This window comes from Mustelus asterias, chromosome 8, assembly GCF_964213995.1.
Source record: "Mustelus asterias chromosome 8, sMusAst1.hap1.1, whole genome shotgun sequence".
Classification (NCBI taxonomy): Eukaryota; Metazoa; Chordata; class Chondrichthyes; order Carcharhiniformes; family Triakidae; genus Mustelus; species Mustelus asterias.
Window position 1 is genome coordinate 21,248,998 of NC_135808.1, and position 72,089 is coordinate 21,321,086.

Sequence of the window (72,089 nt, forward strand, 5' to 3'; positions counted from 1 at the left end):
GACGTGGAGACGTTTGAAATACAATTTGTATTTCCACCCGGGCTTCCTTGGAGGTGCACATGGCTCTTATTCTCTCAAACCCGGGAGAATGGGAAACACATGAGTTAATGCTGCTTAAGGATTCCTTATACGCACAGGGTAAGAGACGTTATGACAGAAAGCAGTGTGGTTATGGTGGACAGACAAAGCCTATATTTCGGAAAAAGGCTAAGACCACAAAGAAAATTGTGCTGAGACTGGAGTGTGTGGAGCCCAACTGTCGGTCAAAGAGAATGCTGGCCATCAAGAGATGCAGCACTTTGAGCTGGGAGGAGATAAGAAGAGGAAGGGCCAAGTCATCCAGTTCTAAGCTGCATTCTTTGTGTTTTTTTGGAGTACCGATTCACAATAAAATTTATCAAAAGTTATAAAAAAAAGTAACTGTGTCTCGTTAATGAAAGATGCCAATGCGGAATAGCCACAGGAATAGTCTGGCAGTCGGAGAGACAGGGAGTGAAGGAGAGGCAGAGAGAGAGAGACGGAGGCAGAGAGAGAGACGGAGTGAGAGAGAGAGAGAGAGAGACACAGAGGCAGGCAGAGAGACACGGAGTGAGAGAAGACAGACAGAGAAGAAGGGAAAGGGTTAATGTTTTCTTTTGTACTCAATGTATTTTGTACCTAAAAGGTTGAACTTTGTACCTGGAATGTATCACAAACATAACCCTTCCTTATGGCTAGTCTCCCCTTTGTTTATATTGCTCCTGGTAGTAGTATAAGCCATTTGTTCATGGTTCCCTCGCTTGTTTATATCATTCTGATAAAACAGACAGTTAAATGTAGATGTAGGGTTGTAAGTCTTACTTTTTCCGTAGGCTTGTGTATGATTTAAACAAAGGAAGCAGCTACCAAATGGTAGAGTGCGAGAATGGCCGTTTGAAGGAGGACTCCCACTGGATCAGCTGCACTCGTACTCAGTCACTTCAAAGGAAAAACTGCGGGAAGGGCAGGGGACCAGAGGTCGCACCTTGGCTACAACGACCAGGAGAATTGTGCTTTATGACCCAAGGATACCAGATAGTCTCTAACCATGATCCAGAGACTATCAGAAGCTGTGAAAGGAACTATAATTTATGATCAAGGACTGTTAACTGGACTTTGCTTCATGACTTGTATTGGGAATCCTGATGTATAAAGGTCCACGCTTCTTGTGTTCAGTGAGAACTTTGGCTTCCGCTTTCAAGGGGTCAGGTTCTCCCTCAAGCTTGTGAGAATAAAGCCTGACTGTATTTTGACTCATACCAGCCTCAAGAGGTATATTTACCGACTTCAGGCAGTAAGAGAGATGGAGTGTGTGTGAGAGAGAAACAGAGGTAGGAAGTCAGAGAGACAGAGTGACAGATAAAGAGCCAGGCAGAGAGAGACGGGAGTGTATGTGTGAGAGAGACAGTGGCTGACAGACAGAGATGGAGTGAGAAAGAGAAAAATAGAGAGATGGAGTAAGAGAGGTAGAGACAGGCAGTAAGAGATATAGGGAGTGAGAGAGAGAGAGAGAGACAGAAGCAGACAGAGAGAGAGAGAGAGGAGTGAGAGACAGACAGGCAGTCAGAGAGATGTAGCAGGAGAGACAGAGGCAGACACAGAGAGAGATGGAGTAAGAGAGGTACAGCAACAGAGGGAGAGAGAAGGAGTGAGACAGACAGGCAGTCAGAAAAACAGAGAGTGAGAAAGATACAGAGACAGGTAGAGAGAGCCGAGTGAGAAAGGGACAGGTACAGGCAGTCAGAGAAACAGGGAGTGAGACAGAGATGGGCAGTGAAGAGATAGGGAGCGAGAGAGAGAGAAAGAGACAGGCAGATAGAAAGGTACAGGGAATAAGAGACAAATGGAGTGAGAGAGGGAGAGTCATGGCAGTGCAGAAGTAGTAAGTGATAGAGACAGAGGCCTGGAGCGAGAGACACAGAGACAGGCCGTGAAGAGAAAGGGAGTGAGAGAGTGAATGGAGTGAGAGAGACATGGCGTCAGAGAGGGAGAGAGAGACAGGGAGTGGAGAGACAGAATGAGAAAGACAGAAACATAAAGTGAGAGAAAGACAGAGCCCATCAGTGAGAGAGAGAGAAAATTATTGAGTGAGTGAGAGGGACTGGGAGTGAAGAGGTGAATCAATAAGGAGGGAGACAGTCAGGGAGTGTAAGATAGAGACAGTGAATGAAGTGAGAGGAATGGGCAGTGAGAGAGAGAGAGAGACGGGGAATGAAGGGATAGGGGCAAGGGACCACTAACAACATGCTAATCCCATTTTTCTGCACTTGTCCCATATCCTGGAATGCTCTGATGTTTTAAGTACTCATCCAAATATTTCAAAGTTGTAAGGTTGTTCTGCCTGGTCTTTGACGAGATGGGGACGTCAGATCTCAACAATATGAAGCTATTGTGCGCGTTGCCTGGGTGGCAACATGCACAATACTTCATCACTACTGCTTGTGCATGCAGTGTGAAGAGTCACGTTTAACAGCTGCAGAGCTCCCTTGCAGAGCTGCTGCTTGTGACTGTTAGTGGGGCTCAGGATGGAATGTCTGCAGTCATCCAGATAGCCTGCTTAGGAGATAGTGGAAGGGTGATCATGGCGACATCAGTCGGTTGGTAGCCGCCCTCACAAGCAGCCACTCGAGGATTCACTCAGCAGGGGGGAATGCAACACCAGGCCCCAGCCAGCACCAACCCCATGAGCTCAGAACCCCCAGAATGGCATGACCCCCCCCCCCAACCAACCCCCAAACCACTGCACCAAAGCAAGGCCCCACCCCACAATATGGCTGTGACTGAGACACTCCCCACCCCCACCACTGTCTGGAAGCTGGTGCTTGGTGGTACTCACTTCCACACTTCCACTTCACTACTGCTGCACCTTAAGCAGACTTTTATAGAGCAGGTGCTTTTCTCACCAGCATGATGTCTCACCGACAAGGTGTTTAACTAAAGTGAGGGGGACAATTGTGTACCAGACGTGCCAGACTCACTGATTATATTTAGATGTCTCACCCATTTTGGGCGCATTTCTCATCACGTCCAGAAAAAGTGGCTGGTGAATTGTGAACCAATGGGAAACTTTGGGTGTGATCTTACCGGCTCATCACTCCGATTCATCTGCGTGGTGAGCCAGTACGATCGCACAAGAGGTGGAAAACCATATTATAGAGTCATGGAAGGATAGAGGTTTACAGCATGGAAACAGGCCCTTCGGCCCAACTTGTCCATGCCGCCCTTTTTTTTAAACCCCTAAGATAATCCCAATTGCCCGCATTTGGCCCATATCCCTCTATACCCATCTTACCCATGTAACTATCTAAATGCTTTTTAAAAGACAAAATTGTACCCGCCTCTACTACTGCCTCTGGCAGCTTGTTCCAGAGACTTACCACCCTCTGTGTGAAAAAATTGCCTCTCTGGATGCTTTTGTATCTCTCCCCTCTCACTTTAAACCTATGCCCTCTAGTTTTAGACTCCCCTCCCTTTGGGACTTATCTATGCCCTTCATTATATTATAGACCTCTGTCAGGTCACCCCTCAGCCTCTGACGCTCCAGATAAAAAAGTCCCAGTCTATCCAGCCTCTCCTTCTAACTGAAAACCATCAAGTCCCGGTAGCATCCTAGTAAATCCTTTCTGCACTCTTTCTAGTTTAATAATATCCTTTCTACATAAGAACATAAGAAATAGGAGCAGGAGCAGGCCATCTAGCCCCTCGAGCCTGCCCAGCCATTCAATAAGATCATGGCTGATCTGAAGTGGATCAGTTCCACTTACCCGCCTGAACCCTATAACCCCTAATTCCCTTACCGATCAGAATCCATCTATCCGTGATTGAAACATATTGAACGAGGTAGCCTCCACCACTTCAGTGGGCAGAGAATTCCAGAGATTCACCACCCTCTGAGAGAAGAAGTTCCTCTTCAACTCTTCCCTAAACTGACCCCCCTTTATTTTGAGGCTGTGCCCTCTAGTTCTAGCTTCCTTTCTAAGTGGAAAGAATCTCTCTACCTCTACCCTATCCAGCCCCTTCATTATCTTATAGGTCTCTATAAGATCCCCCCTCAGCCTTCTAAATTCCAACGAGTACAAACCCAATCTGCTCAGTCTCTCCTCATAATCAACACCCCTCATCTCTGGTATCAACCTGGTGAACATTCTCTGCACTCCCTCCAAGGCCAATATATCCTTCTGCAAATAAGGGAACCAGTACTGCACACAGTATTCCAGCTGCGGCCTCACCAATGCCCTGTACAGATGCAGCAAGACATCTCTGTTTTTATATTCTATCCCCCTTGCGATATAGGCCAACACCCCATTTGCCTTCTTGATCACCTGTTGCACCTGCAGACTGGGTGTCTACGTCTCATGCACAAGGACCCCAGGTCCCTTTGCACAGTAGCATGTTGTAATTTTTTTCCATTTAGATAATAATCCAATTTGCTATTATTTCCTCCAAAGTGAATAACCTCGCATTTGTCAACGTTATACTCCATCTGCCAGATCCTTGCCCACTGACTCAGCCTGTCCAAATCTCTCTACAGACCTTCTACGCCCTCCACACGATTCAATTTTCAACTTATCTTTGTGTCGTCTGCAAACTTTGTTACCCTACACTCAGTCCCCTCCTCCAGATCGTCTATATAAATGGTAAACAGTTGAGGCCCCAGTACCGATCCCTGCGGCATGCCACTAGTTACCATCTGCCAACCAGAAAAGCACCCATTTATTCCGACTCTCTGCTTCCTGTCAGATAGCCAATCCCCAATACACGCTAACACCCTACCCCCATCTCCGTGTGACCCAATCTTCTTCAGCAACCTCTTGTGAGGCACCTTATCAAACGCCTTTTGGAAATCCAAAAACACCGCATCCACCGGTTCCCCTCCGTCAATTGCACTAGTCACATCTTCATAAAAATCCAACAAGTTCGTCAAGCGCGACTTTCCCCTCATGAATCCATGCTGCGTCTGCTTAATCGAACCATTCTTATCCAGATGGCCTGCTATTTCTTCTTTAATGATGGATTCCAGCATTTTCCCAACTACAGACGTTAAGCTAACCGGCCTGCAGTTACCCGCCTTTTGTCTATTTCCTTTTTTAAACAGCGGCGTAACAATAGCCGTTTTCCAATCCGCCGGCACTACCCCAGAATCCAACGAATTTTGATCAATAACCACTAACACATCCGCTATTACCTCTGACATTTCTTTCAGTACCCTGGGATGCATTCCATCCGGACCCGGGGACTTGTCCACCTTCAGTCCCGTTAGTCTACCAAGCACTGCCTCTCTGGTAACATTAATTGTATTGAGTACCTCTCCTCCTACCAACCCTCTATCGTTAATATTCGGTAAACTATTTGCGTCTTCTACCGTGAAGACCGACACAAAAAACTTATTTAAAGTTTCAGCCATTTCCTCATTTCCCACTATTAAATCCCCCTCTCATCCTCCAAGGGTCCAACATTCACTCTTGCCACTCTATTCCTTTTTATATATTTCTATAATAGAGTGACCAGAATTGCACACAGTATTCCAAGTGTGGCCTTTACCAATGTCTTGTACAACTTCAGCAAGACGTCCCAACTCCTGTATTCAATGTTTTGATGGATGAAACCAAGCATGCTGAATGCCTTCTTCACCACTCTGTCCACCTGTGACTCCACTTTCAAGGAGCTATGAACATGTACCCTTAGATCTCTTTGTTCTGTAACTCTCCCCAGTGCCCTACCATTAACTGAGTAAGTCCTGCCCTGGTTCAATCTACCTTGCATTTGTCTAAATTAAACTCCATATTGGTACTCAGTTTCTCGCCACTCATGGTATTACCAGTATAATCAGTCTTGCACCCTTCCCAGGCTCATTTTAATATTATTAGTGAGCCCCAGACACAATCCTCTGGGCTGACTTGCCTTAAGAACCTCACTGCCCGAGATCCTCACTAGCGAAGAACACATATGATCTCCATCAATGCAGACCTGATGTGATGGCCTCGCCGGTAGAACCGGAGGTCATTGAGGCCCACAAGATAGAGGCAGGCAGGAGCAGATAGTTCCCTTTGGGCAGTGCCAACCTGGCACTGGTACTGCCCACTGTGCACCCTGGCACTGGCACCCTGGCAGTGCACATTTGGCAACCTGGCACTGCCTAACAGGAACTAGGCAGTGCCAAGAGGCGGGTCGTAAGGGGGGGGGGGTAATTGGAGTGTTGGGGCCTAAGGGGAAGGACAGGGATGGAAGTGGATGGGGCCTGAAGGGGAGGCAGGTTGTGCAGAGCTCCAAGGGGCTGCGTACTGTGCATCAGGGATTGCCAGGATGATGATTGGCCGGAGTTGGCGGAGTAGGGGCAGCGATCAGGGAGTGGTCGCGATCAATGGGGTGATCGGGACTGGGGGGGTACAATGTCTGCACTGTTGGAGGCAGTGAAAATCTCCCAATGCACTGTGTCCTCTTGTACAAGTGTTCTGGGAGATTGGGGTGCATGTGCAATAGCACCCTCTAGCAGTCTGCAGCCAGTGTGAATCGACTCCGTCCACTACCCCTCCTGGCGAGAATCACATTTTGCCTCATGTTTTTTTCTAAGTGCCATATGATCGCGTCTGGGAACTCACCCAAAAAATGGGCATGGTTCTCTTCCATTTTCACACATGTTTAGCACTTAGAATTTTTTTTGGTAAGATTGCTTTGGTAAGATTTGGTAACCCTTTGTGTTGGGTACGTTTTAACCAGGAGACTGGAATGGCAGTTTGCGGTATCTCTGTTTCTTTTCTGTCAATTGATCTGTTCTCATTGTTTACAAATGTGGCCCATCTGAATAATCTCTAATGAACTGAATGTTTCTGGATGAAAATTACAACAGGCTGCTAAACACTTCATTAATATCTAGTGTTACTACATTTTGTAGGATATTTTAATGCCCTTTGATGGAGGAAAAACTTGGGTGACTAACTGTTGAAAAGGCAACGGTCCCATCAGTATAGAAAACAGCTCGATTGAAAAGCAATACAGAGGAGGCCATCACTGAATGTATTAAACAGCTGGGAAGGTGGTTGGGAATCACTTAGCTTGGACACTTCGGAAAACAATATTGGTTTAACCAAGTTCATTGGATGGATATGGGCTGCAAAAAAACGACATTCTGAACGATGAACAGACCACTGGTAACTACACCTGGGTGATCAATAACTCTATTGCAAGTTCAGCTGCAAGTCAGATATAGAGATGGTGGATTGGGTGGTACAGTGGTGAGCACTGCTGTCTTATCGTGGCAGGGACCCGGGTTCAATTCTAACCTTGAGTGACTGTGAGAGATTTTCAGTTGCCGCACTCCCCACGCTCCCATCTGTGTGGGTTGCTTCTGGGTGCTGCAGTTTCCTCTTACAGTCCAAAGCTGTGTAGGTTAGGAGAATTAGCCATGCTAAACTACCACTTAGTGTCCCAGGATGAGTAATTTGGGGAGATTAGCATGGGAAATATGTGGGGTTATGGGGATAGAGCGGGAGAGGGAGGCGGGGAGGAGGGGGGGGGGGCTGCTGGGCTTTGATACGACGCTCTTTCGGAGAGTCAGTTCAGGCTCGATAGGCTGAATGGCCTCCTTCTGTAGGGATTCTATGATTCTAATGCCCCTTTCAAAGACTTACTTTATATTACTTTATATCATTGGTGCTTGTATATCTGTCAATCACTGCCGATTGGGACCATCCACATTGTGTGGCCCAGTGAGCAGAATTCTCCAGCCCATCCAGTCCCACCAAAGTTGTCCCCAATGGTGGCATCAATGGGGAATGCAAATCACTGTCACTTTGGCAGGAGTGGAAGATCTCACCGGCGGGTGATGGCAAGCTGCCTCCACCATGGGAAAACCCATCATCCGCAGAAGAGTGGTGGTTGTGGTGGTGGGCGGGGGGGGGGGGGGGGGGGCAGGGGAGCGGGGAAACACTGTGAAATTTCACACAGTGTTTTGTGGACTTTCTATTCCTGTTCTTTCTGGCTCTTGAGCTTCCAGCTGGTGGAGTTGGAGATTTGGTTGGTGGTGGTGAAGAAGTTGCTCGCTGAGACTTTTGTGGCACAGTGGTTAGCACTGCTGCCTCACAGCACCAGGGATCTGGGTTCGATTCTCAGCTTGGGTCACTGTGCAGAGTCTGCACGTTCTGTGTGGGTTTCCTCCGGGTGCTCCGGTTTCCTCCAGCAATCCAAAGATGTGCGGGTTAGGTGGGTTGGCCATGCTAAGTTGACCCTTAGTATTGCGGGGGTGGGGGGGGGGGACTAGATAGGGTAAATGCATGGGGTTATGGTGGTAGGGCCTGGGTGGGATTGTGGTTGGTACAGACTCAATGGGCCAAATGGCCTCCTTCTGCATTGTAAGGATTCTATGATTCTATGATTGCGGACCTCAGTGTTCTCGTGGGTGGAGGTGGGGTTGAAACTGGGGCTCTTGAGACAGAACCTGTCAGCGACTGGAACAGCTCAGTAATGTAGGCTGCCTCTTCATTGATCGTGTCTGGTATCACCATCCAGTTATTCTGGGTAGATGGGTAATGGGTGGATTGGCTATTCTGGAGCCTCGGCAGCATCAATGGGAGAGGTGGACACTGCTGAAGAGTCACAGATTAAGGGGTAAAGCTTAAATTGAAGTTCTGAGGGGTTCAAGCAGACCCATCCCTTTAGGTGGCTCATTGGGGAGTGTGGGCCCTGCCCAGAGCCTCTCCATTTGGCTATGGAGCCTCCAGTGCCAAGGGGAATCTGGGCAGCCACAAAGAGACCACCTCAAAGAAGTTCACAGCCTGGCTACAGGACATTGGAACCACTCTGTTGCTGGCAAAATATCAGAGAGGCCCCAAGGTACTGAACATTAATGGCACCTTAATTTTAATTGTCTGTCTACCAAAATTCATGCGCATTCATGTCCAACTCCTGGGAAACTTTCTGAATTTTTGCATGGTGTCCGATAGCCTACCTGACGTGACTCCCCACTATTTTCCAACCTATAGCTCCAGTATTGAGACATTTTTGCCCTATTGAACCGATATATTGAGAATGGTCCCAGATTAATGAGCACATGAGTCGGAGGGGAACTTTGGCGTTGGTTAATTTATGCACAGCAGCGTTTAGGGTGGCTGATGTTTAGGTAAGGTGGCAGAGTGGGGAGCACCCCGGGAATGTGTTTGAACAGTCAAGTTCAGCGGTAGCAAGGGCATGGATGAAGGTTTAAGCATCAGATGAGCTGAAGCAAGGGGAAGTCTTTGATGTCACAAAGACAATCTTAGTGATTATGTGGAGATGTGTGTTGGACCTTGGGATAAAATAGGACATCAAAGAAGTGAACAACCTGCTTTGGCCTCAGACAGTTTGCCAATAGATGAATGCGGTTTGTTGCTAAAGAGTGGAGTGCTATCAGAACCGAAGGATTTTAGATTTCAGAGTTTATCGGGAAATATTGAACTGATTGGGATTCAATGATCATGGAAAAGAGATGTGCTGGGGAAACCTAAACGAGGTCTTTAACCTTCTTGAGTGTCTTGAGTATGTTAGATGTGGAGGGAATGTCTCCCCTTGTGAGAAACTCAACAGAAGGGGTCACAAAATCAAGAAAGCTCCAAAAACGTTTCAATAGGGTAATGAGGAGTCAATTATTGGTTTGAATGTGGTACTAACAGGAACATTTTCAGGGAAAATATCAGCAACGCCATGAAAGTGAAAGAAGACAATGACATGAGAGGAAAGAGAATAGAAAGGTGTGCTGAAAAGCTGAGAGGAGTATGATGAAATGTGGGGGCCAGCACCGATTCAGTGGGCCCAATGGCCTGTTTCTATCTCATCCAGCATCTGTAATAAAACCATAATGATAAAATAAATGGGTTCAGAAGAAGACAACATGGTCCGTTTGGCCTGCTCGATATTTCAATACAATCATGGCTGAACTTGGGCTTCAGCTAGGCTAGAAATCCCTTGGCGAGTAACTCACCTCTTGAATCCCCAATTCATGTCCATCATCTCCGAGTCACAAGTCAGGAGTGTGATGTAATGTTCTCCACTTGCCTGGATGAGTGCAGCTTCAATGACACTCTAGAAACTCGACACCATCCAAGACAAAGTAGCCCACTTGATTGCTACCCCTTCCACAAACGTTCACCCCCTCCACCACCAATTCACAGTGGCAGCAGGGTGTAGCAGGGACAAGCTGCACTGCAGGAATTCATAAAGTCCCTTAGGTGGCACATTCCAAACTCACCACTACTGTTTAGAAGGGCAAGAGCCACGGACAGATGGAAACACCACTACCTGGAGGTTTCCTCCAGAGGGGAATTAGACAATTGGAGGGCACCGGTTACAGACATTATAACATCAATAAAATGCTTGGACATTCTTGAAAAACCTTGAGTGGAACATAATCAAAATACGTTGCTTAAAGGCACAGTATCATCAAACCTTCCACTTAGGGGAAAAAATGAACCATCAATATTCAAAGATGGCTTAATTTTTCAAAACCTTTTAATTTATATCTACCAGTCCTCTACAATAGATATGCATACATTTTATAAAATCAAAACATGCTAACATAATAGTAATAAAGTTCATTTCAGTCCTTGCTTTCCACCGTCGAACACACCTTCTTCTGTTCTCAATGAGTTGCTTACTCATTCTTCTCCAAAATTCGCCTTCCGTCCTTAATCCTGCTTTGATCCCAAATTCGAATTCAGTGTCATCATTATGATAACAAACTAGCTCTGGCAATGTCCTCAGAGAGCTAGACAGGATCAGGAGCTTAGAAATTGCCATGTGAGTAGTCAGGGCCATTCAGAAAGTTCATTTTATCTCTGTCCCTTTTCTTGTTAATTGGCCTGGGTCCCTCCTTCAGGCAGTTCAATGCCTTTGTTTGCTCTGGATTTTCACCATCACTTTCTGCACACTCTTTGGCAAAGACACACAGTACATGGTCTTACATAGAAACATAGAAAAACTACAGTACAATACAGGCCCTTCAGCCCACAAAGTTGTGCCGAACATATCCCTACCTTAGTGATTACTAGGCTTACCTATAACCCTCTATCTTACGAAGTTCCACGTACTTATCTAAAAGTCTCTTAAAAGACCCTATCGAATCCGCCTCCACCACCGTTGCTGGCAGCCCATTCCACGCACCCACCACCCTCTGAGTGAAAAACATACCCCTGACATCTCCTCTGTACCTACTCCCCAGCACCTTAAACCTGTGTCCTCTTGTGGCAACCATTTCAGCCCGAGGAAAAAGCCTCTGACTGTCCGCTCGATCAATACCTCTCAACATCTTATACACCTCTATCAGGTCACCCCTCATCCTTCGTCTCTCCAAGGAGAAAAGGCCGAGCTCACTCAACCTATCCTCATAATGCATGCCCCCCAATCTAGGCAACATCCTTGTAAATCTCCTCTGCACCCTTTCTATGGCTTCCACATCCTTCCTGTACTGAGGCGACCAGAACTGAGCACAGTACTCCAAGTGGGGTCTGACCAGGGTCCTATATAGCTGCAACATTATCTCACGACTCCTAAACTCAATTCCTCAATTGATGAAGGCCAGTACACCATACGCCTTCTTAACCACAGCCTCAACCTGCACAGCTGCTTTGAGTGTCCTATGTACTCGGACCCCAAGATCCTTCTGATCTTCCACTCTGCCAAGAGTCCTACCATTAATATTATATTGCGCCATCCTATTTGACCTGCCAAAATGAACCACCTCACACTTATTTGGGTTGAACTCCATCTGCCACTTCTCTGCCCAGTCTTACATCCTATCAATGTCTTGCTGCAACTTCTGACATCCCTCCACACTATCCGCAACATCTCCAACCTTTGTGTCATCAGCAAACTTACCAACCCATCCCTCCATTTCCTCATCCAGGTCATTAATAAAAATCACAAAGAACAAGGGTCCCAGAACAGATCCCTGAGGCACTCCACTGGTGACCGACCTCCATTCAGAATATGACCCATCTATAACCACTCTCTGCCTTCTGTGGGCAAGCCAGTTCTGGATCCACAAAGCAATGTCCCCTTGGATCCCATGCCCCCTCTCTTTCTCAATAAGCCTTTCATGGAGCACCTTATCAAATGCCTTGCTGAAGTCCATATATACTACATCTACTGCTCTTCCTTCATCAATCTGTTTAGTCACATCCTCAAAAAATTCAACCAGCCTTGTAAGGCATGATCTGCCTGTGACAAAGCCATGCTGACTATTCTTAATCATGTTATACCTCTCCAAATGTTCATAATTCCTGCCTCTCAGGATCTTCTCCATCAACTTACCAACCACTGAGGTTAGACTCACTGGTCTATAATTTCCAGGGCTATCTCTACTCCCTTTCTTGAATAAAGGAACAACATCCGCAATCCTCCAATCCTCCGGAACCTCTCCCGTCTCCATTGATGATGCAAAGATCATCGCCAGAGGCTCAGCAATCTCCTCCCTCGCCTCCCACAGTAGCCTGGGGTACATCTCATCCGGTCATCTCTTCCTTGGTGTCAGAACCCTTGGCAAGCATAGTTGTAGAGACCAGTGTGGTAGTTACGCTGTTATGAACACCATCATCGTTAATTCAACCAGTTGTGCACAATACTGTTTCACTGGGTTTCCACGTCTGTGCAAACTGTAAAAAAATCATTATCCCAGCAGTTCATTTTGAATGATGGTACAGTTTCAGCAAACAGTCTCATTTCACACTGTGTCTTTGCTTTTCATCTGCAGTAGTAATATACTTCTGGTCCTCAATCTTCAGTTTGAGATTACCTATGACTAATGATTCATCTACATATCTTTTGCATAGATAACAAACTGATTTTGACAATCCGACAATTTATGGTCAGGTAACTTCAACAACACAGGAACAGTTTCCAAAACAGTCAAATTGTCTTGCATCTATCTCCACACCTGCTCACTTTCCTTATTCACATTATTGTGCAGTAACTGGTTCTCCTTCTCCAGCTCCATTAGTTTTACATGATCGATCAGGACTTTCAGCTGCTGTATCTCAGACTGAGTAAACATCAGCTGCTCCTTCTGAACCTGTGCCAACACAAGAGCATTATGACTGCAGGATATTTTTCAATTGGAACAACATTTTCTACCACTACCCCATCCACAATTATTTTAGTAAATCCCAGCTTATTCCTACACTTCTCACCATGTGCGTTTAGTAACTCCTTCAGGTCATTTTGATATTACTCCAGAAGGTAACTCAATAATTTAGTTCAATTCTGATAACTTCCTCATTATCCAATTTAATTTGGGGAATGTCAAATTCAGAATCAGCTGGATTTGGTTCTTCATGCTGAGTTGTAATCTTACTTCTGCTTTCCTTCCCTTTCAAAATATCCTTTGAGCATATTCACATGACATATTCTATGAGTTTTCCCTCTTTTGGCGTCCTTATCAAATAATTCACCTCACTCAATTTCCTTTCAATTTGATAAGGCCCTCTAAACATTGTTTTCAAAGGTTCACCTACCACTTGTAGCGATATTAAGACTTTATCCTCACTAGCAAAACTACAAATGTTTGGTTTCTTATCCGCTTCCTGTTTGATCAAGTGCTGTGCCACTTTTGAATATTGCCTCGCCAACTCTATACATTCTTTTCCTAAAATTTGACACATTGTCCAATAATGTAGTCTCAGAATGCTGCCTCACCAATTTCTCCTTAATCAAGTTACGTAGTCCTCTTTTCTCATGACCAAAAACCAATTGAAATGGATTGAATTTAGTTGATTAATTAGATGCATCACGAATTGCAAAAAGTACAGATTGAAACTCTTTACCTCAATCCTCTAGATATTCTTCACAATAAGCCCTCAACATTGTCTTCAAAGTTTAATGCCACTGCCCTAACTCTCCCTGCGATTTTGGATGGCACACAGTTGATTTAATTTGTTTTATTCCTAAGTTATCCACAACCATCTTGATAAAAACATTGATTCTTGATTTGATTGTATTTCTGTGGGTGGACTCTCTCGAGTAAAAAAACAACAACTCCTCTACAATATTTTTAGCTGTAATATTGACTAATGGAATGGCGTTTGGAAATCTAATAGACACATCAATTATGGTCATTGGATATTGATTCCCATTTTTTGTTTTAGGGAGGAATCCTATGCAATCAATTAATGACCTTGTAAAAGGTTCCTCAAATGCTGTAATGGGTATTAAGTGTGCTGGTTTTATCAACGCTTGACATTTCCCTATTACTTGCCTGTGTGACATGACGGGCAAAATTCACCTGCATCTTTATGCAGCCAAAGCCAATAAAACTGCTTTTGTATTTGAACTTGAGTTTTCCTTACTCCCAAATGACCTCCTACTGGCAGCTCATGTGCTCCCAGTAGGAGGTCATTTGGGAGTAAGGAAAACTCAAGTTCAAATACAAAAACAGTTTTATTGGCCTCCTTTCTATAACACACCAGTAATACAACTTGATGAACTTCTGCCCATTTTTCATCCACCTGAATATGTAACTGTCTCCAATTCCTCATTAAGCCTTCAGTTTTAAGGCAATAGCATTCTGGCATACACTCAAATTCTCCTTCCATGTATGCTTTCTGATACAACTGTCGTATCTTTATAAATTTCTGTTTTAACCCTGCCAACTTTCCAGAACTAAAAATATCCACTTCATCCGTCATCTGTCCTTGTTCTTTTCCGACTATCTGATCAAAAATGCTTTTGATAATTAAATTTCACTTCTTTATCATCACTCTTTGATTTCTCATCTTGTCTTCACCTTTGGATTTGTGACCTTGTTATCAGACAATCTGGAAAAATCACAGGATATGCAACCTTTAACAACTTAGTTGTTTGCTTTTCTACTGGTTTGTGAAACATAGTAGGCATCACTCCTCCTTGTGATCCAGCTATATTGTTATCCAAGATAAGAGGTATTCCTGGACAAGATAATTTCTCTATTGCTCATACTACCACTTCATCACCATTCATTGGATTCTCCAACCTCACCTTATATAATGGAACACTACTCTTCTCAACGTGAATTCCACCTTTCCTGGCAATACTGTGTCCAAAGTATATTGTTCCTCATCTCTCACCATCCAAATTTGACTCGTCCCCATATCCCTGAAAATTTTTAATTTCTTTTGAATAAGCTGTACACACACAAGTAAATTATTCAAAGACATATCACACTTTCTTATCAACCAACACCTGATCAGGCTGTACATTCTTTTGCAACGCTTTAGCTTCAACTGGGCTTTCATTTACCACGTTAACAAATCTTACTAGCTTATCCTGTTTCACCACATTTATCTTCCCAGTGCTTTTCTTAAACTGCTAACACTGCGATTTTGTGTGTCTTACTTTATTACAGTGAAATAGTTGGAGGCTTTTTATTTCTCTTCCACTGTCATATGTTTCATTTTCAACCTGAGGTACACTGTTTTTATTATCTCCCACGAGATCTCCTTTACCTTTACCATCTAAGGATCTCTCTTTTCCTCAGTTTCTATCACTCATAGGCTGAAACTGATGTTAGCAACCAAACTTTAATTTATGAAATAATTCATAATCATCAGCCATTTCTGCTGCTAACCTTGCAGTTTTAATCCTCTGCTCCTCCACATGAGATCTCACTGCTTTGGGAAGTGAATTGTTAAACTCCTACAAAGTAAGCATTTCTCGAAGAGCATCATATGCCTGGTCTATTTTGAAAGCACCTATCCACCTCTCACAATTACTTTGTATGATCCTTTCAAATTCTATGTATGGTTTGTCAGGTTATAGAGTCATAGAGTCATCGAGGAAAAAAGCACAGAAACAGGCCCTTTGGCCCAAAGAGGCCATACCGACCATGGTGCCCTCCCAGCTATTCCCAATTGCTCGTGTTTGAAACCTACCCATCAAATCATTCCCCATCGATGTACTTTTCAAATGCTTTTTAAATGCTGCTATTTCTCTGGCAGCTCACTCCATATACACATTACTTTGATTTCAAAACCATTGATTGTAGGCTTCTGGCACCAGTACATATGCACTTAAGAAGGCTTTTTTCCATCTCATCATAATCCCCAGCTACCTCCTCCAGTTTGCATACTGATGCAACACCTCAGTAACTCTACCTACCAACTTTGTTTGAATTAACAATTACCCACATGGCTTGTAGCCATTTCATTTTTTTAGCTACTTTCTCAAGTGAAATGAAAAATTCTTCTACATCCTTCTCATCAAACCTTGGCAATGCTTTGACGTATTTAAACACATCCCCATCCTGTCTTTGACTGCGAAAGTTTCAATCTTCCTCACTCTCCTTATCACCACTCTCAAATATTCCCCTTTCCTTCATCATTTTAACTTGATGTTCATGTTTTATTTCCAGTGTCTGAAGTTCAAATTCTGTCTACTTTTCCCTTTCCTCCCTCTTTTTTTCCTTTTTGTTCTGAAAGGACTTTTCTATGTTTTACCTTCTCTTCTGTTTTTAATCACAATTCAACTCTCATTTCCTTCTAATATTCAAGATTGTGGGTGAATTGTCTGCAGTTGTAAGTTTTAATTTCCTGAAAGATCTTCAATCAAGCAAACCTGTTATTTTGGTTAAAGTTGTTTTTCTCACTGTGCTGGGATTTCTTGTGGCCAGTGGCCTGGAATTTATCAAAGGAGATAAAGTGTCAGATTCAACAGCTTGTCCTTGGCAGGGATGAGTTCTTTTCAGACTTTTGAGAGCCAGTGTTTCTTATCTGGCCATTGAAATGTAAACAAAATTCAAAATGTAAACCTCTGTGACTCTAAAATGCACTTAAGAGACCTAGAAATGACAAGTCCTTGAGTGACTGATGATATTATTTTGGCTGTATTTGATTGTCCTAATTGAACAATGCAATTGGGGTTCTGATCAATTCATTGGTTCAATGACAGAAAATCTTCCGGAAGCAAGTGGAGAATTGTGGATAAAGAGCCTTTGTTTGGCAGCAGTAATAACTCGAAGAGACCAATCATCGCATGAAGACTTGTGCCCTGGAGGATGCTTCAGAGAAGGAGAAGATAGTTCTTGGCCAAGGTTTTCCTAAACTCAATAGTATCTATTTTCAGTCAAATTGTTAAAATTGATGTTTAGTTTGTTGAAGTGGAAACTTTCCTGCTTCTTGACTGTGATAGAAAGACTCAACAAAATTTGTTCCGACTAAATAACTTAGTCTTTATTTACGAAAGACTGCATGCAGTATTGGCTGAAACTTGAGTTCAGAGAGCAGTTGGTACAACTTGCTAATTCCTCCTCAAGTCCGCGCTTGCAGAAAGAAACAGTTCATTATGTATACATAATCATTATCAGTTTGCGTGACCAGAGCTTATTCAGGAATTCAATCAGTAATAGAATCATAAGCAATGTCATTAATCATGGCACAGGCTGCTGACCTCCCAGAACTCTTTGTAACATAATTCGTACCCTTATCTTGTCCTTTGATGTAACAGGAAAAGGTCGGTGACTCCTTCATCGCTGACCTTATCTTGTCTTACTCATACAGCCCTAGATTATGAGGAGTCAATCTTATCAGGCCTTACAGAGGTCAGGCATTCTGGAATAGCCTGACCTTCTCTGGTCTTATTCATGTCTTAAATTATGCGGAGTCAGCTGTATCAGGTCTTACAGGGGTCAGGCATTTTGAAATAGCTTGGTCAGTCATTCTTATATTGTACCAAATAGTTGATCAATTTTCCCATCATGCCATTATTTAGTTTGTACAACTTCACAAGTTAAAGTTGATGTTCAGTTAAAGTTCAGTTAAAGTTAAAGTGCAGTTTAAGAGTTAAAGTTCAGTTAGAGTTAAAGTTCAATAAAGAGTTAATGAGTTGCAACTGTTTATATTTGAGTTTGAACTGGTAGTGTTAAATAAATAAATCATTGAATTACTGTCCTCGTTTGTCTCATTAAACTGGAATGCTTGGAAGGTGTTTAAATTAAAGGCTGCATAACAAGCTATTTCATTTGTAATTGAATTTTGGTCTTGTCCAATAATTCTGGCAGTGTTTCTGGCAATTGTTAATGCTGAGCTAACACCACAATTATCTTCGCCTTCCTTGCTCCTTTAGGTAATTTCAACTGCAGCATCTTTGCCAATTCCAAAAGCTTTGTTTTAGTCATCTTTTGTAAACCACCCTAGTGATTTATTCCACACCCAGCAACCTTTTAGCCTCAGAAAGAGCCATTATTCCACACGTAAACCAAATGCAACACTTTAAAGTAAAACACAAATATACTCACCACTCACTATCTTTGAGTCCATTAATCCCAAACCAAAAAAGGGAATATTGATTTTAATCTCTCAAAGATTCCTCCAGCTGTTAAGACCCAGGCCAGAAACTCCAAGGTGTTTTGTGAACTTAGCCTAGACCCTAAGTTTTACATTTGATTTTGGCTTGGGTGAGCATAAGTTGTTTCACTCCAATTATGATTCAAGTGACCCATTCGGAAGCTTTTATCAATCAAACTTTATTTAAGAACACAGTTCAAATATAAGAAATGTAGTGGCATAACTTTTACCGAATGCAAGGCTTAAACATGGCACAGAATAATCCTTAACAGTTGGCTAGCTATATTGTTCCAAAGTAAAGCAACCCCATTGACGTACACTCTTCTTCAGACTAAATTAGCACTAAAGCAAATACGCTCACGTGATGCTAGATTTGCAGCTTTTAGCACCTAAGTGAATTGGTCCCTTGAATGGTGGATGAAATCTTTGAAGCTATCCAGTTTTGGAACTTTCAGAATGCATCTGATAGAGAGAGAGAGACAGAGAGAGACAATACTTCTTCCATCAGCTCCTGGCAGCAATGGAAAACAAAACTAAAACTCGAATGCTCTGTGGAAAAAAGCTGTCCTCAATCGCATAACATAACCTGCCAATCAACTCCGATCAAGCTTCACTTAGTAATCCCTGGGTACATATGAAAACTGTAGAACACTGCATTAATTCTGATTTAAATCAACATGTTTCAATTATCCTGCTTCAGCAAAGCTAAAGGGCACTGGTCACAGATAACATGGTACCAACAAAATTCCAGGGCCTGCTAGAAATATCCTGAAGAGGAACATGATCAAAATGCACCTCATAAAGGCACAGTGCTAGGTATTCGCATCTAACTTTTCCTTATCATTAAATGGCGTCTATTGGAACCTCATCAGTATGTTTCCCCAAAAAGAACACTGGTCCCAAAACGGTTCAGATATATGCTGTCCCATTGGTACAGCTCCCACTTTACCCAATACTCATGCCAGTGCACCTAATTCAAGAGTCTCAGACAGTGGCTATGCAGGTGTTGTCAGTAAGGCAAATGTAATCTTGGCATTTATTGCCAAGTGTCTAGGGTATAAAAGTAGAGGAGTGTTGTTACAATTGTATACGGCATTGGTGCGACCACACTTAGAATATTGTGTTCGGTTTTGATCACCTTCTTTGAGGAAGGATGTGGTGGCACTGGAAGTAGTTCAGAAGAGGTTCACTCGATTAATTCCAGGTTTGAAGGGGCTGTCGTATGATGAGCAGTTGAGTAGCTTGGGCTTGTACTCTCTGGGCTACAGAAGAATGAGGGGGAATTTGATTGATGCATATAACATACTCAACGGAATTTATAAACCAAATGTTTCCCTTTCTAGGACAAGAGGTCGTAGTTATAGAGTAAGAGCTAAGGAGGAGCTACTTCTCACAGAGGGTTGTGAATCTATGGAACTCACTGTGCCAGAGTGCAGTGGATGCGGAATCAATCAATGGATTCAAGAAGGAGATAGATAAATATTTGATCAAAAGTGGAGTAAAGGTCTGTGGGGAAAAGGCAGGAAAGTGGAGTTAGGATGAGATGGAGATCAGCCATGATCATAGAATGGCGCAGTGGGCTTGAAGGACTGAAATGCCGACTCTCGCTCCTAATTCCTATGTTCCCATGTTCCTTGAATTTCTCCAGTTATTTTGACATTTTGCAGTTTTATCTGTGACAAACCGCCAGGAGTAATGTAGTAATCATTTTTACCCATTATGTGGCCCTTCACCTGTGACGGTGAAATGCTGTCATTTCTTGATTCAGGCTGTTTTTTATTCTCTTTCATTTGACTTTTGTTGGCTCGAGCTATTAATTATGATGAGCGCAGGGATATAGAAGGTAGCTATGGAAGTGCCAAAGATGACACCTGGTTTTGTGAGGAACAGTACATAACGCTTACCCTCACTGACTGTCCTATCCGCTACGTTGAACTGCCAGAAGAGAATGGGAAAAGAGCAGTGGATAAACGGCACCACCCAAGCAACGGCGAGCATCATCCCTCCTATCCTCACTGTTCTCTTCACGGGGTAGCCCAGCGGCATTGTCACACAAACGTAATGGTCAAAACTGATGACAATGATTTTCTCCCCAGATACACTACCGGCAGCATAATCTAGAGCAAGCCACAAATCACATACCACTGGGTTCAAAGGCCAGTAGCCAATAACAGTGTAAATGGTCTATAGATTCATAGAGATCACACCAATAATCAAATCAGCAGAGGCCAAGCTGAAAATAAATTAATTGTTAATGGTTTGCAAATGTCTGTTTACATTGATTGAAACGCTGACTAGAATGTTTCCAATAATTGTCACCAGGCTTACAGGTCCTGTCAGAGTCACAATGAAGACCATTTCGACCGTTGTGTAAGGTCCCACTCTATCAGTGTTGAGGGATTCGTTTGCCATTGTTGAGTTTTCCATGATTTCCCCTTTGATGTGTAGTTAGCACTGACCAGGCACAACTGTAGAAAAGAAGAACGATTAGGAATCTAAGACAGAGGAGGTCATCACTGAATGCATTAAACATTTGGGGAGGCAGCTGGGCGCTGCTTGGGTTGGACTCTTTGAAAAACAAAGTTAGCTCAGTCAAGTTCATGGGATGGAAAAGAGCTGTAACCCCCAAGACTGGGTGACAACCTTCTGTGTATCAATGCGTCCACTGAAAGGACATCTGGAGATGTGGCATATATAGTGACAGATATTGATAAAGACACGGGGAGGCAGTGCCTACAGCTCTGATATCTGGGGCTGGACCTTAGGGTAGAAGAGCAGATCTGGAAAGCTCAGTTGGCTGAATGTACGGCCCGAGAGAGAAACCAGCAAATCCTGCACCTTCTCAATTCACTCTATCCCTCTGAGCAAAGGAGGCAGAGACCAGAATGGGATTCCTGATTCACACCAGGAGATCCTGAACACTCAGCTGAGCCGCAAGGTCCAAGCCATTGTCTCACCAGACACAAGGCTGTAAAGAGGAATGCATTTGGCCACAGGACTGTGTGTGTGCATGTATGTCTGTGTGTGTGTGTGTGTGCTTGTCCTTCGACCCTGGCACACATTTTACACGTAGTCAAATAAATGGGGTGCTACTTACTAAATGTCAGATTGGAAGGAGTTAATTGAACCTGTTTGTTCGGTGACTGTGACTAATATCAGTCTCTGGAGAACCACTTTGAGTCTCTGGAGGTTACCACCGTCTATTCATAAAGGCTCTTTTCTCTGTGCTTTAATGTTCGTGTCAGCGGGAAGTTCACCTCCAACAATAATCAGGATCAGTGGTTCCACAGGAATGGGCCAGTGAAAAATAGACTTCTTCATCCTTGATTTAGAAAAGATTTACTATCCTCTCCTTGCTGCCATTGGAATTCCTGGTAAGTCTCTATATCCAGCTATTAAATCTGTTATCCAGGACGCGCTGGATTAATCGTGTCAGCTTTTTAAATCACCAGTTCAGTTCTTCCATTGTTTTAATCAACCTCTTGCGTTCTGCTCTTGAAATGGTTTTAATTAGATTTCTTTTGATCATTGAACAATATTCACTTCATTCTGAACTCAAAGAATGGCGCATCCTCACTCTCCACCATTCACACACCCAGGGTCTTCTTAATATTAAATGAATCTCCAAATCTCCGCTACAGATTAGAAATCCGAAATCTGATGAGCATATCTCGATATATTGTGCGTTGATGGCTCTGAATCCACCTGCCGCTGTCCAGCTCACATTCAGACGTCTCTGACTTCAATACAGTGCTTCACTTTCCACAAGCAAAACAGAACACGGTCAACAAAAACTCAGCAGTTCAGGCAGCATCTGCCGAGAGGTACACTGGACCTAACCTTTCCATCGATGCGATTTCACTTCAGAAATCGAGTCATAATGACTCGAAACGTTAACTCTGTTTTCTCACTCTACAGATGCGGCCAGACCTGCTGAGATTTTCCAGCATTTTCTGTTTATGTTTCAGATTCCAGCAGCCGCAGTATTTTGCTTTTAGTTTTCATTTGCTAGATGGTTTGATGTTTGAAAAGGTGCGAGTTGTCTGCGTAAAGTATGTTGATGTATTCCATTGATTTCCAGGGGAATCCAGGCCAATCAATGTTTTGAAAACTTTGAATTTTCTGCTGCTTGTAACCAGTTCGTGTCAGCTCCATGGACAAGTTTCTTTCAGGTTGCTCTGTCCTTTACTGTAAATATTTCTTATCATCTTTCAAATTTGCTGCAACACTCAATTCCTTTCACCAGAATAAGAAAGAAAATGGTCGGATCTGCAGCAACTTTTACCTGGCCTTTACAAACTGTTTTTCTTCATGTGTTGAAGAATCATAGAATCCTTAAGTACAGAAGGAGGCTAATCGGCCCATCAAGCCTGCACCGGCAAATGTCCCACCCAGACAACATCCCTGCAACTCCACGTATTTACCAGGCTAATTCCCCTGACACTAGGGGGCAATTTAGCATGGCCAATCCATCTTAACCCATGAATCTGTCGACTGTGGGAGGAAACCGGAGCACCCGGAGGAAACCTACGCAGACAAGGGGCGAATGTGCAAACTCCACACAGACAGTGACCCAAGCCGGGAATCGAACCCGGGTCCCTGGTGCTGTGCAGTGCTAACCACTGTAGCAGCGTACCGCCCAAAATTTCATCCAAAATATGAAATTCCATTTACTGATTGCTTTCATTGAACGGCAGTCACTGCCGCCGGCAGATAACACGGTCACGGGTACATTTCAATATTGATTTCGGGTTGGCATCCTTCCATCATTGAGGGGTGATGGGAATGCAGCCTCAGAACATTGCCGAGGGTCAGATCAGATCGCTTGCCGCACTTTTCCTGATGGTGAACACGTCGATTCTGCAAAGGCAAAATCTACCGCAGGCGTTACCCATGCGTTTGCCTCTCGACATCATTGTGGACGATCGTCTGCAAGAAGATGTCTTTGTGGTGGCAAAACCCTGCTCGCTACTGGTGTTGTCATTTGCTTGATTGTCAGCCAACAATTCCAACTGGTCATTATTCGTGTTGGGGGCCTTCACGCCTGTTTTATCTCATTGAGCAAGATGTGTATTTTCCGAAGGTTTTTACGACCACAAAATCCGGGCCAGTGGGTTTAAAATGCAAGCCGCTTTAGGGTGGAATACTTAAGTTGGGCGACATCTGCGGCATGGGAGTCAAACAGTTTTATTTTAATAAATAGACTAAAATTGATAAAATAACTCCTCCAATGGCCTTTGAGGGTCACATGTACAGAATGGGTAATGCCTTTGGTCAAGCTATTACTGGCTGGTCGCACGTGTTCAAATCTCTGTGCAGGGTGCCTGGACAACAAACTGCTACAATGCAGTGCCCACGAGTTCATTAGATATACTGTGGAAAACTGCTTGTTGAAATGATGATGTGGAGATGCCGGCGTTGGACTGGGGTGAACACAGTAAGAAGTCTCAAAACACCAGGTTAAAGTCCAACAGGTTTATTTGGTAGCAAATACCATAAGCTTTCGGAGCGCTGCTCCTTCGTCAGATGGAGTGGTAATGTGCTCTCAAACAGTGCACAGAGACACAAAATCAAGTTACAGAATACTGATTAGAATGCGAATCCCTACAACCAGCCAGGTCTTAAAGGTACAGACAATGTGGGTGGAGGGAGTTGTCTGTACCTTTAAGACCTGGCTGGCTGTAGGGATTCGCATTCTAATCAGTATTCTGTAACTTGGTTTTGTGTCTCTGTGCACTGTTTGAGAGCACATTTCCACTCCATCTGATGAAGGAGCAGCGCTCCGAAAGCTTATGGTATTTGGTACCAAATAAACCTGTTGGACTTTAACCTGGTTTTGTGAGACTTCTTACTGTGTTGAAATGATATCAGCCGTTCAATAATTCATAGGATCATACAATCTACAGTACAGAAGGAGGCCATTTGGCCCATCGAGCCTGCACCGATAACAATCCCACCCAGGTCTCATCCCTGTAACCCCACATATTGCCCTCCTAATCTCCCTGACTTTAAGGGGCAATTTATCATGGTCAATCAACCTAACCCGCACATCTTTGGACTGTGGGAGGAAACCGGAGCACCCGGAGGAAACCCACGCAGACACAGGGAGAATGTACAAACTCCACACACCGGAGGTCGGAATTGAACCCGGGCCCTGGCTCTGTGAGGCAGCAGTGCTAACCAATGTGCCACAGTGCCGCGCCATCTTTAACTTTATCTGTCCAATCACCCACTTTCAGCCGAAATGAAGCAATATGGTAGACAGAGCGGACCATTAAATTAGAAGCCTGTGGAGGCTTGAATCCTGGCGTTAACGTTGAAGGATGTTGTGTACCAAGTTGCCTCACCCGCTACACTCTGAAGTCCTCTAAGTTAAACGGCCTTGGAAGCTGAATGAATGGAAGTTTTCAAGACTGAGATCGCTGTTTTTTTGCACTAGGGAAGTGTGTCAGGGATTATGGGAAAAGCAGGAAAATGAAATAAAGGCACAAATCAAGTGTAGTCTGATCTAATGGTACAATATGTTTGAGGGGTTGTCTGGCCGTCCTCTGCTGGTCAGATCAGTCAGGATATGGTGTCTACAAAAAAGAGTGGCGGAGGAGCAATGAGAAGGAACCAAATACGTCAATTGCTGGAAATAATTTAATGAATGTTTTGAAAAGCTGTGTGCTAAGAATATTGTATTGGTTAGTTTAAGTACAATTAATTCGAATCTGAAATTGAGAGTCTGGAATATTACGAGAGATGTGCCGTTAAATTGTCATGGTTACTGACGAGTGGCAGTGAATTCTTTCAGTGAACTATTCATCATTCACAACTGGTCGTCACGCTCCCAAAAACTTAATCTGAAACATTGAAGTAGGCAAACTTTCATTGAGATGTGCGTGAGTTAATTCCTAGCAGAACTTAAAAAGAAAAGCCCCTGTAATATATAAATAACAAATATTGGAAATGCACGGCAGACCAGACATCGTGGAAAGGAAGAACAAGAGATACAAAAATGTCCAGAGGGGCATTCTTTTCACACAGAGGGTGGTCAGTGTCTGGATCAAGCTGCCAGAGGTAGTAATAGAGGCGGGTACAATTTTGTCTTTTAAAAAGCATTTAGACAGTTACATGGGTAAGATGGGTACAGACGGACATGGGCCAAATGCGGGCAATTGGGACTAGCTTAGGGGTTTAAAGAAAAGGGCGGCATGGGCAATTTGGGACGAAGGGCCTGTTTCCATGCTGTGAACCTCTGTAACTCTATTACTCTAAGTCGGCGCTGATATTCCATGTAAATTTCTGCTCTCATGTCGTATCTTGTGATAATCTGCAAACATTGCCATGTTTCACCATGTGTTTTCTCCAAAACCCCATATGTTTGTCCCAGGCTAATCTGTCTGCTCTTCGCTGGAATGTGTATGTCTTCAGCTCAACGAATGGGAATAGTGGGGATTTTGAGAGGGAGTGTGAGAAAAAAACAGGAAAGGAGAAAGATGACAGGGGTATTCTGAATTCTGGATGAATACAATTGAGGAACAGCAAAGGATGAATGACGACAAGTCATGTGTAAAATTCAGAAATATCGTTCACAGAAATCAAATTATTAACAAGAAAATAAAATTGAAACAAAAACAGAAAATGCTGGAAAATCACAGCAGGTCTGACAGCATCTGTGGGGAGAGAATAGAGCCAACATTTCGCGTCTACATGACCCTTCGTCTGATGATTCCAGATTCCAGCATGCACAGTATTTTGCTTTTGAATAAAACTGAAAGATGGTCAGGTGTGAAACGTTGTACTCCCAAAGTGGAACGCTGCTGCTAATCTAACATGCAATAAGATTGCTTCCCTGACTCCATGGCCCCAATGATCACGCCAATTTCTAGAATGTAGCTTCGTGGAAGGTCAATGGGCTGCACTCCTTGTATCAATAATGTCCGAGCTTCTTGTGGCAGTATGAGAAGTGCCAGATTTTTTTAGAGTTTCTTCGGGCCACCCAACTGGACTGGGAGATGTCAGTTCACGAGTCAAAGGGGCCTAATCAATTTCCATTACCCACCCTTCAATTGTGATGGTGCAAAGCCTAATATTTCCTTTAACAAAGGACCTGGTTGAGGTTTCTTGAAAAGCTGTTGCTCTATATGATTTATATAATGCATGTTTGTATTTATCGTAGCTATGTGAAGATCAGTAGAAAATAAATGCATTCTTGATATTCCCAGCCCTTTCAGGGATCTTTTCTACAAACCTAAAGCAGATTTTCTCTCGATTGTTTTCCTCATCATATCGTCCAAATTATTTTTCTGTGTACTTCACGCCAAAAACATATAAACATATGAAAGCAGTGACAATAGGTCCATCTCCAGAAGCGTCTTAATCCAATGTGCACACTAGAAATGCTGGTTCAACAATATATTGGACCATTTGATAAGTATTTGTTAGATTTTTAGCAACTAGCCTCCCTCTTTCTCAGTCTGCTTCTCCTGTTCTGTTTTTATCTCCTTTCTCTTCCCCCATTTCTTCCAATTGTTTTCTCTTGGCTTTCTGTCTCATTCTGTCTTCACCTTGCATAAGCCTCTCGCCATTATCTATTATTCCTTACACAATATATCCATCCTGCGTCATTCTTCTCCAATGCCTTGGATTCGGCAGACCATCAATTAATATGTGCAGTTATGATCAATGTTGCCGAGTTTTTTTTAAGTAAAACAGTTAATCGACATACATTAGCTATTTGAATATTCTGAATTACGGGGTATGGATTATTTTATGTCACTGGCTTCAGTGAAGATTATTGTCATTTTCAAGTTTGTGATGGTTCCTACTTTTGCCTTCATTTATAAGCATCAGGAAATTATCCTCGTATTTGTCCTCATAAAAGATGTAAGCTACATCGCTATCACAGTGGTTAGCACTGCTTCCTCACAACGCCAGGGACCTGGGTTGAATTCCCAGCTTGGGTCACTGTCTGTGCGGAGTCTGCACATTCTCCCTGTGTCTGTGTGCGTTTCCTCTGGGTGTTCCAGTTTCCACCCACAGTCTGGAAGACGTGCTGGCTAGGTGCACTGACCATGCTAAATTCTCCCTCAGGGTACCCAAACAGGCACGGGAGTGTGGCGACTAGGGGGTTTCCACAGTATCTTCATTGCAGTGTAAATGTAAGTCTACTTGTGACACTAATAAATAAATTTTAAAATATAAACTTTGAATTTTATTGAGATAAGGGAAACAATTTGGTGGTAAGCTTTTGTTTATATAACCCCATACCTTCTCCTCTGAAATGCATGACATCGACATGAAGTGACTCAAGCTCAAATTGCTCTCTTCCGCTCAGAGCTGATACTCCGACTATCTAAGTTCTCAAGAGTGTTTCACCGAGTCATGCTGGATGAATGAATCCAAAAACGCAGAGAGACATGTTTGTAATGTCTTTCATCGTCATGTTCATTCGGTTCAAAGCAAGGAATTAACAAATTATTCTCAATTGATTGTACAGCAGCCGATCTATGAGATGATTCCTAATTGAAACCGAGTCGCTCATTTTTAAAAATTCATTCATGCCTTGCTGGCTGGCCAACATTTATTGCCTATCCCTAGTTGCCCTTGAGAAGGTGGTGATGAGCCACCTTCTTGAATCGCTGCAGTCCATGTTCTGTGGGTTGACCCACAATGCCATTAGGGGGGGGGGGGGGGGGGGGGGGAGGCGGAATTCCAGGATTTTGACCCAGTGACTGCGAAGGAACGGCAATATATTTGCAAGTCAGGGTGGTGAATGGCTTGGAGGGGAACGTGCAGGTGGTGGTGTTCCCATTTATCTGCTGTCCTTGTCCTTCTAGATGGAAGTGGTCGTGGGTTAGGAAGGTGCTGTCTCAGGATCCTTGGTGAATTGCTGCAGTGCATCTTGCAGATTGTACACACTGCTGCTGTCGGTGGTGGAGGGATTGAATGTTTGTAGATGTGGTGCCAATCAAGCCGGCTGCTTCGTCCTGGATGGCGTCAAGCTTCTTGAGTGTTGCTGGAGCTGCACCCGTCCAGGCAAGTGGGAGGAAAGATATCTGACAAAGATATTGAACTTTCTCAGAACCAATAGCGTTTTATGTTTTTGGTGGAACTTCACTTAGTCACCTTAGTCGCCTTTTAACGTCAATACATCAGACATCTCTTTCCTAATCATTCTTCTTTTCTGCAGTTGTCCACGTAAGGGAAAATGATGGAAGACTCATCAATGCCAAATGAATCCCTCAACAACTCAACAAGCTTGATTGAAGGATTGAGACCTTACACAACGGTCGAAATGCTCTTCATTGTGACTCTGACAGGATCTTTAAGCCTGGTGACAATTATAGGAAACATTCTGGTCATCGTTTCTATCAAAGCAAACAGACATTTACAAACTGTTAACAATTACTTTCTTTTCAGCTTGGCCTGTGCTGATTTTATTATTGGTGTGTTTTCTATGAATCTATACACCATTTACATTGTTATTGGCTACTGGCCTTTGGGTTCAGTGATATGTGATTTATGGCTTGCTCTGGATTATGTTGTCAGTACTGCCTCTGGGATGAACCTCCTTATCATCAGCTTTGATCGTTATTTGTGTGTGACAAAGCCTCTGAGCTACCCCATGAAGAGAACAGTGAAAGTTGCAGGGATAATGATCACTGTTGCTTGGGTGCTGCCGTTTAGCATCTGGGCTCCTATCATTCTCTTCTGGCAATTCATCGTAGGGGAGCGGATAGTCAGTGAGGGTGAGTGTTATGTACAGTTCCTCACAAATCCAGGTGCCATCGTCGGCACTTCCGTAGCTAGCTTCTATACCCCTGCGTTCATCATAATTATCCTGTCCGTGCAAATAGCCCGTGCCAGCAAAAGTCGAATGAAAGCGAATAAAAAGGAGAAAAATGATGACAGCATATCAGGTGCTCCTGACGGGTTGTCAGAGGTAAAACAGCAAAATGTCAAAATAACTGGAGAAATAGTAGCTGATAGTTGGAGCCATGAGGAGAAACGGTTTCTCGATAAATCACCAGTTCCCAGTATGGCCCCATCAAACCCTTTCAGGATGGTGAACCCCAAACTGTCTTCCATAAATGTAGGTAGCCAATATGAAACAAATGGCGACTGTGGTAGCATAAGCAGAATAGTGCCAGGTGTAAGCAGCAACAATGGGAATGACTGAGATATCAGAACTGACAATAAGATGATTACAATGACCACAACACATGCTGAAAAGAGGAAGGGAACTGCGTCCCGAGAGAAGAAAGTGACTAGAACCGTCCTGAGTATACTCATTGCATTTATCGTCACCTTTACCCCATACTTTGTCATGGTGATCATTTACACCATTTGTTCAAGCTGTGTCCCCTACACAGCCTGGACTATTGGATACTGGCTCTGTTATATCAATAGCACCGTCAACCCATTGTGCTACGCGCTGTGTCATCCAACCTTCAAGAAAACCTTCAAGCGCCTTCTCATATGTCAATACAAGAACATCGGTACGATACGATAAACCCGGCCACAAACCGCATTTTAGGAACACTTTCTACAGCCTGATCATGATAACTCTTGAAAGGGAAAATTAATAGATTGAGTAAGTTAGAGTAAAATCACATGCGTGTCAAATGCGTTCCTAATGGAAGCAGAACTCGCCTGCAAGGTTGTCTACTTTTTAGAAGAACCTATAGCTTGATGATAGATTACAGACAAGCTTTTGGGCGCAGTTTTAACACGAGACAGATCTGAATTTTAAAAAAATCTGTGTATTGACTAATTGTACAGCAGTCTGTATCTTTGTATTGGAGCTGAGAGTTGTATTTCAATGTTGTTCCTGTGATTATTATATCAGGGAGCTGTGTTAGAGCTGTGTCAGAGGATGGTGATCCAGATGTTTCTCTCCATGCTTGAAACATGAATAAACTATTGTAACATGTTCCTTGGTGCATGGTGGTTATTTGGAAGAAGTCCACTATGACAATTTGCTGGAGTCAGCTGGATATTCGTATTGTTTAATCGGAATAGCTCTTAAACAGGGTTGAATATATTTTGTTCACCGTCCTGTTAGTGCAGCAAACCTGCCCAGTGGTCCAGTGAAGTAACAAATGAATGTTAAATGAGAACTCAGGACAGGGAGTGTAATAGTATGTGGCAGAGCTGTGGTTGTGGCTTAGCGATGCCAAAGACGCACAGGCAGGCCAGACCACTACCATGTGGAGTTCAGGTTGCAGAGCCATGCAAGTGGGATACAGTTAGAAAAGATAATAGCAAAAGCTTCACAGGGAGGCCAAACCCCTCAAACTATAGAGCAAGTAGACAAGTTGATCGGAACCACAACGTTTCAAAATCAAACTGTGCAGAGACAGGGAGCGGGATTATTCGACCTCGCTCTGGCGAGATCGTAAAATACTCTCCCCTTCGAGACGGCACAGTTTGATTTTGAACTATTGTGGGTTGAAATTAACAACACTTCCCGCCCCCGCCCCCTCCGCGCCCCCCCACCCCCCCCCCCCCCCGCCCTCTCCTGCTTGATAAGAAAATGCTGGGGTGTGAGGTTCATCATGACATCTGCAATGCCGTATCCCACAACCTTCCTTCCAAGTTACTTTGCCCAGTTGAAGGAACATGTGAGTCAAGTCATTGTTGAAGCAGGTGCTGTTCATGAGCATTATAGAATCAAAGAATTAATTTGGAAAGAGAACTGACATCCACTTAATTTGAGCATCTGTGAGCTTCTGTTTAAGATAAATATGAACTGCGCTAGGATTCAAAGGAATTGTGTTTGAGTTTGTAATTAAAAATTACGAAGGCCAGTTTGTTGTTAAAACATACAGATAAGTCAAAAGTTTGGCAACAACCCAATATGAAATTTCCAAAACATTTCACTTAGAAATATTGGCATTCGATTAACAACACATTTGCAACTTTGATTCAGTAGCAGATAGGAAACTCAAATTGGTTTATAAGAGAAAAAAAATAGAGAAAAGAGATGAAATTTGCACAAAATTGAAGAAATTAGAACGAGAAGTTTCTTAAGTCGATATGAAGCATCACAATTTCATATCAATTTTTCTCCGCCCACCCGCCGCCACTTCAGGTCCTGCAGACCTGCTGATCTTTATCAAAATCTCCTGCCGGAGCTTGTTCCCAATGTGATTTATGTCTGGACATATTAACTCATTGGGCTTGTGGACAGATGGATTTTTTGATATTTTATTTTAAACAAGTGTTGATGGTTTCCGACCCCGTGTGAGGCCAGCAGTTGTTAGAATTAAAGCACAGAATAGAATACTTTATCTTTCAGAAAGGTGGGCAGCATGGTGGCACAGTGGTCAGCACTGCTACTTCGCAACTCTAGGGACCCGGACTCGATTCCCCGTCTGGATCATTGTCTATGTGGAGATTGCACGTTCTCCCCGTGTCTGCATGGGTTTACTCCGGGTGCTCCGTTTCCTCCCACTGTCCGAAAGATGTACGGCTACGTTGATTGGCCATTCTAAATTGTCCCATAGTGTCTCAGGATCCGTAGGCTAGAGGAATTAACGGGGTAAATATGTAGGGTTACGGGGATAAGGCCTGGGTGGGATCGTTGTAGGTGCAGACTTGATGGGCAGAGTGACCTCCTTCTGCATTGTGGGGTTTCCATGATGTCAAAGCAACAAAGCCTGCTTTTGAAATTGCAGTCGATAAATGGCCGGGTACCAGTTGCTATTGGAAGCATTCAAGAATCTAATCACTCGATGCGGATGGGAAAGAACAAACAAACAATATTTGTCAATGCCTCGAATTGGTTTCAAAGATATTATGACATTTTTTAATGTTTTGTTTCACTGTAAATGTTGTAGAATTGCTGGTAGTGTAGTTCGAATATATGTATTAATCTGGGTATTGATAAACATTCTAGTAAAAGGAAAGTATAGATTAGGTGAATGAGATGACAGATTTCACTTGGAGATATTTGTGCCTTTGTTCAGAATTAAGAGAAGCGAATTTGATAACTTAACTTCCAGCCAAGATTCTGGAAGCATATATGTATCGTGCGCCATTGTAATGACAGTGGAATCCAGCATGATAACATTGATTGGTAAAACATAGTCGCTATAGACTGATAACATGTCCACAAACTCAAAACAAGGCTTTGTGGTAGACGGCAGAGCGATGCCAATAAAGATGACAACAGAACACTGCCGAGTTAAAAAAAATACACACACACGACACGATATTCAACGGATCGGGAAATGTGTGAAGATGGCTTGCGAATGTGAGACTCCAAGAGAGGATTTTAAAGAAGGAATCGCAACGCAGGTGTGAGAGAGCCGAAGTGGTTTGAAGCTTGTGGATTAACCAGAATACAAGAGTACACGTTGCAGCTGCAATGAAGAAAGGGTGTTGCACAATTAATTGACAAACAGGCTGCCGTTGCAGTTGTTAATATAGTCTGAAGAAAACATATTTTTTAAATTAACAAGGCACTGACACCAACTCCATAGAGAAATTGAATTTAAGGCCAATTGAAGTAAAATGAAATGAAATTTTGGGTTGGAACAAATGAAGGAGATTGAGAAATAAAATTAATAAAAATAAAGTACAACATGTATATAGGTGAAGGGAAAGCTTGAGAACATTTAACATCTATGTAATTGTCATGCTGTCATATGCTATCACTGCTTCGAATACAATTATACAGCTTTAATTATTTCTAAAATTAGTTTTAAAAAGATGGATTTGGCAGGAATTGAATTTTTCTACCTTGGGCTAGGCCTAGATCCAAACGTGGGTGACTGAAAAAGGAAATTAATAGATTTGGTGAAAGAGGAAAAGATCTAAAACTCCTGCATTACAATAAAAATCACTTGCTAGACAAATGCTATCTCGCAAATTCCTAATATCAGGAGCACATGCCACCGAGGTGAGTGACTTATTTGAAGAACAGATAGTTTGGATCTAGAAGATTACAGACATGCTTATGGGCAAAGATTTAATGCTAAATCTAAGTAGGCAATATCAGAATTTTAAAACAATGTTCTGTGTACTGATTAACTACATAGCAGTTTTTATATATGACCTGAAGGAGAAAGTAATATTCGAATGTTTTCCCTTTGATTGCTATATTGGCGAGCTTCCTTTGAGCAGCATCAGAGGAGTATACTGCTACCGTTGTATGTCCGAGGTAATTCCGTCTAACCCTGTATCATGAATAAACTATTGTAAACTGCTCCTAGTTATCCTGTGTTCACTTGGAAGAGGTCCACCACAACATTCTCATAACATACATCTAAAGTGCCCATAGTCAATAGCTTCATCGTGTTTGGATGAGGGTCATTTCGATGTGGTGAGGCAGTGGTGATGTTCCCAGCTATCTGTTGCCTTTCCCCTTCTAGATGGTCGAGTTCATGTGTTTGGAGGGTGCTGTCTAAGGAGCATTGATGCTTCCCTGCAGTGCATCTTGCAGATGGTACGCACAGCTGCCACTATAGGCCTGTGGTACAGAGTCTGAATGATTGTGAAGGGGATAGCAATCACGTGATCTGCTTAGATCAAAGAGTGGCAGTCCCAATCTGGGACTTTAGTTCAAATTCTACACTACATTGTAATATAAGGGCGAGGGCTGGAATGATTAAGGGCAGCATGGTAGAACAGTGGTTTATCACTGCTGCCTCACAGCGCCAGGGACCCAGGTTCAATTCCGGCCTCGGATCGCTGTCTGTATGGAGTTTGTACAGTCTCCCCCTGTCTGCGTGTTTCCTCCTAGTTCTCTGGTTTCCTCCCACGTCCAAAGATGTGCGTGTTAGGTTGATTGGCTATGCTAAAAAAATACCCCTTTGCGTCAGGGGGATTAGCAGGGTAACTATATGGGGTTACGGGGATAGGACCTGGGTGGGATTGTTGTCAGTGCAGGCTCGATGGGCCGAATGGATCCTTCTGCACTGTCGGGATTCTATTCTATGTTTGGTTCTGAGGTCTAGGCTGTAGAGTCGATTAATGCAAACAATACACAATTCAATTCCTCTTCCAGCTGAGGCACACTCCGAGTCTGTCTCCACATCCAATCCAGAGTGGAAAAAATCACGGCGTTTAACCGTATTTCGGTGAATATTAGCCAACGACCTGCCCTCACCAGAGAACTGAAGAAACTCCCACGGCATCAAATCACTCAATACACACAGTGTTTCTTGCATGGATAACCACGATCACCATTTTTTACTATTCTTCCTGAATTCATTAGATATAAACAAGTTCATTATTTTGTAGAACAAACTTATAGATATTGAGCAATTACATTTCAATCTGTTGGTTGCTTCTTGTGATCTTGGAATAATTCATAGTCCTGTGGCTCAGGCTGAAACCATTGCAACAAATGGATTTTCTTAATCAATTCCTAATCTGTCTCAGCGTTAGGCTCTGCCAGGGTTAAGTTTAATGTTAACTGAACAGCATCAACTCACTACATTTACATTAAATGAGTTAAATTGGGGGCTGTAGATTATTGGAAGACCTCCGCTGCAACAGAAAGACTCATGTCCTGGGGAATAAGTGCTCAGGTAAAATCTGTCGCCAAATGCAAAAGGCACGTTTGTGAAATGTAATGGTGTTTTTGCAGCTGTTCTTAGTTTCAATGCGTTTAGCCTAGTGAGTCAGTAGGGAACTGAAAACCTTAACCCCTGAAATTTGGATTGCTGCTTGATCATAGTACAGGAGATATGTTTGTTATAAAGATGCACATTAACAAAACAGAGTTATATAACGCCAGGGATGTAGGAAGCTTTCAGAGTGGTTGAATGAGAAACAAAGAAGATACCAGGACCTGATGTTAAATCAACAATATCAACAGAAACACATTTTCTCACCTCAGAATTGAAGGTTTCTTGATCATTTTCAGGAGGTTAGATTTCAAATTCCCTCTGACTTGGATTCTCCAAATTTATTGGCATATTTCTAATTATCCCACTGTTCTTTTTTCTCAGCCCCTCTGAGCTTTTACATCAGCAGAGTAAACATCCTTCTGCATCAAAGCAGGGTTCAGTATTGAATCCTTGAATCCTCGTATACCTTCAGTATTAATATGCCTCAATTACACACAGCGGGGCTGGGAGAGTGGGAAGATGGTGTTGGGCTGGGAATTTTGGATTGATTGGCTGAGGGTGTATGGGTGGCGAGGCGAAGCTGGGAGTAAATTCTGAAATGAGAGAGTTCAGGATTCTGACAGGTCCCTGTCCACCTCCCCGGGTGGTCAGGCTGGAGATATTTTGAACAGCCGTGTCAGACCAGATCTCCCAATCAATTTGAACAATTCTGGGTGCAATTGTTGGCTGATTGGGAACTCCGCCGAACATCTTCACTCCAGTGAACAGGCCCCCTTGAGGCAATTGACCAATAGAGTTTGTTTCCTGAGAGCTGGTGTGTGGCAATGCCTCCAGCACATCCTCCATTCCTGACCATAGCAGCAGTTTCAGCAGGCAAGCGCTATCCTTGCAGAGGTGCCAGCGGCGCCGGTGGGACTGCATTCCATCCAACGATGCAGACTCCCTGATTTGTGAATGCCCACGAACAATCCCTTCCCCCACCTCTGCACCCATCTGAGCTGTCATACCTAGACACTAACGTAGAAATGAGGAGCAGGAGAATGTCGCTTGACCCTTCAAGAGCCTGATTGTCACCTCAACTTCACATTGGCCCCTTACACCTTCAAGACCTTTCACCTCCTTGCCCATCAAGTGTTTAGCTAGCCCTGCTGTAAAACAATCAAATCAAATATTGTGCTTCCACTGACCTTTGAGAGAGAGAGTTGTGGTTGGAAATTTCTAACTTCCCTTCTGGTCACACCTATATGGTGATATAGAAACGTTGCTTCAATTAGGGATACAATGAACGGCTTGTTAAATGAGTGTAAACAATATCAGGCTCCATGGTCACTAGTGCTGTCATCAGATGGGGTTCTATTAATAAGATATTCATTTCAAAGTATTACTTCACATCACTCACGATATTGATAGTAATGATGTGGAGCTAATGGCGTTGGACTGAGGTGGGCACAGTAAGATATCTCACAGAGTTATTTGGAATCACGAGCTTTTGCAGCGCTGCTCCTTCATCAGGTGAGTGAAACACGCGGCTGGGAGGCTGGAGAATCTCGCCCGATATCTCTTTTCTACGTTCCGATAATGAAAGTTGCCAGTATCCTCAAAGTAAGTCATTTGTTTGGTAATACGTACTGTCTGTCTGGCTATTTCAATGGAATCTTCAAACTGTGCAAATGGATACCAGTTACTCCTTTGTTACTGCTCTCACTTTGCGGTGGTCATAGAGAGGCTTTGTGGTCCATCTGGTTTTGGCGCCATTACAATGTGTGAACTCCAATTTCAGTGACTGGCCTCTCTTTCGTCATTTTGAAGTTTGCGTTAAATTTATTTCGGCGCTTCAGCCAATTTTATAGGATTTAACCAATGTGGATGTAATCTCCTGTGATAATCTGCCAAACATTGTCATGATTTACCCTGTACATTCTGCAATGCCCTATCATGCTAGTCCTAGACTAATCTGTATACCCTGCTCCAGCAAATATACGCCTTCAGTTCAACCATTGGGAATAATTGGGATTTGGAGAGGGAGTGTGGCGTGCACATGGGGAGAATGCAGAAGAAGCAAAATCACAGAGGTATTCTGAATTCGGAATGAGGACAACTGAGTAGCAGCAAAGGATGAGTTGATTAGGACATAACCCCACACATCAACATCATGTGTTGACAAAGTGTCTCCCCTGGCCTCTACCCACAGATTTCCTTGTGTGACTGCAACAGCTTTTGTGAGTCATTTCGACAGTTTCTCCGAAAATAACTGAATATTACTTATAAACTCTTAAGTACTTCCTCATTTTGCAATTTAATCAGAGGAAGGTCAAGTTCAAAGACTTTAGTTCCCGTTTCCCCCTTTTTACTTACAATTACTAACACCTCCTTCTGTTTAGCCTCCCTGTCCAAGCACGGCTCACGTATGAACATACAGATTCGGAGCAGGGGTAGGGCATGCGGCCACTAGCGCCTGCGCTGCCATTCAATAAGGTCATGTTGCTCTAATTGTAAATTGAACCCCACATTCTTGACTTCCCCTGGTAACCTCTCACCCCTTTTAAATTAAGAATCTATTACATTCAGCCTTCACAATATTCATTGCTCCCACCGCCTTTTGAGGAACGGAGATCGAGGGATTCACCAGCCTCATCTCCGTGTTACATGAGCGTCCTTCTATTTTGAAACAGTGACCCCTATTTCTAGATTCTCCACAACTTGAAACATCCTCTCCACATCCAACTTATCAATTCGCTTCAGCATCTTAAAGCTTATGATCGGGTCGCCTCTTGCTTTTCTAAACTCCAGTGGATGCAAACCTCACCTGTCCATCCTTCACGGGATGGCACTCCTGGAGTTGGTATCCTTATTGGCTGCCTATAGGATGATGTTTCAGGGCAAATAGATTGGGATAAATTATGTGATTGTGATGTAATTTCACTCTGCCATGAATTATAATTAAAGCTTCTGTCCTGTGGAAGAATGCGAAAGAAAGTCTCGGGTTAGAGGCAAGGATAATATATTTCCTCTTCAAATATCCGCATTTACTGTTCGTGTTGGTGACACTGGGCGTCTCCACATGCAGCTATTCATTCGGTAAACTGTTTCCACTGCATCGCGGATGGAAAGTGTAACATCATCTCTCTCTTAGTGTCATTCATAGTGATTCTGAGATCTCACGCTGATGCATTTAATTTAGCAATATTAAATACAATACTTTACAACTATAGAACATGGAGGGAGAACAGAATGGGTTCGTGATTCACCCCTAGAGATGTTTAACGCAGAGTTGAGCGCCACGGATCAAACCATTCCCTCATGAGACACAATGGCGAAAAAGAGGAATGCGTTTGGGCGCAGGCGTGTGTTAAACCTGCGAGTCTGGCACACATTTCACACCTGGTCAAAGATATGCTGCGCTACTAACTGGCGGATTGAAAGGAGTTAACTGAACCTGTTTGTTTAGTGACTTAATTAATATCAGTCTCTGTAGAACCAATATGTGTCTCTGGAGGTCTCACCCTTCTATTCATAAAGGCCTCTTTCCGCTGCGTTTTATCTCTTCTTGTCAGTGGGAGCCTCACCTCCAACAGTAACCAGGATCAGTGGCTCCACAGGAATGGACCAGTGGAAGATAGCCTTCTTCATCCTTGACTTAGAGAAGGTCTGCTATCCTGTCCTTGCTGCTATCGGCATCCCTGGTAAGTCTATGTATCCGTCTACGAATGATATAATCCATGTCCCACTGCATTAAACTTCTCATCATTTTAATCAGTAGATTCAGATGTTAGTTAGGTTGATTCAGTGAAATTCTTTCATTCTGTTCTGGATGATGTTTTAATTTGATTTGCATTGATTATTAGACAATATTCGCTTTATTCTGAACTCAAGTATGACGCACCCTCAATTTGATCATTGCTCTCCCGTGCTGCCTTCTTCGTAATATTAAAATCTCCAACACAGGTTAGAAATCCGAAATCCGGTTCCGCAAGAACATAAATAAGTGTTGACTTGGTTTGTGCTGGTGGTTCAGAATCCACCTCCCGCTGACCAGCTCACAACCTGGCATCTCTGCTTTCAGATGTTTCACTTTCTACAGCTATTCTGAAAAAGCTCAGCAGGACCGGCGGCATTTGTGGAGAGATAAAATAGAGTTAACATTGCGAGTCCATGTGACCCCACTTCAGAGTCCGAGTCATACGGACTCGAACTCTATCCTCTCACTGCACAGATGCTGCCAGACCTGCTGAACTTAATCGGCATTATCGGTTTTTGTTTCAGATAAGGGCGGCACTGTGGTTAGCACTGCGTGTGGTTAGCACTGCGTGTGGCTAGTGTCTGTGTGGGTTTCCTCCGGGTGCTCCGGTATCCTTCCACAGTCCAAAGATATTGATGGCCATGCTAAATTGACGCTGGTGTCAGGAGGATTAGCAGGGTAAATGAGGGTTACGGGAATAGGGCCTGGGTGGGATTGTGGTCGGTACAGACTCGATGGGCCGAATGGCACCATTCTGTACTGTAGGGATTCTATGATTCTATTCCAGAATTTGCACGATTTTACTTTTCTTATATTTGCTAGATGGTTTGAATTTTGAAGAAGTGTGAAGTAAGTTCGCGTATTCCATTGATTTCCAATGGACTCCGGTCCAATTATTGTTTTAGAAATCATTGAATTCTCTGCAGCTCGTAACCGGTGGGCGAATATCTCAGTCAGCCCCACGGAGGTGATTCTATCAGGTTGACCCGTGCTTTACTGTAAATATTTCTTATCGTCTTTCATTTTTGCTGCAACACTCAACTCCTTTAACCAGAACAAAAAGGAAAAGAGTCAGATCTGCAGGAACCGATGCCTGATCTTTTACAAACTGTTATTGTTCATGTGTTATTTCATCCCAGATACGAAATTCAATGTAATGATTGCTCTCATTGAAAGGCAGCCACTGCCTCCAGCAGGTAACACGGTCACAAGTACAGATTATTATTGGTTTCGGGTTGGCAGCCTTCAATCAGTGAGGGGTGAAGGGAATGCAGCATAAGAACTGTGACGAGGGCCAGATCAGATCGCTGGCTGCAATTTTTCTCAAGGTGGACACGCCGATTCTGCAAAGGGAAAGTCTGCCTCAGTTGCCACCCATGAGGTTGACTCTCGCCATTTTTGCGGGCAGTCTTCTGCAAGAATGTATCCCCTGCCCATGGCTGATGTAACCATTTGCATCGATCGGCGGCCAGAAATTCTCACTGGTCCTGATTCATGCTGAGTGCTTTCACGCCTTTGCCACATCATTCCTGAATCGGAAATTTGCTCGCCTTCTGCACAGCATATCCTTAAAGATATAGCCATCGTGCTTCCAATGCAAAGGCCAACGTCAGTGACCCCCCTCCTTTGCTTGATTGGCGCTAGCATTCCTGCGGAGCTTGTTATATGAAGGACAACTTCACTGATGACTTTGACACCCATCCACCCAACTCATACCTGTGTCATAGACATTGGCGTTGGATCCAATTGGTTCTTGGTAGGTGCAAGTTGGACATATTTCATCGCCATACAGCGATGTACTGAGAATACAGACTTTGTTACTGAGTATCCTGCTTCTGCAGGTTGTTGTGATTTATTATGTCCACTATGTTCGTCAACCAAAGTTTGAATCTACGTTTCAATGAATTCTCTGAGCTCAAAGTCCAGAGATATGTCGCCTGTCGTCAAAGATGCATAGAATCAAAATTTGCTAACTGTTTCCAATAGCGTGCTGTTAAATCCGATTCACAAACTGAGACAACTCTTTGCCCAATGAATACAGTTTTTATTGGCAGTAATTATGAAGGACAACGTGCTCTGAGCATGGGATATAATTCCCATGCGCACATGGAGCTGATCCTCTGTATGCGCACAGATTGCATCATCATAAGCAGCATACCGACGTTGCGTGATCAGGACAGGTCACATTTTGTCTCGGCATTTATTCTTTATAATTTCAGATTTTTCCCAATTGATCCTGTGTGGATGTGTTCTTTTAAAAGAGCAGGGAAAATATACGCCAGTAGGACCGTGGAGCGAAACAGAGTAGAAACAATTCAACATATCACTAAATAGAATAAAAATGTTTTCGTATGTCAGGAAGTAATCAGTGAAACCGGTGACTGTGCTCCCAACCTGATGGAAAATATCCTTGTTTATATCTCCTCCTCACAGTTAACGTAGTGACAATTGTTATCCTCTTCCGGGGGAAGTGTGGGCTCTCCAATTGTGTGACCCGCTATCTGGTGGCCATGGCAGCAGCAGATCTACTGGTTATTATAATTATTACCGATCTGATGATGAGGCACATTCCAATCATTGATCAGCAAGAGTTGCTTTTTGTGTACTCCATCCCCAAGTGTAATGTCCACGGTGCCCTGCTTTATGCAGCCATAGACTGTTCTGTCTGGTTCACCGTCACTTTCATCTTTGATCGATTTGTGGCCATTTGTTGCCAGAAGCTGAAAAGGAAACATTGCGCCAAGAAAACAGCGGCTGTGGCTCTGGGAACAGTGACTTTACTGAGTGGTTTGAAGGAGATCACGTGGTATTTTATATTTTCAGATAGGTATCAGCTGTGGAACGCCTCCTGGTTTTGTTCTGTGCCAAGGAACATTTTGGACTCACCAGTCTGGTTAACAATTATACTCCTTCACTACATTCTCACCCCGGGTGTTCCATTTGCTCTGATTGTGCTGCTCAATGTTTTCAGCATTAGACACATTTTATTGTCCAGTAGAGCCCGTAGAAGACTCCAGGGTCGCAGCAATGGCGAGAGTCCTAGCGTCCCAGAGATGGAAAGTCAAAGAAAATCTCTTGTTTTACTGTTTGCCATCTCTGCGAATTTCATCCTCTTATGGGCAATGTATGCAGTGTATTACACATGGGCTGCATCGTCGTTCATAGGATATGAATCTGGGCTGTTGCCTCAATTTGTTGAGGAAATAGGATTCATGCTGCAGCTCCTGAGTTGCTGTACAAAACCTTTTATCTATGCTGTGACTCAAACCGAGTTCAGAGAGCAGTTGATGAATGTGTTCAAATATCCATTTACTCAACTTGTTAAATTGATTAAATGATGACAAGAACTGAACAATTTCCACTGTCACGCCCCACTTCATTTTAAGTTCAATTGACTCCCCCACATGGATGGGGTGGGCGTAGGGGTGACAGGTGCCAAAGTGAGGGATAAAGTCCAAACTGAGGAAGACTGCAATAGCTTTTAGAAGGGCATTGTTCAACTTGAAGAGTGAGAAATAATTGGCAAATGAAATCTGACAACAAAAAACGTGTGGTGGAACATTTTGTTAAGGACATGAGTGAACTCATGTTCTTAGGAAGTTCCAAATCTAAGTAGGATCGATGCAATAATGGATCTTTTTCTCCAAATACATCAATCACTAAAAGATGAACCATAGCTTGGCAACATCATAAAAATGGTAAAGCATGCACGAGGCTTTGTTCGTAGAGGGAAGGAGTTGAAAAGTAGGGAAGTTATGGTCAACCTTAGACCACAACTGATTGCGGTAGGTAGTAGTATAAGGGACTCTGGGGAAAAAGCAGGAAAACGAATTAGAGACACAAATCAGCAATGATCTAATCGGATGGTGCCTGATTTTGCCAAGTAGCCAAAGATTGATTTGAAACGTTGGATTAGGCAAAAGTTTATGGAGATTTACCTCAACTAATTCCTAGCAAGATTTGAATAAGAAGCTGTAAGAGAATAAGCAACAGATGCTGGAAATACAGGGTGGACCAGACACTGTGAAAAGAAAACACAGGCCAATGTTGATATTTCATGTCCAATTCTTTTGTGTAATCTCCTGTGATAATCTGCCAAACATTGTCATGGTTTACCTTGTGCATTCTGCAATACCCTAACATGCTAATCCTAGACGAATCTGTCTGCCCTGCTTTGGCAAATATACACCTTCAGTTCAACCAATGGGAATAATTGGGATTTGGGGCGGGAGAGTGGGGTACACAGGGGGAGAATACGGAAGAAGCAAGATCACAGAAGTATTCCGAATTCTGAATGAGGACAATTGAGTAGCAGCAAAGGATGAGTTGATTAGGACATAACACTTTTAACAGTCAGAAATAGCTTTTAAACAAATGAATTTAATAAGAAGTACATAACATTTAGAAAGGGAAAATTGAGAAAAGTCCTCCTAACGTGGAACGTTATAGACTGCAGTGTAGTTTCAAAACAGGGCTACAACATAGCTATGCTGCTTATCTAACCTATAGCTTTCCTGACTCCATGGTCCTAATGGTCGCGCCCAATGGATTGACATTACTTAATGGAAGTTCAGTGGACTAAAGGGCTTTTAGTAAAATTGCCAGAGATTCCTGCGGCAGTGTGACAAGTAGCTACTTTTGTTAGCTGGTCTTGGAGCCTCCCAACAGGTTGGGGAGCTGTCAGTTCACCTATAAATCAGCCAAACAAACTTATTTCATTCGTTCATTGAATGAAGTGGTGCAAAGACCATTTTTCTCTTGTCCTTGAACTATAGGACTTGTTGAGGTTGCTTGCAAAGCCGTTGATCGACGTTATTCATGTAATGTAGTGACTTGCGCTTTGTGAAGATCAGTAGGAAATAAAGATATTGTTGTTGTTGCCATCTTGTTCCAATAAACATAAAACAGGTTATTTCTCAATGCTTTTTTTTCTTTGTATTGCTCAGTTTATTTTCCTACGTGCACGTAATTTAAAAATATGGAAGCAATGGCAATGCCCCCTTTTCCTGAAGGTGTCTGATTCCATTGTGAATATTTGAAATGCTGGTTCAACAATATATTGCACTATTTAGCAAGCTTAGCTTTGATTTTGGCATCTAGTTTCCCTCCTTGCTGTTTTCATCTCGTTCTCCACCTTCCCATCTCCGTTTTCCCTGTACCCTTTTCCATCACTTATTTTCTCCTGATTTCCTCGCTCATTCTGTCTTCCCCTCTCACGTACCTCTTTCCATTTTCTATTATTGCTTACACGCTTTTCCCATTCTGCACCATTCCTCCCCAATGTCTTGAATTCATAGACCATCAGCTAATTGGCAAGAATGAGCTATTTAAATTGTTATTGAAATATTAATTAATACACAGCATAGAACAGTTTAACATCACCAGCTTCAGTGACAATTACTGCCATTTGAAACGTTGGCATGCATTATTACATTTGCCTTCAAAATTCTGCTTTAAAAATTATCCTCACATTTGTATTCAGCACAATTCTCATATAAGATGCAAGCTATATGACCATGGTATTCGAATAATAAAATTGGTGTCAAGCCTTTATTAATATATCCACATAAATTTCTGCTTTGAAACATATAAAACTATTCAAGTTCAGATTGCTCTCTCCCTCTCAGAAGTGAAATCCAGAATATGTAAGTCCTCAAAGGTGTTTAGCCGAGTCATAATGAATCTATAAATCTTTGAACCCTGAGAGGTAGATATGAAAATTCACTCATCGTCATCTTCATTCAGTTCCATGCAAGTAATTAACAATGAATTCATAATTAAATGTACAATAGGTGACCTTTCAGGCGATTCCTAATTGAAACCGAGCCCTTCCTGCCAAAGGTATTGAAGTTTGTAAGAGCAGATAGTTTTTTTGTGTGTACTTGCTGGTTGAAAGTCAATGGGTTGCCAGTTGACTATTAACTCTGATACATCACAATGATTCATAATATTTTCTTTTTTTATTTTCTACATTTTTGCCTTGTCAGTGCTAACTACACATCAGAAGTGAATGATGGCAAACTCAACGGAGATCAACGCATCTCTCAACAACCCAACAGGATTGTTTGATGGTGAAAGAGCGAGTTCTTACAAAACGTTCGAATTGGTCCTCATTGTGACTGTAACTGTTGCTTTAAGCTTGGTGACAATTATTGGAAACATTTTGGTCATTGTTTCTATCAAACTAAACAGACATTTACAAACTATTAACAATTACTTTCTTTTCAGCTTAGCCTGCGCTGATATGATTATTGGCATATTCTCTATGAACCTATACACCACTTACATTGTCATGGGCTACTGGCCATTGGGCCCAGTGGTATGTGACTTATGGCTCGCTCTGGATTATTTTGTCAGCAATGTCTCTTCCACGAACCTTCTAGTCATCAGCTTTGACCGCTACTTCTGTGTGACCAGGCCCCTGAGCTACCCCGTGAAGAGAACAGCGAAGGTGGCAGGGATGATGATCATAGCGATTTGGGTGATACCGTTTATCATCTGGGTTCCTCCCATTCTCTTTTGGCAGTTCATTGTAGGAGAGCGGACAGTTAGTGAGGGCGAGTGTTATGTACAGTTCCTCTCAAATCCAGTCATCATTTTTGTCACTGCCGTCGCTACCTTCTATCTTTATGTTATCATCATGGTAATCCTGTCTGTGGAATTAGTTCGTGCCAGCAAAAGTCGAATGAAAGAGAATAAAAAGGAACCTGAATCTAGCAAGGGCAGCATTTCACCCTCTATAGTGCAAGGCAAGACAATGGAGCCAAAAAATAATAATATATCAGATGATACCAATTGTTTGTCACATGGTAAACTGCAAAATGACAAAATAACTGGAGAAATATTAACTGGTAATAGTGGCCGAGAGGTGAAGCGGCTTCCCGGTGAATCAACTGGCGCCAGTGTCCCATCAAACCGTTTGAGAATGGACAACCCCAAAATCTCTTCCATAAATATAGTTGGCGAATTTGAAAACGGTACCAGTTGTGGTACCACAACCAGAATAGTGCCAGATGTCAGCAGCAAGAATGGGAATGAGAGGGACATCAGAGCAGACAATAAGACCAATAGAATTACGAGCACAGCTGCTGAAAAGAGGAAAGGGGCCGCGTCCCGGGAGAAGAAGGTGACTCGGACCGTCCTGGCTATTCTCTTGGCATTTGTCATCACCTTGAGCCCATACTTTGTCATGGTGCTCATTTACACCGTTAGTCCAAACTGTGTCCCTTACACTGTCTGGACTATCGGATACTGGCTCTGTTATATCAACAGCACCGTCAACCCCGCTTGCTACGCGCTCTGTAATCCGACCTTCAAGAAAACCTTCAAGCATCTTCTCATGTGTCAATACAAGAACATTGGTTCCATAAGATAAACGCGCAGAATGTTATGAACACTTTATACATCACGGTGATGGCGACTCTCGTAATATACATTTAAAATGCATGAACTTAATAGTTTCATTGTATCAGAATAAGGTTCAGGTCGATGGGGTGGTGGTAGTGGTGTGTGGTAGGGCAATCGGCAATTGTCATGTCGTTGGATGGGATATCCAGACCAGCTAATTAATTTCTATTGATTTACGAGAAATGAGCAATGTTGGCTAGGCCAGGCAGACAGAAATGTTTTTGACACAAAACTGCCCTCAGAAATTGCGTAGCAAGCCATTCAGTTGAAGAGCAATTGTAGATGGGCAACAAATGTTGTCGGTGCCACCCCATGAAAGAATGAAGCAAATATCTATTGTTTGTAATATTTAAAACACATTCAATTATTTCCAATAGGTTTGTAATTGGTGTTATAAATGAAGAATGTGCTGATTATTAGAATTTGCTAATAAGTGAGCTGGAAGATACATTTTCCCAAAATGAAGAACCATAAAACATCGCATCAGCATGATTGCTGCGAAATGTTCACTTTTAGAACACAATAAAATTATGAATGAATTAATGTAGCCGCTACTGTGTAATATTATGACGGGGCGGGAGTGCGGATGGTTAGATACGATGTCTAGGATATCGACTGGATTAATGCAAACAGAACATGATGCGATTCCACCTTCCAGCGGAGACACCATCCGTGTCTGGCTTCATAGCCAATACAGAGCAGAAACAATCAATTTAACGGTATTTAACCGTGGTTCGGTGAATATTAGCCAAAAACCTGCCTTTGGTTAGAGAACTGAAGAAAATCTAACTGCTTCAAACCACACAATGTACACAATGCTTCTTGCGTGGAGAACATCTTTCACCATTTTCATTATTCTTCCTTAGTTAGTTCAAACTTCAATTATTTTGGAAAATAAATTTATAGACAGTGAACAATTCCATTTAAATCTTCGGATTCGTTCTCTTGATCATCGAATAGTCTATAGCCAAATGACCCACATTGACACCAATGCATAAAATGGGTTCTCGTGATGAATTCCTAATCTTTATCGGCACGAGGCTTTACCCTCAAATTAACTGGATCATAACAGGGTTAAGTTTAATGTTAACTGAATCCACTGCCTTTACATCAAATGCTCTCAGGTAGGATCAGTAGCATCTTGGAAGATGTCCAGCGGCAGCAGAAAGCCTCTTGACCTGGGGAGTAAATATTCAGGTAAACTTCTGTAGCCAAATCCAAAACGCATGTTTGTGAAATGTAATTGTGTTTTTGCAGCTGTAAAGGTTGTTGCTAGTTTCAATATGTTTCGCTGAGTGAGTCAGTTGGGAAAAGAAATCCTTAACCCCTGAAATATGGATTACTATTTGATCATCCTACAGGAGATGTTTTTGTTATAAAGTAGGATGTATATTAATATAGCCCAGTTTAAATAAAAGCTTTCCTAAAACAAACACCCTCTGGGCTTAGCACAGAGAGGCTGCTTCCAATTCAAAACGTTCACAGCCTCTAAGCATCCAACACAGATGAATTGCTCTCCAGGGCTTTTCCACACAGCCACTCGACTCAGTTAAGCATCCCATTTCTTAAACAAATTTCCCCTTTTTTATCTCAGGTTCCATTGTCCTGAAACACACATTCGAACTCAACATCATGTTTTCTATTTTGTCTCTGCTTTCAAGTCAATGAAATTTAATATACCACCCATTGTTTACTCATGGGACTCCTGAAGGATGCAGATATTCCTCGACACTTCTGCATTCGGTTTTAAAATTTACCAGTCCAAACATTTCACAATTTTCTCACAAAGCACATTTCGAACCAGCCTATTCACTTGTAGTTAAAACCCTCCATAACCTCTCATTACAAATGCACAAATCAAATACCTCAACCTTTCATATCTTAAGCCTCGCAGACAATCTGCCTCTTGTAACTAACCCGTCAACTAACCCTTTTCTCTCTCTCTCTCTCTCTCTCTCTCTCTCTCTCACACACACACACACACATGCCATACATTCTTTTTTATTTACGCAGGGAATTCAATCACAAGAATATAAAAAAATACATTTCTGATAGAAAAAGAATGAAATATCATATTTTGATATTTTCCTGTTCTTAACGCATTTCTTATTACATACTATAGTTAGCTATGTAAAGAACTATTAGAATATAATCTACATGCATAAACCATGAAAATATTCACAAGTCTTTAGAAAGAATGAAGTTAGTTCCACTCAACTTTTCGATTAACCACATCCAAGCCCCTTGAATTTAAATTCTTGACAACACATCTGCAATGATACCTTCCATCCAGTCACATGGATCATTTTCAAATTGAATGTTTGCATTAATAATCTCCACTGGAAGAGTCGTGCATTTGCATCCCAAAGGTTCTGCAGAAATTTCAAAGAATTGTGGTCAGTATATATAATCATCTCTGAAGAGTTACTTGCAATATAGACTTCAAAAACTGAATGTCTCCTTTTCCACAGTTGAATACTTATTCTGACGTACTGTTACTTTCTGCGAAAAATATCCGATTGATTTCTCAATTCCTATTTTATCTTCCTGCAGCAAAACAGCGCCAACGTCCACATTACTGGTTTCAACAACCATTTTGGAATGTGTTCGTTGAATCAGGTGCTGCGAGAACAGGTGTAGTAATCGGTACGGTCTTTAAGCTGTCAAGCACAGTCTAACACATTGCTGTGGCTCTGGAGTCAGATATAGGCCAGACCAAGTAAGGATTGCACATTGTAGCCCCTGTCTTTTCTTCCTTTACTCGCACCTGCTCCTATTTATCCCACCTGTACCAATTGAACATGTTGACATGGAACACATCCTAAATCTTTCTCCGACATATAATATTCACCACATATTTTAGCTTGTCACATTTATTTTCGATCTGATAGTTCACTAAACCTTGCTTTCAATTGTTCACGTCAGACCAGCAACAATTCAAACATCCCCCTACCCTTCCCCACTCCAAATGCAAATCGAGGATCAACTTATTTCTTCCTTTGCCTTAAAGATTTGCTGAGATATCTTAAAATGCTGTCCTTCCTGCCTATCTCACATACCCTACTCAATATTTCTCCGAATATCATTCAACAATTCAGGATAATAATTTCACAGCTCTGTTTCACTAATTTCTTCTGAATTAGTTTGAATGATCCCCTTATTTCTTAACCACACGTGACCTCGAAGGGTCTGAACACTTTTGACTTATTCTGGATGTCAGTAACAGCAAACAACAAGGATGGACTTTCCCATTTCCAAGCATGAAGGTACGCTCTAACCTCTTGTTTGTAAGATTGTTCCCATCTTTCCAGAGCACCTTGTGACCCAGGGTGATAAGCTCATGAACTGATTTGTTTTATTCCCAGGCTGTGCATAATTTCTTTAAACAGATATGGGTGTGAATTTTCAACCCTGATCAGATTGTATTTATTTTGCAAGTGGAATATTTTAAAGAATTTGGTTAACTCATCGAAAATCACCTTTGCTGTTATTCTGTTAAGGTGTCGCCTCTTGTGGATACATTCCCATTGTCAGTAACATTATCCATTGTCAATAAATACTAATTCCCACTTTCAGTCATTTGAAGACGCCAATCAATCAAGAAGTTCTTGAAATGTTCTACAAATGAAAAACTGAATTTATTGCAACTGCAGAACAAGTCTAAATCTTTGGCAAAATAAAATTATTCTGGCAGAAACATGAGAGAGAGAAAAAAACTGCAGTTGTTTTCAGATGTGTTCAGTTGCAGAATGTTCAGCGGTTGAAAAATATCAGTTGATTGGAAATTTCTCACCTTTGATGGAAATCAAGGTTGGAGTGCTGATGGAGTAATGTTTACATGTGTCAAACGGACAGGGTAAAGCTTGTACGTTCTGAGAATGTGATTCAGAAACCGAGAAGAACATCTTAATCAACGGACACAAACAAATCAGCTCTCATTTGAGTGAGAGATTGAGAAGGCAACTGTTTGCGAAATAAAGATGAGTTGAAACAAGTTTGGAAGCAGTTTAAAGACTGTGATCATTGCAGAGAACGTTTTAAGAAAGATGGGCATCGAAGAGTACTGCAGATGAAAATCGAAATAAAGCAAATAAGTTTCAAAAAAGACAGGAGATGGAACTGGTACTTGGTTAGACCAAGTAGAACTGGTGGAGACTGAATGCCAAACACAGGCAGAGGGGAAACTATGTGCATTAAGCAAAGAACTGCTTCGGTGAAAGTAGAGGTTTGGTTGATGCAGAGGACGAAAGGGACAGATTGGAAAGTTAAGCAACCCAGTTCAAAGAGTTATGCCAGAGCAAAGTAGAACGATCAACAATTCAGCCACAGAAGGAAACTGAAATTGCATGTAATCGAAATTATAAGATTGCTGTAAATGTTCACGCAGCAGAAAAGCACAAGAAGTAAACTGATAAAATGGTCGAAGGAAAACATGCTTCATAGAGACGCTAGAAACAGAAGAAACTTTGTTGCGAGGTAAGTACAAGGAATAGAGTACCCCGGCCATTTCCTTCACAAGTGAGAATCTAAGATTGTGCATGAACTGTCAGGATGTAAGAATGTGCTGTATTGCAATGACGGTACCTGCATGCATTGTAGAGAAAGTTTATTGACAGAGAAAAGAACTACCAGTGGATTGGCAAGTGACACTGTGCACAGAAAAAAGTATGTAGTCTTCTGCTGAGCACACAATCTAGAACAGATCTCAGAAAGCTACAGGCCTGTATGGAGGAATCCCGTGCAAGACTGTATTGGGATTGTGCATATTTGAAGCATTCTCGAAGTGTTACATTAAACACAACCCTCAAGACCCCTCAATTAAACAATGACTACATTGATTTACAAATGCCTAACTTGTGACTATTGTGATTCTTTGGAATGCTGGTTGAGTAATTCGATTTTGAAGATTGTATCAGAAAGTTGGAGGAGGGTAGTTTTGCGTTTGTAATGTTGCCTCCTTAAGACAATACTGCAAAAGAGTGTCACCTGACTTGAGGGACCACTGGGAACAGAGAGTGAGTGATCACCCCAGAGGATGGCGTCCTGTCTCGAGCAGTTTACATATAACAGCCAGGAAATTGGCATGCAAGAACTGGAGCTGTTGCCTTCGGCAGCCTATGCTGCAGTATCTCATATGCCTAATTCTCTTTATCAGTAAATACCTCTTCCAGAAAGAAGTGTGAAGCCTCTTGAAATCTCAACTCCCCGTTACCGCTGACAGCGAGAATGGAGAATTTGTGCTCAGCCAAAACTCCACTCACTTCAGCGGGACCGGATAATCCCAGCTGCAGATGAGGTTGGAGAATCCGACCCCAGAAGTGAGACACACAATACATAATACTGCTTCTCTTATCTCCTGCTCAGTTTTATTCTGAGATCGAGTTGAATCAATTCCAGATGAGACTTTGGTCTTCTTTGCGGACGACACAAAACTGGCAGGACTTGCAGATAGTGAGGAACATTGTCAGAGGCTACAGAAGGATATAGATAGGCTGGAAATTTGGGCAAGGAAATGGCAGATGGAGTTCAATCCTGATGAATGCGAAGTGATGCATTTTGGTGGGAATAATGTAGGGAGGAGCTACACGATAAATGGAAGAACCATAAAGGGTGTAGAGACGCAGAGGGATCTGGGTGTGCAAGTCCACAGATCTTTGAAAGTGACGTCACAGGTGGAGAAGGTGGTGAAGAAGGCATATGGCATGCTTGCCTTTATAGGACGGGGCATGGAGTATAAAAGTTGGGGTCTGATGTTGCAGATGTATAGAACGTTGGTTCGGCCGCATTTGGAATACTGCGTCCAGTTCTGGTCGCCACACTACCAGAAGGACGTGGAGGCTTTGGAGAGAGTACAGAGGAGGTTTAGCAGGATGTTGCCTGGGATGGAGGGGCTTGGTTCTGAGGAGAGATTGGGGAAACTGGGGTTGTTCTCCTTGGAAAGACGGAGGATGAGGGGAGACTTAATAGAGGTGTATAAAATTATGAAAGGCATAGATAGGGTGAACGGTGGGAAGCTTTTCCCCGGGTCGGTGGTGACGTTCACGAGGGGTCATAGGTTCAAGGTGAAGGGGGGGAGGTTTAACACAGATATCAGAAGGACATATTTTACACAGAGGGTCGTGGGGGCCTGGAATGTGTTGCCGGGCAAGGTGGTGGAGGCGGACACACTGGGAACGTTTAAGACTTATCTGGACAGCTATATGAACGGAGTGGGAATGGAGGGATACAAAAGAGTGGTCTAGTTTGGACCAGGGAGCGGCGCGGGCTAATTGTTCTTTGTTTCTCGTTTCAAGGCTTCATTCTATGATCATCTTGCTGGTGCCAGTACAGAGCGAGAGTGCGGATAGTTGGGAACCTGTCTCGGGGGCAGGGAATTCAGATGGTGTTCGTAAAGCAGAAGTGGAAATGAATAGGGTTGGGAAGCATTTTCTGATCAGGGCCAGTGTGATCTCCTGGACTCGTTTCGATCGCCTCAGGGGGTCGGAGAGGAATTTCCCAGATTTTTGTCCCCCATATTGGCCCTGGGGTTTTCACTCTGGGTTTTCGCCTCTCCCTGGAGATCACATGGTCTGGAATGGGGGGGTGGGGGTGAGTTAATAGGTTGTGATGAACAAAGCATCGTAGCTGTGAGGGACAGCTCGGTGGAAAGGATATTAGGATGTAGATAGGCTGGAAAATTGGACGGGGATCCTGGATTCAGGATTCAATCCTGGACCGGGGAGCGGCGCGGGCTTGGAGGGCCGAAGGGCCTGTTCCTGTGCTGCATTGTTCTTTGTTCTTTGTTCTTGATGCAGAAGGATGTTTACTCTGCTGATGTAAAAGCTCGGAGGCGCTGAGAAAAAAGAACAGTGGGATAATTAGAAATATGCCAACAAATTTGGAGAATCCAAGTCAGAGGGAATTTGAAATCTAACCTCCTGAAAATGATCAAGAAACCTTCAATTCTGAGGTGAGAAAATGTGTTTCTGTTGATATTGTTGATTTAACATCAGGTCCTGGTATCTTCTTTGTTTCTCATTCAACCACTCTGAAAGCTTCCTACATCCCTGGCGTTATATAACTCTGTTTTGTTAATGTGCATCTTTATAACAAACATATCTCCTATACTATGATCAAGTAGCAATCCAAATTTCAGGGGTTAAGGTTTTCTGTTCCCTCCTGACTCACGAGGCTAGACGCATTGAAACTAAGAACAGCTGCAAAAACATCATTACATTTCACAAACGTGCCTTTTGCATTTGGCGACAGATTTTACCTGAGCACTTATTCCCCAGGACATGAGTCTTTCTGTTGCAGCGAGGTCTTCCAATAATCTACAGCCCCCAATTTAACTCATTTAATGTAAATGTAGTGAGTTGCTGCTGTTCAGTTAACATTAAACTTAACCCTGGCAGAGCCTAACGCTGAGACAGATTAGAAATTGATAAAGAAAATCCATTTGTTGCAATGGTTTCAGCCTGAGCCACAGGACTATGAATTATTCCAAGATCACAAGAAGCAATCAACAGATTGAAATGTAATTGTTCAATATCTATCAGTTTGTTCCACAAAATAATGAACGTGTTTATATCGAATGAATTCAGGAAGAATAGTAAAAAATGGTGATCGTGGTTATCCATGCAAGAAACACTGTGTGTATTGAGTGACTTGAAGCCGTGGGAGCTTCTTCAGTTCTCTGGTGAGGGCAGGTCGTTGGCTAATATTCACCGAAATACGGTTAAATGCCGTGATTTTTTCCACTCTGGATTGGATGTGGAGACAGACTCGGAGTGTGCCTCAGCTGGAAGGGGAATTGAATTGTGTATTGTTTGCATTAATCGACTCTACAGCCTAGACCTCAGAACCAAACATAGAATAGAATCCCTACAGTGCAGAAGGATCCATTCCGCCCATCGAGCCTGCACTGACAACAATCCCACCCAGGTCCTATCCCCGTAACCCCATATAGTTACCCTGCTAATCCCCCTGACGCAAAGGGGTATTTTTTTAGCATAGCCAATCAACCTAACACGCACATCTTTGGACGTGGGAGGAAACCAGAGCACTAGGAGGAAACACGCAGACAGGGGGAGACTGTACAAACTCCATACAGACAGCGATCCGAGGCCGGAATTGAACCTGGGTCCCTGGCGCTGTGAGGCAGCAGTGATAACCACTGTTCTACCGTGCTGCCCTTAATCATTCCAGCCCTCGCCCTTATATTACAATGTAGTGTAGAATTTGAACTAAAGACCCAGATTGGGACTGCCACTCTTTGATCTAAGCAGATCACGTGATTGCTATCCCCTTCACAATCATTCAGACTCTGTACCACAGGCCTATAGTGGCAGCTGTGAGTACCATCTACAAGATGCACTGCAGGGAAGCATCAATGCTCCTTAGACAGCACCCTCCAAACACATGAACTCGACCATCTCGAAGGGGAAAGGCAACAGATAGCTGGCAACATCACCACTGCCTCACCACATCGAAATGACCCTCATCCAAACACGATGAAGCTATTGACTCTGGGCACTTTAGATGTATGTTATGAGAATGTTGTGGTGGACCTCTTCCAAGTGAACACAGGATAACTAGGAGCAGTTTACAATAGTTTATTCATGATACAGGGTTAGACGGAATTACCTCAGACATACAACGGTAGCAGTATACTCCTCTGATGCTGCTCAAAGAAAGCTCGCCAATATAGCAATCAAAGGGAAAACATTCGAATATTACTTTCTCCTTCAGGTCATATATAAAAACTGCTATATAGTTAATCAGTACACAGAACATTGTTTTAAAATTCTGATATTGCCTACTTAGATTTAGCATTAAATCATTGCCCATAAGCATGTCTGTAATCTTCCAGATCCAAACTATCTGTTCTTCAAATAAGTCACGAACCTTGGTGGCATGTGCTCCTGATATTAGGAATTTGCGAGATAGCATTTGTCTAGCATGTGATTTTTATTGTAATGCAGGAGTTTTAGATCTTTTCCTCTTTCACCAAATCTATTAATTTCCTTTTTCAGTCACCCACGTTTGGATCTAGGCCTAGCCCAAGGTAGAAAAATTCAATTCCTGCCAAACCCATCTTTTTAAAACTAATTTTAGAAATAATTAAAGCTGTATAATTGTATTCAAAGCAGTGAGAGCATATGACAGCATTACAGTTACATAGATGTTAAATGTTCTCAAGCTTTCCCTTCACCAATATACATGTTGTACTTTATTTTTATTAATTTTATTTCTCAATCTCCTTCATTTGTTCCAACCCAAAATTTCATTTCATTTTACTTCAATTGGCCTTAAATTCAATTTGTCTATGGAGTTTGTGTCAGTGCCTTGTTAATTTAAAAAATATGTTTTCTTCAGACTATATTAACAACTGCAACGGCAGCCTGTTTGTCAATTAATTGTGCAACACCCTTTCTTCATTGCAGCTGCAACGTGTACTCTTGTATTCTGGTTAATCCACAAGCTTCAAACCACTTCGGCTCTCTCGCACCTGCGTTGCGATTCCTTCTTTAAAATCCTCTCTTGGAGTCTCACATTCGCAAGCCATCTTCACACATTTCCCGATCCGTTCAATGTCGTCTCGTGTGTGTGTGTGTTTTTTTAACTCGGCAGTGTTCTGTTGTCATGTTTATTGGCATCTCTCTACCGTCTACCACAAAGCCTTGTTTTGAGTTTGTGGACATGTTATCAGTCTATAGCGACTATGTTTTACCAATCAATCTTATCATGCTGGATTCCACTGTCATTACAATGGCGCACGATACATATATGCATCCAGAATCTTGGCTGGAAGTTAAGTTATCAAATTCGCTTCTCTTAATTCTGAACAAAGGCACAAATATCTCCAAGTGAAATCTGTCATCTCATTCACCTAATCTATACTTTCCTTTTACTAGAATGTTTATCAATACCCACATTTATACATATGTTCGAACTACACTACCAGCAGTTCTACAACATTTACAGTGAAACAAAACATTAAAAAATGTCATAATATCTTTGAAACAAATTCGAGGCATTGACAAATATTGTTTGTTTGTTCTTTCCCATCCGCATCGAGTGATTAAATTATTGAATGCTTCCAATAGCAACTGGTACCCGGCCATTTATCGACTGCAATTTCAAAAGCAGGCTTTGTTGCTTTGACAGCATGGAAACCCCACAATGCAGAAGGAGGCCACTCTGCCCATCAAGTCTGCACCTACAACAATCCCACCCAGGCCTTATCCCCGTAACCCTACATATTTACCCCGTTCATTCCTCTAGCCTACGGATCCCGAGACACTATGGGACAATTTAGAATGGCCAATCAACGTAACCGCACATCTTTCGGACAGTGGGAGGAAACGGAGCACCCGGAGGAAACCCACGCAGACACGGGGAGAACGTGCAACCTCCACATAGACAATGATCCAGACGGGGAATCGAGTCTGGGTCCCTGGAGTTGCGAAGTAGCAGTGCTGACCACTGTGCCACCATGCTGCCCACCTTTCTGAAAGATAAAGTATTCTATTCTGTGCTTTAATTCTAACAACTGCTGGCCTCACACGGGGTCGGAAACCATCAACACTTGTTTAAAATAAAATATCAAAAAATCCATCTGACCACAAGCCCAATGAGTTAATATGTCCAGACATAAATCACATTGGGAACAAGCTCCGGCAGGAGATTTTGATAAAGATCAGCAGGTCTGCAGGACCTGAAGTGGCGGCGGTTGGGCGGAGAAAAATTGACATGAAATTGTGATGCTTCATATCGACTTAAGAAACTTCTCGTTCTAATTTCTTCAATTTTGTGCCAATCTCTTTTGTCTATTTTTTTTCTCTTTTAAACCAATTTGAGTTTCCTATCTGCTACTGAATCAAAGTTGCAAATGTGTTGTCAATCGAATGCCAATATTTTTAAGTGAAATGTTTTGGAAATTTCATATTGGGTTGTTGCCAAACTTTTGACTTATCTGTATGTTTAACAACAAACTGGCCTTCGTAATTTTTAATTACAAACTCAAACACAATTCCCTTGAATTCTAGCGCAGTTCATATTTCTCTTAAACAGAAGCTCATAGATGCTCAAATTAAGTGAATGTCAGTTCTCTTTCCAAATTAATTACTTGATTCTATAATACTCATGAACAGCACCTGCTTCAACAATGACTTGACTCACATGTTCCTTCAACTGGGCAACGTATCTTGGAATGACGGTTGTGGGATACGGCATTGCAGATGTCATGATGAACCTCACACCCCAGCATTTCCTTATCAAGCTGGAAAGGGCAGAGTGGCGGGGTGGGGGTGGGGAGAGGGGGCGGGGAGTGTTGTTAATTCCCTTGGATTTGAAGATAGCAACTACATCTGCTTGCTGAGAACTGAATTGTCTCTCAGGCTGTTTGATTTTAGCTAGTAAGAGTTTTAACAACACCAGCTTAAAGTCCAACAGGTTTATTTGGTCGCAAATACCATAAGCTTTCGGAGCGCTGCTCACTCATCTCCATCTGACGAAGGAGCAGCGCTCCGAAAGCTTATGGTATTTGCTACCAAATAAACCTGTTGGACTTTAACCTGATGTTGTTAAAACTCTTACTGTGTTCACCCCAGTCCAACGCCGGCATCTCCACATCATGATTTTAGCTACACATGGGGAATAGGCTGCTTCAAGGGAGGCGTCACTTGGTGGCGTAAATAACTGCCTCTAAGTCCCCAGAGCATCCTCTAACTCTTCATTTACTCTGGCAGTTTCTGGCTGTAAATCAGTATCTTTTTCAAAGCTTTGGTCAAACAGCAATTTTCTTTTACTGTCAAGTTCCCTTAATTGTTTGGACGGTTCACTCAGTCATGGGGCACACAGATGTGCACTGAAGCCTCACTTATTCTGGACTTTCTACAACTCACTATTTCCTTTCTGAGCCTCTTTAGAAAGGATACGTTCAAAATCTCCGTCACATTCTTCTACAGCTCCCAGAGCGTCATCTGTTCCTGTCTCCAATGTGAAACTTACAATCAGTCCCATTCTCGCACACACCAAATTCACTGTTATCTTTGATTTTACTACCTACAATCTGAGGTGTTGTCCATCCATGAACCTTGTGAAAGAGCCCTCGGCTCCCCAGTAGAAATTCATGGTACTCCCTTCCTCTTTTACTCACGGCATCCTTTCACTGCTGCCAACGGGGGGTTCCGTTCTGCGACCTTCGCCCGCCCCGATTCCGAGTCTAGACGGTAAAATTCCAGCCCACAATAGTTCAAAATCAAACTGTGCCGTCTCGAAGGGAAGGGTATTTTACGATCTCGCCAGAGTGAGGTCGAATAATCCCGCTCCCTGTCTCTGCACAGTTTGATTGTGAAACATTGTGGTTCTGATCAACTTGTCTACTTGCGCTATAGCTTGAGGGGTTTGGCCTCCCTGTGAAGCTTTTGCTATTATCTTTTCTAACTGTATCCCACCTGCATGGCTCTGCAACCTGAACTCCACATGGTAGTGGTCTGGCCTGCCTGTGCGTCTTTGGCATCGCTAAGCCACAACCACAGCTCTGCCACATACTATTACACTCCCTGTCCTGAGTTCTCATTTAACATTCATTTGTTACTTCACTGGACCACTGGGCAGGTTTGCTGCACTAACAGGACGGTGAACAAAATATATTCAACCCTGTTTAAGAGCTATTTCGATTAAACAATACGAATATCCAGCTGACTCCAGCAAATTGTCATAGTGGACTTCTTCCAAATAACCACCATGCACCAAGGAACATGTTACAATAGTTTATTCATGTTTCAAGCATGGAGAGAAACATCTGGATCACCATCCTCTGACACAGCTCTAACACAGCTCCCTGATATAATAATCACAGGAACAACATTGAAATACAACTCTCAGCTCCAATACAAAGATACAGACTGCTGTACGATTAGTCAATACACAGATTTTTTAAAAATTCAGATCTGTCTCTTGTTAAAACTGCGCCCAAAAGCTTGTCTGTAATCTATCATCAAGCTATATGTTCTTCTAAAAAGTGGACAACCTTGCAGGCGAGTTCTGCTTCCATTAGGAACTCATTTGACACGCATGCGATTTTACTCTAACTTACTCAATCTATTAATTTTCCCTTTCAAGAGTTATCATGATCAGGCTGTAGAAAGTGTTCCTAAAATGCGGCTTGTGGCCGGGTTTATCGTATCGTACCGATGTTCTTGTATTGACATATGAGAAGACGCTTGAAGGTTTTCTTGAAGGTTGGATGACACAGCGCGTAGCACATTGGGTTGACGGTGCTATTGATATAACAGAGCCAGTATCCAATAGTCCAGGCTGTGTAGGGGACACAGCTTGAACAAATGGTGTAAATGATCACCATGACAAAGTATGGGGTAAAGGTGACGATAAATGCAATGAGTATACTCAGGACGGTTCTAGTCACTTTCTTCTCTCGGGACGCAGTTCCCTTCCTCTTTTCAGCATGTGTTGTGGTCATTGTAATCATCTTATTGTCAGTTCTGATATCTCTGTCATTCCCATTGTTGCTGCTTACACCTGGCACTATTCTGCTTATGCTACCACAGTCGCCATTTGTTTCATATTGGCTACCTACATTTATGGAAGACAGTTTGGGGTTCACCATCCTGAAAGGGTTTGATGGGGCCATACTGGGAACTGGTGATTTATCGAGAAACCGTTTCTCCTCATGGCTCCAACTATCAGCTACTATTTCTCCAGTTATTTTGACATTTTGCTGTTTTACCTCTGACAACCCGTCAGGAGCACCTGATATGCTGTCATCATTTTTCTCCTTTTTATTCGCTTTCATTCGACTTTTGCTGGCACGGGCTATTTGCACGGACAGGATAATTATGATGAACGCAGGGGTATAGAAGCTAGCTACGGAAGTGCCGACGATGGCACCTGGATTTGTGAGGAACTGTACATAACACTCACCCTCACTGACTATCCGCTCCCCTACGATGAATTGCCAGAAGAGAATGATAGGAGCCCAGATGCTAAACGGCAGCACCCAAGCAACAGTGATCATTATCCCTGCAACTTTCACTGTTCTCTTCATGGGGTAGCTCAGAGGCTTTGTCACACACAAATAACGATCAAAGCTGATGATAAGGAGGTTCATCCCAGAGGCAGTACTGACAACATAATCCAGAGCAAGCCATAAATCACATATCACTGAACCCAAAGGCCAGTAGCCAATAACAATGTAAATGGTGTATAGATTCATAGAAAACACACCAATAATAAAATCAGCACAGGCCAAGCTGAAAAGAAAGTAATTGTTAACAGTTTGTAAATGTCTGTTTGCTTTGATAGAAACGATGACCAGAATGTTTCCTATAATTGTCACCAGGCTTAAAGATCCTGTCAGAGTCACAATGAAGAGCATTTCGACCGTTGTGTAAGGTCTCAATCCTTCAATCAAGCTTGTTGAGTTGTTGAGGGATTCATTTGGCATTGATGAGTCTTCCATCATTTTCCCTTACGTGGACAACTGCAGAAAAGAAGAATGATTAGGAAAGAGATGTCTGATGTATTGACGTTAAAAGGCGACTAAGGTGACTAAGTGAAGTTCCACCAAAAACATAAAACGCTATTGGTTCTGAGAAAGTTCAATATCTTTGTCAGATATCTTTCCTCCCACTTGCCTGTATGGGTGCAGCCCCAGCAACACTCAAGAAGCTTGACGCCATCCAGGACGAAGCAGCCGGCTTGATTGGCACCTCATCTACAAACATTCAATCCCTCCACCACCGACAGCAGCAGTGTGTACAATCTGCAAGATGCACTGCAGCAATTCACCAAGGATCCTGAGACAGCACCTTCCTAACCCACGACCACTTCCATCTAGAAGGACAAGGACAGCAGATAAATGGGAACACCACCACCTGCACGTTCCCCTCCAAGCCATTCACCACCCTGACTTGCAAATATATTGCCGTTCCTTCGCAGTCACTGGGTCAAAATCCTGGAATTCCGCCTCCCCCCCCCCCCCCCCTAATGGCATTGTGGGTCAACCCACAGAACATGGACTGCAGCGATTCAAGAAGGTGGCTCATCACCACCTTCTCAAGGGCAACTAGGGATAGGCAATAAATGTTGGCCAGCCAGCAAGGCATGAATGAATTTTTAAAAATGAGCGACTCGGTTTCAATTAGGAATCATCTCATAGATCGGCTGCTGTACAATCAATTGAGAATAATTTGTTAATTCCTTGCTTTGAACCGAATGAACATGACGATGAAAGACATTACAAACATGTCTCTCTGCGTTTTTGGATTCATTCATCCAGCATGACTCGGTGAAACACTCTTGAGAACTTAGATAGTCGGAGTATCAGCTCTGAGCGGAAGAGAGCAATTTGAGCTTGAGTCACTTCATGTCGATGTCATGTATTTCAGAGGAGAAGGTATGGGGTTATATAAACAAAAGCTTACCACCAAATTGTTTCCCTTATCTCAATAAAATTCAAAGTTTATATTTTAAAATTTATTTATTAGTGTCATAAGTATACTGCAATGAAGATACTGTGGAAACCCCCTAGTCGCCACACTCCCGTGTCTGTTTGGGTACCCTGAGGGAGAATTTAGCATGGTCAGTGCACCTAGCCAGCACGTCTTCCAGACTGTGGGTGGAAACTGGAACACCCAGAGGAAACGCACGCAGACACGGGGAGAATGTGCAGACTCCGCACAGACAGTGACCCCAGCTGGGAATTCAACCCAGGTCCCTGGCGTTGTGAGGAAGCAGTGCTAACCACTGTGATAGCGATGTAGCTTACATCTTTTATGAGGACAAATACGAGGATAATTTCCTGATGCTTATAAATGAAGGCAAAAGTAGGAACCATCACAAACTTGAAAATGACAATAATCTTCACTGAAGCCAGTGACATAAAATAATCCATACCCCGTAATGTGTGTGTGAGAGACGTGAATAGCTGTAGAAAGTGAAATATCTGAAAGCAGAGATGCCAGGTTGTGAGCTGGTCAGCGGGAGGTGGATTCTGAACCACCAGCACAAACCAGGTCAACACTTATTTATGTTCTTGCGGAACCGGATTTCGGATTTCTAACCTGTGTTGGAGATTTTAATATTACGAAGAAGGCAGCACGGGAGAGCAATTATCAAATTGAGGATGCGCCATACTTGAGTTCAGAATGAAGCCAATATTGTCTAATAATCAATGCAAATCAAATTAAAACATCATCCAGAACAGAATGAAAGAATTTCACTGAATCAACCTAACTAACATCTGAATCTACTGATTAAAATGATGAGAAGTTTAATGCAGTGGGACATGGGTTATATCATTAATAGACGGATACATAGACTTACCAGGGATGCCGATAGCAGCAAGGACAGGATAGCAGGCCTTCTCTAAGTCAAGGATGAAGAAGGCTATCTTCCACTGGTCCATTCCTGTGGAGCCACTGATCCTGGTTACTGTTGGAGGTGAGGCTCCCACTGACAAGAAGAGATAAAACGCAGCGGAAAGAGGCCTTTATGAATAGAAGGGTGAGACCTCCAGAGACACATATTGGTTCGACAGAGACTGATATTAATTAAGTCACTAAACAAACAGGTTCAGTTAACTCCTTTCAATCCGCCAGTTAGTAGCGCAGCATATCTTTGACCATGTGTGAAATGTGTGCCAGACTCGCAGGTTTAACACACGCCTGCGCCCAAACGCATTCCTCCTTTTCGTCATTGTGTCTCATGAGGGAATGGTTTGATCCGTGGCGCTCAACTCTGCGTTAAACATCTCTCGGGGTGAATCACGAACCCATTCTGTTCTCCCTCCATGTTCTATAGTTGTAAAGTATTGTATTTAATATTGCTAAATTAAATGCATCAGCGTGAGATCTCAGAATCACTATGAATGACACTAAGAGAGAGATGATGTTACACTTTCCATCCGCGATGCAGTGGAAACAGTTTACCGAATGAATAGCTGCATGTGGAGACGCCCAGTGTCACCAACACGATCAGTAAATGCGGATATTTGAAGAGGAAATATATTATCCTTGCCTCTAACCCGAGACTTTCTTTCGCATTCTTCCACAGGACAGAAGCTTTAATTATAATTCATGGCAGAGTGAAATTACATCACAATCACATAATTTATCCCAATCTATTTGCCCTGAAACATCATCCCATAGGCAGCCAATAAGGATACCAACTCCAGGAGTGCCATCCCGTGAAGGATGGACAGGTGAGGTTTGCATCCACTGGAGTTTAGAAAAGCAAGAGGCGACCCGATCATAAGCTTTAAGATGCTGAAGCGAATTGATAAGTTGGATGTGGAGAGGATGTTTCAAGTTGTGGAGAATCTAGAAATAGGGGTCACTGTTTCAAAATAGAAGGACGCTCATGTAACACGGAGATGAGGCTGGTGAATCCCTGGATCTCCGTTCCTCAAAAGGCGGTGGGAGCAATGAATATTGTGAAGGCTGAATGTAATAGATTCTTAATTTAAAAGGGGTGAGAGGTTACCAGGGGAAGTCAAGAATGTGGGGTTCAATTTACAATTAGAGCAACCATGATCTTATTGAATGGCAGCGCAGGCGCCAGTGGCCGCATGCCCTACTCCTGCTCCGAATCTATATGTTCATACGTGAGCCGTGCTTGGACAGGGAGGCTAAACAGAAGGAGGTGTTAGTAATTGTAAGTAAAAAGGGGGAAACGGGAACTAAAGTTTTTGAACTTGACCTTCCTCTGATTAAATTGCAAAATGAGGAAGTACTTAAGAGTTTATAAGTAATATTCAGTTATTTTCGGAGAAACTGTCGAAATGACTCACAAAAGCTGTTGCAGTCACACAAGGAAATCTGTGGGTAGAGGCCAGGGAAGACACTTTGTCAACACATGATGTTGATGTGTGGGGTTATGTCCTAATCAACTCATCCTTTGCTGCTACTCAGTTGTCCTCATTCCGAATTCAGAATACTTCTGTGATTTTGCTTCTTCTGCATTCTCCCCATGTGCACCCCACACTCCCTCTCCAAATCCCAATTATTCCCATTGGTTGAACTGAAGGCGTATATTTGCTGGAGCAGGGCATACAGATTAGTCTCGGACGAGCATGTTAGGCCATTGCAGAATGTATAGGGTAAATCATGACAATGTTTGGCAGATTATCACAGGAGATTACATCCACATTGGTTAAATCCTATAAAATTGGCTCTAGCGCCGAAATAAATTTAACGCAAACTTCAAAATGACGAAAGAGAGGCCAGTCACTGAAATTGGAGTTCACACATTGTAATGGCGCCAAAACCAGATGGACCACAAAGCCTCTCTATGACCACCGCAAAGTGAGAGCAGTAACAAAGGAGTAACTGGTATCCATTTGCACAGTTTGAAGATTCCATTGAAATAGCCAGACAGACAGTACGTATTACCAAAAAAATGACTTACTTTGAGGATACTGGAAACTTTCATTATCGGAACGTACAAAAGAGATATCGGGCGAGATTCCCCAGCCTCCCAGCCGCGTGTTTCACTCACCTGATGAAGGAGCAGCGCTCCAAAAGCTCGTGATTCCAAATAACTCTGTGAGACATCTTACTGTGCCCACCTCAGTCCAACGCCATCATCTCCACATCATTACTATTAATATCGTGAGTGATGTGAAGTAATACTTTGAAATGAATATCCTATTAATAGAACCCCATCTGATGACAGCACTAGTGACCATGGAGCCTGATATTGTTTACATTCACTTAACAAGCCGTTCAGTTGTATCCCTAATTGAAGCAACGTTTCTATATCACCATATAGGTGTCACCAGAAGGGAAGTTAGAAATTTCCAACCCACAACGTAATACTCGAAGCTGCAGAAATGTAACAACGTGCTGTTTCAGAGGTGATGAGGTGCCGTTCCACAGGACAGAATCTTTCAGAATCATTGCATGCAGGACGAATTCTGTATCATGATCACAGTCTTGGTGAGGGTGCATTGGTCCTGGAATGTCATCCAGAAGGCGGCCAATAATGATACCAGCACCAGGAATGCCGTCCCATTGAGGATGGGCTTTGTATTCACTGGAGCTTAGAAGAGTAAGAACAGGTTTAATCCAACCTTTGAGATCTTGCGATGCCTTTACATGATGGATGTGCAGAAGAAGTTTCCTCTTGTGCAAGAATCTAGAACTAGGGATCACTGTTCAAGAATAAGGAATCGCACAATTAAGACAAAGAAAATGGGAATTTCCTTTCTCTCAGAGGGTGGTGAGTCTTTTGAACTCCCTCTCTCAAAAGTCAGTCGAAGCACAATATTTGATTTGATTGTTTCGCAGCAGGGCTAGCTAAACACTTGATGGGCAAGGAGGTGAAAGGTCTTGAAGGTGTAAGGGGCCAATGTGAAGTTGAGGTGACAATCAGGCTCTTGAAGGGTCAAGCGACATTCTCCTGCTCCTCATTTCTACGTTAGTGTCTAGGTATGACAGCTCAGGTGGGTGCAGAGGTGGGGGAAGGGATTGTTCGTGGACATTCACAAATCAGGGAGTCTGCATCGTTGGATGGAATGCAGTCCCACCGGCGCCGCTGGCACCTCTGCAAGGATAGCGCTTGCCTGCTGAAACTGCTGCTATGGTCAGGAATGGAGGATGTGCTGGAGGCATTGCCACACACCAGCTCTCAGGAAACAAACTCTATTGGTCAATTGCCTCAAGGGGGCCTGTTCACTGGAGTGAAGATGTTCGGCGGAGTTCCCAATCAGCCAACAATTGCACCCAGAATTGTTCAAATTGATTGGGAGATCTGGTCTGACACGGCTGTTCAAAATATCTCCAGCCTGACCACCCGGGGAGGTGGACAGGGACCTGTCAGAATCCTGAACTCTCTCATTTCAGAATTTACTCCCAGCTTCGCCTCGCCACCCATACACCCTCAGCCAATCAATCCAAAATTCCCAGCCCAACACCATCTTCCCACTCTCCCAGCCCCGCTGTGTGTAATTGAGGCATATTAATACTGAAGGTATACGAGGATTCAAGGATTCAATACTGAACCCTGCTTTGATGGCTTGGTCATAGAAGACAGAGGGTGGTAGTGGAATGGTCTTTTTCCGGCTGGAGGCCTGTGACTAGTGGTGTACCGCAGGGCTCTGTATTGGGACCTCTGCTGTTTGTGATTTATATAAATGATCTGGAAGAAGGAGTAACTGGGGTGATCAGTAAGTTTGCGGACGACAGAAAACTGGCAGGACTTGCAGATAGTGAGGAACATTGTCAGAGGCTACAGAAGGATATAGATAGGCTGGAAATTTGGGCAAAGAAATGGCAGATGGAGTTCAATCCTGATGAATGCGAAGTGATGCATTTTGGTGGGAATAATGTAGGGAGGAGCTACACGATAAATGGAAGAACCATAAAGGGTGTAGAGACGCAGAGGGACCTGCGTGTGCAAGTCCACAGATCTTTGAAGGTGACGTCACAGGTGGAGAAGGTGGTGAAGAAGGCATATGGCATGCTTGCCTTTATAGGACGGGGCATAGAGTATAAAAGTTGGGGTCTGATGTTGCAGATGTATAGAACGTTGGTTCGGCCGCATTTGGAATACTGCGTCCAGTTCTGGTCGCCACACTACCAGAAGGACGTGGAGGCTTTGGAGAGAGTACAGAGGAGGTTTAGCAGGATGTTGCCTGGGATGGAGGGGCTTGGTTCTGAGGAGAGATTGGGGAAACTGGGGTTGTTCTCCTTGGAAAGACGGAGGATGAGGGGAGACTTAATAGAGGTGTATAAAATTATGAAAGGCATAGATAGGGTGAACGGTGGGAAGCTTTTCCCCGGGTCGGTGGTGACGTTCACGAGGGGTCATAGGTTCAAGGTGAAGGGGGGGAGGTTTAACACAGATATCAGAAGACATATTTTACACAGAGGGTCGTGGGGGCCTGGAATGTGTTGCCGGGCAAGGTGGTGGAGGCGGACACACTGGGAACGTTTAAGACTTATCTAGACAGCTATATGAACGGAGTGGGAATGGAGGGATACAAAAGAGTGGTCTAGTTTGGACCAGGGAGCGGCGCGGGCTAATTGTTCTTTGTTTCTCGTTTCAAGGCTTCATTCTATGATCATCTTGCTGGTGCCAGTACAGAGCGAGACTGCGGATAGTTGGGAACCTGTCTCGGGGGCAGGGAATTCATATGGTGTTCGTGGAAGTGGAAATGAATAGGGTTGGGAAGCATTTTCCGATCAGGGCCAGTGTGATCTCCTGGACTCGTTTCGATCGCCTCAGGGGGTCGGAGAGGAATTTCCCAGATTTTTTTCCCCCATATTGGCCCTGGGGTTTTCACTCTGGGTTTTCGCCTCTCCCTGGAGATCACATGGTCTGGAATGGGTGGGTGGGGGTGAGTTAATAGGTTGTGATGGTGAGTTAATAAGTTGTGATGAACAAAGCATCGTAGCTGTGAGGGACAGCTCGGTGGATAGGATATTAGTATGTAGATAGGCTGGAAAATTGGGCGGGGATCCTGGATTCAGGATTCAATCCTGGACCGGGGAGCGGCGCGGGCTTGGAAGGCCGAAGGGCCTGTTCCTGTGCTGTATTGTTCTTTGTTCTTTGTTCTTTGTTTGTTCTTTGTTCTACTTGACAACAATTCTGTTGGAGGGTGCTAGGATGCAATACTGGAATAAACTTGTGAGCTTTGTACTCAAATGATCACTTGCCATTCTCTTCGATCCGGCCTTCAGAGTTTGAACAGATCACTCCGCCAAACCATTCGAAGCCGGATGAAACAGCGAGTCAAGTGCCATATCCTGTTCTTATGAGGGCATCTTTCAGCGTCAAGAGGTGTCCGTTGTGATCCTCCTCATCCGAGCAGATCAACAAGTTCCATCCCACCATCAGACTCACCGTGGACTATTCTCCGGAATCAGTTGCATTCTTGGACACACGCATCTCCATTAAGGACGGTCACCTCAGCACCTCACTGTACCGCAAGCCCACGGATAACCTCATGATGCTCCACTTCCCCAGCTTCCACCCTAAACAGTTAAAGAAGCCATCTGCTGCGGACAAGCCCTCCGTATACACAGGATCTGCTCGGATGAGGAGGATCACAACAGACACCTCCAGGCGCTGAAAGATGGCCTCATAGGAACAGGATATGGCGCTCGACTCATCAGTACTTCCCCAGAGCAGAGAAGAGCAGAGAAGCTATGGCATCTCCTCCGGAGCCTTCAACATGTCATTGATGAAGACGAACATCTCGCCAAGGCCATCCCCACACCCCCACTTCTTTCCTTCAAACAACCGCACAACCTCAAACAGACCATTGTCCGCAGCATACTACCCAGCCTTCAGGAGTACAGTGACCACGACACCACACAACCCACCCACAGCAACCTCTGCAAGATGTGCCAGATCATCGACACAGATGCCATTATCTCACGTGAGAACACCATCCACCAGGTACACGGTACATACTCTCGCAACTCGACCAACGTTGTCTACCTGATACGCTGCAGGAAAGGATGTCCCAAGGCATGGTACATTGGGGAAACAATGCAGACGCTATGACAACGGATGAATGAACACCGCTCGACAATCACCAGGCAAGAGTGTTCTCTTCCTGTTGGGGAACACTTCAGCGGTCACGGCCATTCGGCCTCTCATCTTCGCATAAGCGTTCTCCAAGGCGGCCTTCGCGACACACGACAACGCAGAGTCGCTGAGCAGAAACTGATAGCCAAGTTCTGCACACATGAGAATGGCCTCAACCTTGATCTTGGGTTCATGTCACACTATCTGTAACCCCCACAGCTTGCCTGGACTTGCAGAATCTCACTGGCTGTCCTGTCTGGAGACAATACACATCTCTTTAACCTGTGCCGAATGCTCTCTCCACTCACATTGTTTGTACCTCTCAGACTTGATTATCTGTAAAGACTGCATTCCAATCATTATTCTGTAAATTGAGTTTGTGTCTCTGTATGCCCTGTTTGTGAGCATTTCTCCACTCCACCTGACGAAGGGGCAGAGCTCCGAAAGCTAGTGGCATTTGCTACCAAATAAACCTGTTGGACTTTAACCTGGTGTTGTTAAACTTCTTACTGTGTTTACCCCAGTCCAACGCCAGCATCTCCACATCATCAAAAATGGCCCCAGTCAACTGAGGTTTGACATTTGCCTCGTGTATTTTTGGATCCATTCTGTATTATTTGGTGTTTGTGCTCTTGTCACCACACAGCCTGGATGCTCTTGTTGTATAACATCCATTGATTGCATTTCAGTTGGTCTTTCTACCGCTCTACGTGCGGTCAATATTTGAGATCAAAAATGATTTGAACTCCTGGAATGGGCAATTTCTCTGTCACACCAATATTTGCCTCCCCAATTTTCAAATTAAGTTTCAAATTGAATCTGTTGAGTAACTGAACATTCCCCTGCAATAACTCTTCTGGACAACAGATGGCACTGTCCTATAACATCTGTGATTGACTGCCAACCCTACCTCTCAAAATGTCGACAGATTGTTTCTTTTCCTGAAAAACAAGAGTTATACAAATTCCCCTCAGATATGAAAGTTTTCAACATCTATGTAGCCTGTCCGCCGAATTTTCCGGAGTAGATTAATCTCTTTATCCATCTCTCTAGCTAATTCGAATTGTTCCCTCTGTACCTGTATGAATGTATGAATACTCTTTGTTTGTCCCTCACTTGAGACATAGAGTCCAAAGCACATTTATTTAATTAACTCTTGAGTTTTTTTCATGTGCGATCTGTGTCCCGTTTAACTTCCAGTAATTCAATAATCTTGTTGCAATGATAACATATCACGGTCTTCCCTCTACCTTTGCTTTAGAACATTTCACTGCAACCGGGCTCCTATTTAACTTCAAACAATTCACAGCTCCTATGTCAAACTTGTTGCAATGACAGCATTTTACCTTTTTCCGTTCACCTTTGCTTTAGAATTTTTCAGTGCAATCAGGATCCCATTTTACTTCCAGCAATTCGACCTCATATATGCAAACTTGTTGCAATTATAACATATTACTTTTGTTTTCTTTCACTTTTGCATTAAACATTTTCTTCTTTAGTCGAGTCTGCCCCTTATAACGAGCACTTTTCTCATCACTAGGTCGCTTTCATCTTCACTGTATTTAATTGTTCCAATGTGATCTTTCTGTGGCACTCTGCTGCTTTGTACCTCATGGAATCAAAAAAATTTGTTGCATTCACCATACCTGCCCTGTGTTATACTGAGTTCCACATTCAACCATTCCCTGATTAAATATATTTCTCCTGATTTCTGTTTTGGGCTCATTAGCGATTGTACTGATTGTCTTTCATTTTAGAGACCCCACGAACTGGAACATCTTCTCTATGTCGTCTATAACACAATCGAATTTACGGCCTCAGACTTCCCTTTACGAAAGAAAAGATGCCCAACCGGTCCCTTCCTCCCAGCTAGTCATAATCAGACATATGCTGATATAGTCTTTGTAAAATATGTTCCACCATCTTGAATTCCTCAACATCGTTTTGTACTATGGAGATCAACACGATAGGTATAATATTAACAATGTTCTGTAAAAAGTATAATTTGACCTCTGATATTCGATATTATTCGAATCCTCTGGATATTAATGACTCTCCATAATTTGCAACTGTAATGACCTTGTTATTTTTTACTCAGTGTCTCCAATGCAGAGGACACCAAGTTGTGAGCAGTGAAAGCAGTGACTGAATTGGAAGACCTACCAGTAAACCGCTGCTTCAGGAAGGATTGCTTGGGACTGCAGACAATGGGAAGGAAAGTGCGAAAGGGCAGGTTTGTACTTGGTAGGCTTGTATAGGATGCTTTCGGGGAATGAACAGTGGATGTTAAATAAGATGGAAGATAAGGACATGTGATTCAAATGACAGTGCACTGAAAGCACTTACCTTTCCCGAAAAGCTATTTTCACCCTCACTTTAGCTGTTACATTGCGCTATCTCTGTGAGACAGGTGAAATTCAGCGGATGCCAGTTGGTTTGATTTGATCTGATTTGATTTATTCTTGTCACATGTATTAGTATACAGTGAAAAGTATTGTCTCTTACGCGCGAGACAAACAAAGCATGCCGTTTATAGAGAAGGAAACGGAAGAGTGCAGAATGTAGTCTTCTAGTCATAGCTAGCGTTCAGAGGAATATCATCTTAATATAAGGTAGGTCCATTCAACTGTCTGATAGCAGCAGGGAAGAAGCTGTTCTTGAGCTGGTTAGTACTTTTGCATCGTTTTCACGATTGAAAAAGGTGGAAGAGAGTATGTCCGGGTTACGTGGGGTCCTTAATTATGCTGGCTGCTTTTCCAAGGCAGTGGGAAACGTAGACGGAGTTAATGGATGGGAGGCTGGTTTGGGTGATGGACTGGGCTTCGTTCATGACCTTTCTAGTTTCCTGCTGTTTTGGAACGAGCAGCAGCCATGCCAATCGGCGATCCAACCAGAAAGGATGCTCCCTATGGTGCATTTGTAAAACTTGGTGAGGGTGGAAGCGGGCATGCCGAATTTCCTTAGCCTCCTGAGTCTAATTGCCTTCTTAGTGTGGGTCAGGGGTTCAGCTCTCATTGTCTGTCTCTGCTCAACTCGAAAGTAGATCGGTTTAAGTTGGACATGGGCTGTTAAGGCTATTTTGTAAAATATTAGCTGACTTCAATCCAGCGATAGCAGAGAATGTTTGATCAATAAGTTCTTTGTCTTATAGTTAATTTACCGGCAATTGTGATCCTGAATCAAGGAAAATGTAGCCTCTCCGCTTGCACGACTTGCTACCTGGTGGGCATAGAACATGGAACATAGAAAAGCTACAGCACAAACAGGCCCTTCGGCCCACAAGTTGTGCCGAACAATTTCCTTACCTTCTCGGTTCATCTATAACCCTCGATCTTACTAACCTCCATGAACCTATCCAAAAGTCTCTTAAAAGACTCTATCGAATCCGCTTCCACCACTACTACCGGCAGCCGATTCCATGCACCCACCACCCTCTGAGTGAAAAACGTACCCCTAACATATCCTCTATACCTGCTCCCCAGCACCCTAAACCCGTGGCCTCTCGTGACAACCATTTCAGCCCTGGGTAAAAGCCTC

General features: G+C 43.1%; 3 protein-coding genes and 2 pseudogenes across 3 annotated transcripts; 3 read left to right on the forward strand and 2 right to left on the reverse strand.

The window, feature by feature from the left end:
* Positions 1-59: 59 nt before the first annotated feature.
* LOC144497675 (large ribosomal subunit protein eL42-like) lies at positions 60-416 on the forward strand (annotated as a pseudogene).
* A 19,490-nt stretch (positions 417-19,906) lies between these two features.
* Positions 19,907-20,723, reverse strand: LOC144497676 (muscarinic acetylcholine receptor M2-like; annotated as a pseudogene).
* A 7,768-nt stretch (positions 20,724-28,491) lies between these two features.
* Positions 28,492-41,941, forward strand: LOC144497677 (muscarinic acetylcholine receptor M2-like). The gene is made up of 6 exons (XM_078219119.1): positions 28,492-29,376; positions 29,485-29,782; positions 38,419-38,547; positions 39,743-39,799; positions 41,037-41,227; positions 41,321-41,941. Exons 1-6 carry the CDS (start codon positions 28,492-28,494, stop codon positions 41,939-41,941), a joined length of 2,181 nt encoding a protein of 726 aa, XP_078075245.1.
* A 2,672-nt stretch (positions 41,942-44,613) lies between these two features.
* On the forward strand, positions 44,614-45,978 carry LOC144497678 (muscarinic acetylcholine receptor M2-like). The gene has a single exon (XM_078219120.1). The coding sequence runs from the start codon at positions 44,614-44,616 to the stop codon at positions 45,976-45,978; it is 1,365 nt and encodes a 454-aa protein (XP_078075246.1).
* Positions 45,979-59,175: 13,197 nt separating this feature from the next.
* Positions 59,176-60,480, reverse strand: LOC144497680 (muscarinic acetylcholine receptor M2-like). Its single transcript, XM_078219121.1, has one exon. The coding sequence runs from the start codon at positions 60,478-60,480 to the stop codon at positions 59,176-59,178; it is 1,305 nt and encodes a 434-aa protein (XP_078075247.1).
* Positions 60,481-72,089: the final 11,609 nt, after the last annotated feature.

Bases quoted from the DNA above. Each gene is read 5' to 3' on its own strand.
- LOC144497677 (XM_078219119.1), top strand. From the start codon at position 28,492: ATGATGGAAGACTCATCAATGCCAAATGAATCCCTCAACAACTCAACA. The intron at 38,548-39,742 runs GTAAGTCTATGT...ATTTCATCCCAG, and splicing joins TGCTGCTATCGGCATCCCTG to ATACGAAATTCAATGTAATG. The intron at 41,228-41,320 runs GTCCACGGTGCC...ATTTGTTGCCAG, and splicing joins ACTCCATCCCCAAGTGTAAT to AAGCTGAAAAGGAAACATTG.
- LOC144497678 (XM_078219120.1), top strand. From the start codon at position 44,614: ATGATGGCAAACTCAACGGAGATCAACGCATCTCTCAACAACCCAACA.
- LOC144497680 (XM_078219121.1), bottom strand. From the start codon at position 60,480: ATGATGGAAGACTCATCAATGCCAAATGAATCCCTCAACAACTCAACA.